This window comes from Bos indicus, chromosome X (genome assembly GCF_029378745.1).
Source record: "Bos indicus isolate NIAB-ARS_2022 breed Sahiwal x Tharparkar chromosome X, NIAB-ARS_B.indTharparkar_mat_pri_1.0, whole genome shotgun sequence".
In the NCBI taxonomy this organism is placed as follows: domain Eukaryota; kingdom Metazoa; phylum Chordata; class Mammalia; order Artiodactyla; family Bovidae; genus Bos; species Bos indicus.
Window position 1 is genome coordinate 139,061,224 of NC_091789.1, and position 72,089 is coordinate 139,133,312.

Genomic DNA, 72,089 nt, shown 5'->3' on the forward strand with positions numbered 1-72,089 from the left:
AAGGATGGAAAAGTAACCCAAGAGATGAGTGGGGCATACTTCTAAGGGCTCACTAGCCAGGATCATTAGCTAGATTTGGAAGTTGTAAATGATATGGCAGTAAAAATGGGCAGAAGTCACTAATATTAGGAGATAGGCTCAGCTGTTCTAACAATGACATCAAAACATCAGTGGCTTTAACATGATAGACATTCATTTTCCCTCTTGTAACTCAAGTCATAATTCATCCAGGGAGATAAGACAGATTTACAGTGTGGGATACCCAGGCCCTTTCCATCTTGTTACTCTGTAATCTCCAACCCATGGCTTCCATCTCGTGATCTGAATGGCCACTCCAACTCCCACCAGCATGTCTGTATTCCAGGAGGAATGTAGAAGGCATGCTCCTTTCCTTTAAAGTGAATGAACCAGATATTTCACTCATCACTTCTGCTCATACCCTTTTGGCCAGCACCAAGTAATATGACTGCAAGAGAGAATGGAAATGCAGTCTTTATCTGGTCAGTCATGTGCACAGCAAAAACTCAGGGATATTATTCAGTTCAGTACAGTTCAGTTCAGTCGCTCAGTCGTGTCCGACTCTTTGCAACCCCATGAATCACAGCACGCCAGGCCTCCCTGTCCATCACCAACTCCCGGAGCTCACTCAGACTCATGTCCATCGAGTGAGTGATGCCATCCAGCCATCTCATCCTCTGTCGTCCCCTTCTCCTCCTGTCCCCAATCCCTCCCAGCATCGGAGTCTTCTCTAATGAGTCAACTCTTCGCATGAGGTGGCCAAAGTACTGGAGTTTCAGCTTCAGCATCATTCCCTCCGAAGAAATCCCAGGGCTGATCTCCTTCAGAATGGACTGGTTGGATCTCCTTGCAGTCCAAGGGACTCTCAAGAGTCTTCTCCAACACCACAGTTCAAAAACATCAATTCTTCGGCACTCAGCCTTCTTCACAGTCCAACTTTCACATCCATACATGACCACAGGAAAAACCATAGCCTTGACTAGACGGACCTTTGTTGGCAAAGTAATGTCTCTGCTTTTGAATATGCTATCTAGGTTGGTCATAACTTTCCTTCCAAGGAGTAAGCGTCTTTTAATTTCATCGCTGCAGTCACTGCAGGGATATTATTACTAAAGTTCAAAGGGGAGAATGCATAGTGGGGGAATTAGCAGTTTCAGACACAGTTATCCAGTTGGTAAATGAGTTGGATTGTGGATCTGGCTGGAAAGTAGGAAGAATGGCATTATCACATTTATATTTTTGAAAAATCACTTAAGGTATGGAATTTGGATTTGAGGGGAACAAGTCAGGAATTATGGAGATTAGGAGGCAAGTGCAATAGACAGATGAAAAATGAGGGAAGCCTGAACTCTGAAAAGAAGTGGTCTGATTTGAGGGAATTTTAGGAGCAATAATCCATAGCACCTGGGGATTGATTGAGTACAAGGAGTGACTGAAAAAAGGAAATAATCATCAAGAATGTTTCCTAGACTTCTGCCTGGAGATTTGGATGGACCATTCTCAGAGACTGGGGAGAGTAGGGAGGGAGTCAGTTTGGTCAGCTCGCAGTTGTGGTGAACTGACGTTGTAAGAATGGACAAGACTAATACGGTGAATTCTAGACTCATAAGAGAGCATGTTACTCTCTTGTGAAGTGTGGCCTGGAAAAGTATGACAAAGGAATTCTTAGGGCAGCATAAACATACCTGTTAATTTCTGTTGTTTCACTGAAACAGAATTTGATTATATGTTGGCAGTTAACAAGCTAATATGGTTTAAGAACTTGTAAGATTCCCCAACTGTGGTGTATGAAGTTATTGGGTTTTTTTAAGATTCATTTATTTATTGGCTGTACTGTGTCTTTGTTGTTGCGTGTGGACTTTCTCTAGTTACACCGAGTGGGGGCTACTCTTCACTGCAGTGTGTGGGCTTCTCATTGCGGTGGCTGCTCTTGTTGCAGAGCACAGGCTTTAGGGCACGTGGGCTTCAGCAGTTGCAGGTCCCAGGCTCTAGAGCTCAGGCTTTGTAGTTGTGGCACACACACAACTACAGGAGTTTAGTTGCTCCTGGGCATGTGGGATCTTCCTGGACCAGGGATCAAACCAGTGTCCCCTTGCATTGCAAGGTGGATTCTTAACCACTGAACCACCAGGGAAGCCCTGAAGTTATTATTAAAAATTATTTACTGACCCCTTCTCCACTTTTGTGGGTGGATTGCACTTGCCCATCCCTTGACTAGGGGTTTGTCCATTTACTTGCGTTAGACGGTGGGATGTCAGAAGACATGAGACCTAAAAACACTTGAGAGGCTGGGCTCTCTCAGTTGCATCTCTGCTATCACCATGAGATGAACTTACTATCTCCTTGTTCCTGGGAAGAAAATAAGCCATAGAGAGCACAATCTCCCCATTCTAGTCCTTTCCAGATTAGTCATCCCGAAGTTCATCCTCAAACTTGTGTGCTTATTGCTGTATGCATCTGAGATTTTATGGTCATTTGTTATGCAGCAGTATTGTAATCATAGTTACTGATACATCAATTAAAAATATTTCCTGATATTATGCATACAATTTCAAATATAACTAATATTTCTTAAATGAGAAACTTATCACAGTTTTATTTTGTGTTACTGTGTGATATGTGAGTTTTGGAGAGAATTAATACAGAGTTTAGTTGAGATGAATGCCCAGACACCTTAAAGAAATTCATGAAATTCCTGGGCTTTGGGTGGTAGGAAAGGAGAGAGAAGACAAAAAGAGAGAGAGTAGGAATGAAACATATTTACCCTCCTCACATATTTTTTTCAGGATATATCTGGCATTCAACTAAGTGTTTGGTTTAGCAGAGGAGGGGGTAGACAGATCTTTTTAAACTTTAATCCTGCTTCTATATACTATATATACTATATTCATGGATTAGAAGACTCAATACTGTAAAGGCAGTAGTTATCTCCAAATGCATGCAAAGATTTGATGCCATTTCAGTCATTGTGAAAATCCACAAACCGACTATAACATTTATAGTTATAAATGCAAAGGCCAGGATATCTGTGGCAATTATTTTTTCATAATTTTATTTATTTGTGGCTGTGCTGGGTCTTCTGTGGTAGCTTCTCTTGTTTCATAGTGTGGGCTCTAGGGCTCATGGGCTCAGTAGTTGTGGCCCAAAGGCTTAATTGCTCCGCAGCATATGGAATCTTCCCAGACCAGGGATTGAACCCATGTCTCCCGTGTTAGCAGGCAGACTCTCCACCAGGGAGCCACCAGGGAAGCCCTGTGGCAATCTTAAAGAAATACAGAGCTGGAAAACATTGCCGGATGTCAAGATTTGTTATATAGCTAAAGGGATGAAGCCCATGTGCTGTTGGTACAGAGAAAGACAAATAGACCTTTTGGACCAAAATAGAGAGTCGAAAAACAGACCCATCCATATACAGTCACATGATTTATGACAAAGTTGACTCTGCTGTGCAGTGGGAGAAAGGATATTGTCGATAAGTGGTCCTGGATTATTTAAATACCCAAATGGAAAAAATAGTGACTCTTAATTACTATCCCACATCATCCCCCAAATTAATTTCAGACAGAAGATAGATGCAAATGTAAAAGTAGAGGAATGAAGAAAATGTAGGATACTATTTTCCTGACTTATGAATAGGCAAAAAGTTCTTGTATAGGATCATAAACAAAATGAATGACAATTTGGATTATAATTCTAATCATCCAATTTTGAGGTGACTCTACCAGTACCATTTCCAGGGTGAAATGTGAACCGGAAGGCATTACTTCATTTATGGAATAGTCACTTAAATGTATTATTGCCACTTCAGGCCTCACTGTATAATATCCCCAATCTCTGATAGAAAAGATAAAAACTTTCCTTACTAGTGATACAGATGGTGAGTATGAAATGAATGAGCGTCCTTTCTAATATCAGGTATTATTCACTGGTATGAGGGAGCAATCCTAAAGAACTCATTTTTTTTCCCTTCTCTAATATTAGTATGCTCACCACAGAGAGACATCACAGAGCAAAGAAATAATGCCTCCTAACCCCTGGAGTATTGCATTAAAGGCCCGTGTGAATAGCAGACTTCCTTGGTGCGTTGTGAGGGTCTGCAGATCACTGACTACTTGACTGACTGGTGGTGGCAAATCGCAAGTGTTGGATCAATCTGAAATGAAAAGAAAACATCACACATGACGATCTGAGTCAAGGGGAAAGAAGATTAAACCTGTATAAGCAATACTTAAGAGCATCCATCAGATACAGGAAGGTAAACATATTCAGTTTCAGGCATTTCAAGAGCTGAGAGGTTCTTTGGAAAGGGAGACTCAAAAGATTAACTGCCAAAGAAGCATGGAAATGAGCCCAGGAGAGAACAGCTAGCGCGGGAGCCCTGTGCTCTCTGTGCTCTGTGATGTTCCCAACAGGCAGGGCACAGACCTCACCTGAAGTGGCCCAGAGGCTGCCAGAAAAGGCTGCGCCTGAGTAAATGCAACGGTGAGCTATTTTTTCCCCTGCAGATGTGTGTCACGATGGATCTGTAGTCCCAACGCGGGGAGTCAGAGCATCAGCACTGAAGTCATTCCATAGCAAGACGTCAGCACACCCCACACGCATGCTCACTGGCGTCACACAGCCGACCTTGATGATTCCAAATGAGGCCTGGCAGAATCCACAAGTTCTGATTGCAAAGGGTGTTTGTGTGTGTGTTTCTATCACTTACAATGGGACAGGAAGTGTTTTACAGACTACTGCATGGCGGTACTCGGACACAACAGTATTTTTTTTACTGAAATATGGTTGGTTTACAGTGCAGTGTTCATTTCTGCTGTACAGCCAAATGTTTCAGTCATACATGTATGCACATTCTTTTTTATATTCTTTTCTTTTGTGATTTATTATAGGATATGGAATATAGTTCCCTGTGCTATACAGTAGGACCTTATTGTTTATCCATCCTATATATAATAGTTTACAGCATCTCACCGCAGACTCTCACTCCGTGCCTCCCCCAGCCCCTCCAGCTCGGCAATCACAAGTTTGTCCTCGATGACTGCAGACGCAACAGTACTGAGCCACATAACTAAAAGCTACCTATCAACGATTGCTCTTTTATTTCCACGGGAAAAGAAAGAGACATAGACCTCCCAGGAGAGAAAGCAATGTATATTATCAACATTAAAGAAATATTGTCAAGAGGTCATTTTTAAAACATCATTCCCCCCTCGCCTGCCCCAATTAAGCTGCTACAGTGACAGGTACCACCAAACAGTAGCTTCTCCCCCGTCCATTTAACCTGCTCAGATCTTGGGTTAAATTAGTTAACCTCTTCTGGATTTCTTTACCTGAAAAATTAAAATATAAAGTATTTGTTAATTGCCTGCCTCAAGGTCTCCCCCCAAATTAAGAACCTATGAACATTTAAACTTGGCCGATGGCTTTCTGTTCTGCCAACTCACTGTATTATGCAATAACGTGCTAATGCTCAAATGTACTTAACCTTGGCAAAGACTAATTGAGGGACTTAAATGACTTCAGGTTTTATTTTAAAAGTGCACAAGTGCAAAATATTTACAACCTTTTCTGAGAGAGCCTTGGTGATTTATTTCTGTATAGCAGAACCAAAAGAAATTTCATTAAAAAAGGAACTGCTTCTTAATCAGAAAATGACTTTTCTTTTAAATAAAAAAAAATCAGCCTCTCATAGGAGACTCATGCATAAGTGGCTATGTGTTAAATACACTAAATAGAGGATGAATAATATATTTAGAGATTTTAGCACAATTAAGAGGACCTCCCATTGCCTTTAAACATTTCCCGCAACTCAAATCCCAAATGGACTCAGAAATAGAAGACAGTTTGTCAGTTCTGAAATATTGTGTAATATGGATAATCTTGAGAAACAGAGACTCTGTGAAGCTAACATGTCAATCTGTGTGTCTAGAAGACAACCCTGCAATAGATTTAGCAAAACACGTTAAGAGTCTGGCATTGCTAGTTCTAAAAAGATGTGAGCAGAACGTGTGGCTTTTTGTTATGTCTGATCGGGGTAAGTTACAGTGGTCATCAGCCTTCCGATCTCTCCCCACAGTCACTGTCTCTGTCCTGCTTCTTCTCTTGATCAAATGGAGTTGGCTCCATTCTGATGGGCCATGGAGATTAATTCCAGATATGTGCAGAATCCACCTGGCAAACCCGATAAAGGCAGCTTCCAAGAGTAGAAACAGAACAAAGGCATGAATAATAACACAGGGGATTTACAAAGGACAAAAATATGGGTCACCATTTGAAAGTGACAGTAGTTACTGAAGTAAATGTCAAAACTCTTGAAAGAAACAACAGGAAGACAAGTCATGAATATTTAAAGTTGAAACATGCCATTCTATTGATGTGCTATTTAGAAAGAGATCCTTCTTCTTACATTAGCTCAGGTAGTGTTTTTTGGAAGTGGTATACAGCCTATCTATCTTTATAATGGGCAAACTGACTCATAAATGATACAAAGTCCACACACATTTTATCCAGTCCCTTAGTGCCTTACTACACAAAAGGCTAGCAGCCTTGGCCCCAGCTGGGAGCTTGCTAGAAATGCAGAATCTCGTATCCCATCACAGACCTACTGATTCAGAACCTGCATCTTAACAAGATCCCCAGGTGGTTTGTGCGTGGTAAAGATTGAAATGCCCAGTCTCAGAACATTTTGAAATGGCATCTTTTCAGTGATGGGTTGTTCCAGGCTTCTGCATTTAGAATACCTTAGTGGCCAGTAAAAGGGTTGCAGTTGCCTCAGAGAATAAAAGGATAAATAATTTGCTAACCTACCTGGTCTTGTCATGAATAGTTTCCTAACTGTCCAAACATGGTAATTGAGAAGAGAACCCCTAAAGAATATGTAATCCCATAGACGTTCACAGATAGCTTTCAAGAAGAAAAAGCTGCCATCTATTAATGCATTAAGGATAAAATTCCTGCTACATAAAGACAGTCCTTTATCTCCTTATTTTCTTAAAACATTAGTGTAACATTTTCTTAAAAGAAATTTAGATCCCAAGTACTGATGGAAGGTTATCAAAATATTTATGACCTCAAACAGCAGACCAAATCAAAACAGTACCGAGAAAAGTAGTGTGCCCAGAATCATCAACTATTTGACCTGGCAATCACTTTAGAAATCAACTAGCACACCACCACCCTATTTTGACCATGCAGAAAATAATTTCCCACATGGTGAAATGACATGTTCAGGACTTTACAAATAATTGATGACAGAGCCAGAATTGCAGGTCCAGTCTTATGAATCAAATCAGGGCTGTTTCTCTGCTCAACATGCATGGATGTGATCTGCATGATGACTGAGTTCTGCAAGTGGTAAAAAAAGCCTGTTTTTCTTTCTCCAGTCACATCACCTAGGGCTTCAAACAGTGCCTTTACCTGCTCATTTGGAAACAGTTATTTTTAAATGAATTTCAAAAGCAGCGTCCAAAAATAAAAAAGGGGGTGTAGCCCTTAAAAAATAGAACTGTTTCAAAAGGAGCCGGGTGCCTGTTTGAATGGTTAATGGATAATCTTGAGCATCTGATTGAAGTGAGCGTTTATAACAATTATGTGTGCCAACGTAAGCTTCTTTGAAGAAAAGAAGAGGTGGTGTGAGTGAATTACTTTCTCAACTTGAGACCTGAAAAGTCACAATGAGTTCTGTGATTTTTCCCCTTGCTTTTGCCACATGGATAAGAGGACCCAAGGAAGTTAGAAGGGCAGGCAAGTTCTCCTCCCTGAGCAGGGGAGAGTCTCGGTACAGAATGCTCAGCTAGCAGAGTGAGATGAGAAAGCCAGTGCTGCTCCTCTGAGACCTCCAGAGGCCTGGGCTGGTCCCAGAAACACTGACTGTCACAAAAGGATCATGGTAAACCGCTTTTTTCAAATTCGATTAATTACTTTATTCAACTTTAGAAGACTCCTTAATTTAGGAGTTGGATTAAGCCATAGTTACATTTGGTGATAGATTTGGTTTTGCATTTATTTCCCTAATCACCAGTGAGTGTTTCATTAGTATGTCTCATTCCTTTAAAATATCTTATGTCCTTTACACGAGTAAATAAATTATGTGCTAATTTATAATACCTGGTATCTTCCACAAGAGTGAGTCCTAATCACATCAGCCAGTCACTGTTTTTATCACTTCCATAGGGTTGCAAAGAGTCAGACACGGCTAAGCAAGAGAGCATAAAGGAATATGTAACTTCCTAAGCATTAGTCACTTAATTTTTTTGTATCAGGATATTAAAATGAAACTCTCTCTCAGTTTTGATTGAGGGACTGGAGAACAAAACAATCATTGGCAACAATTACCACATTCCAGACTGAGGAGCTTTACCATTTCTTCAGGACTTGGAAAGGAGGGACCTGAAAACGTCCATGAGTTACCTTCTCACCCAGAACTCCTTGGGAACCAATACTTCACTTTTGCTTTGGTCTCCCACAAGTTAATCCATCGTTCCTGGAAATGGAATTTGCCAGCCAGCCCAGTTTTAACCAGGTGGAGTGATTTGATTCTATTGCTCTATGTAGGGAACCAAGCATCTATCTGATTTTGAGAAAATGCCACAATAGTTCTGAAATGAACTCTAGAGAACCACTGCCTTAATCTGATAGAATGAAACTCTGAGCATAGTTTGTCTGGTTATGTAACAAAGAGAGATATTTTACAGAGAATGTCTTCATGAAAAGTGAAAGTGAAGTCGCTCAGTTGTGTCCAACTCTTTGCGACCCCATGGACTGTAGTCTATCAGGCTCCTCCATCCACGGGATTTTCCAGGCAATAGTACTGGAGAATGTCTTCATAGCACTCCTGAAATCACAGTGTTCTCTCCCACTTTCATCAAATGGACAAGGATTTGTGGTAGATTATTAAATAATGGTTCCCAATTCATCATACCTCCCAGAGGTCTTGCCCTGTTTTGTCCTCTCCCTCTTGGACTCTAGACTTCGCCATGTGCCTTGCTTTGGCCATCAGAACATCAATACATGTGATTCAGGCAGAGATTTGATACACGCTTATGCAGCGAGTTTTGCTCTCCTGGAACCCTGAGACCGTGGTGGAGAAGCTGACATTGAAAGGCCACATGAAGAGAGAGGCCCAGCCATCCAAGCAGAGTCGCCAGCTGACTGCAGTGAGCTCTAGTGAGAGCATAGAACTTCCCAGTCAACCCACAGAACTGTGAGGAGTAATACATTCTTCTGTTCTAACCCACTGTATCTTGGGATAGCTTATATTGCAGAAATAGATAACTGAAACACAATCTAAGGAAATTGTTTACTTCTGCTGCTGCTGCTAAGTCACTTCAGTCCTGTCGGACTCTGTGCGACCCCATAGACTGCAGCTTACCAGGCTCCCCCGTCCCTGGGATTCTCCAGGCAAGAACACTGAAGTGGGTTGCCATTTCCTTCTGCAATGCGTTAAAGTGAAGTCACTCAGTCGTGTCTGACGCTTAGTGACCCCATGGACTGCAGCCTACCACGCTCCTTCGCCCATGGGATTTTCCAGGCAAGACTACTGGAGTGGGGTGCCACTGCCTTCTCCATTGTTTACTACATCCATTTAAAAAAGCAACTAATCAGCAAGTGCATGAAATATAAGTTCTAAAGTTGATCTTAGAGATGAAAAGTAAGATACCTAAACTTTGAGTAAATTTATGCCTCTGCATAATGGATTCAGGGCTTCCCAGGTGGCTTAGTAGTAAAGAATCTGCCTGCCAATGCAAGAGACACAAGATATGCAGGTTCAACCCCTGGGTTGGAAAGATCCTCTGGAGGAGAAAATGGCAGCCCACTCCAGTATTCTTGCCTGGAGAATCCCATGGACAGAGGAGCCTAATGGGCTACAGTCCACAGGGTCCCAAAGAGTCGGACACGACTGAGCAACTGAGTGTGTGCCCACACACACACACACACACACACACACACACACACCCCTCTCATTCAAGGATTTTCTTATTTCAACCCTTTAGTACCTAAACAAGTCTCTGACTTCCAGTTCCTTTTAAGATTTCAAAATTATACAAAATTTCCATCCTGAATGTTTTTTATAATTTTATACATTTTTTTTTTTTTTTTGGCTGTGCTGAGTCTTCATTGCCATGGAGGCTGTTCTCCAGTTGCGGTGCAAAGGCAACTTCAACTTTGTGGTGGCTTCTCTTGTTGCAGAGCACAGGCTCTAGAGCATGAGGGCTTCTGTAGTTGTGGCTCCTGGGCTCTAGAGCACAGGCTCAATAGTCGTGGTGCACAGGCTTCACTGATCCATGGCATGTGGGATCTTCCCTGACAAGGGATTGAACCTGTGTCTCCTGCATTGGCAGGTGGATTCTTTACCACTGAGCCACCCGGGAAGCCCCATCTTGAATGTTTTTAATATGAAAGGTCCCCCAAATATCATTTAATATGTATGTGTGTGTGAGCCAAAAAGGTCAAATTATTTACTAAGACAACTTAATTAGTAGCAGAATTATATAAGTCTCAAGTCTGATAATCTTGAGTCAAACCTTTTCTCTGTTCATCATGCTTCTTAAACTACTATACTTTTATTTGTGGAGATGTCAGGCAGAGTAACAAAGGACTTGGGAAGCTACAGGAAAGCCATGGTGCATCTTTCTGGCATGTTATTTTTACCTGATAGAATTTAGTTTTATGCTATTTTTTAAAATAAAAAAATATTAACATATTGTATACATGTAATGTTCACAAAAGACTTAGCTCAAAAAATAATAAGCCAGCTAGTTCCCTTAGAATAGATTCTTTTTTTTACCTTAATGAATACTTTGGAATATTTCAGAAGCACTACACTAGGCTGATACTCCTATGCTTCTCATTATCATCATGGTAAAGGAAAGAATTCCATGCTGAGAGGCTTTGGAATTGTGAACTTTTCCTTGATAAGTCACTTCTCTACAAAGCATGCGTGTAGAGAAGGGAGGTGAAGACTCATATCAATTAGATGATCTTTGTTCAACACTGTGTATGCTGCTGCTGCTGCTGCTGCCAAGTCTCTTCAGTTGTGTCCGACTCTGTGCGACCCCATAGACGGCAGCCCACCAGGCTCCCCCGTTCCTGGGATTCTCCAGGCAAGAACACTAGAGTGGGTTGCCGTTTCCTTCTCCAGTGCATGAAAGTGAAAAGGGAAAGTGAAGTCGCTCAGTCATGTCTGACTCCTAGTGACCCCATGGACTGCAGCCTACCAGGCTCCTCCATCCATGGGATTTTCCAGGCAAGAGTACTGGAGTGGGGTGCCATTGCCTTCTCTGTACACTGTGTATAGATTATCACAAACAATAAGTCAAACTGCTATTTCTTTAGAGGATAATCATTTATTTCATACATTCACAGAATATTTACAAAGGACTGGCATGCACTTGGACACCAAAGTCACTGGTTATTAAATATCCAATTTGTACCAAACACCTGAGAGATATCAGTGGTTGTCACACGCAGAGATTCTGATATAATTAGACTTGGATGGGACATAGGCATTGGTATGTTTAAAGTTTCCCAGGCTTGTCTGTTACCAAAGGACAAATTTTTTATGATCATACTAGATACTGAAAATAAGAGCTCTTCAGTTTGTTTATTGTCCTAACTAGGGTTGGCAGTGTTTTCCAGATCTATTTTTCATACTTCTTCAAGTCTTAAGAATACCCAGGGTAAAAAGGGAGGTGGAATAGAGTTCACAGTCTCTGACATAATCTCTTTTATGTCAAGAATGTCTTTGTACTAATAGTGGGTGAGGCTTGAAAGTCAAGAAGTTAATTTTTCTTGACCCATCTTAAATACCAGCCCTATCTTGAAACTGCCCAGATGGTTACCATCTTAATTTTGTTTTCTACAATGCCTTCAATATTATCATTCTAAAAAACACATGCTGTATTGTGATTGGCCTTCTCACAAATGAGGAATGTCCATTTAAGAAAGCCACAGATTTCTTCGTCTAATATTCAAGACCCTTACTGAGAACCAAACAGTTCTTTAAGCCAAATTCCAATGACCCAAGACACCAATCTCTTCTTTTGTTATTACTAGACTATGTATGATGCCTCTGCTATAAATGACTTTGCCAATAATTTTCTTCTTTTGTCTCTCTCCCTTTTCATGCTTCAAAGCCCTAGGCAGATGCTACCACCTCCATTAAAACATCTCTAACCCTAATCAGAATGACTGGTTCTTCTACCTGCCCAGAATTGATTTGCATCACAACTAGTGTTTGTTGCACAGTGGGTTTTCATTATTAGTATTTATGTGTCTGCTTTTCTCCCTAGATGACAACAGTAGAAAGAAAAAAAAAAAAGACAGTAAAAAAGAATATTTATCAACCACTTATTTTTTTGCCAGCTGCTAAGCTAAATGCTGTCTATATTTCATACTTTAATTGTCACAACAACTCCTTCACTGACACCATTTTATAGATGTAGACACTGTGGCTTAGAGAGTTTAAGTAGATCACTTCAAAGTCATATAAGCTAGGAAGCTGTAGCTCTCACTTAGCTTTATCTCAGACCAGGATCTAAACTTTTAGCCACTGTGCTATTTCACTTGTAGTGAGGGGCAGTATATAATCCTTTGTGTATCCTTTGCCATCTCCCAATATCTGGATTAATTCCTTAGGCATAGAGACTCCCAAAGGTTTATTGATTTACTCCATTGGCAATATAAACAACAGCAAATTTTTTCCCACAGACAAATAAATCATTTGTGTCTTGTGCTTCAAAATATAGTCTTAGTTATCTTGGCTGGCATGGGAATGGCAGAGGGGTAGATTTTCAATAAAGGTATATCATGGACACAAAGAAGTCTAGTGGGGAGAGGAGGCTTGGGAGAGAGTATTCGGTGGCTTTATAAACTCCCCACAGGGCATATTTACGTAGAAGTTTAGTTAAATAGGCTAAGGGACCATGAGTGTTTGTGAAGGGCAAACAGTGAGGTCATCCTCTGTTTGGGAAACTCAGTTACCCATGTTTGATGTGACTCCTCTGAGTGCAACAAGCTAACCCTAATTGGAGTTACTAGAATTTACACATTGGCATTCAAAACATGTTGGGCATACATAACACCTACCATCTCTCTGAGGGAATCAAACTTGGAAGAGAAAATTTCCTAGATACTAGGCAGCTCGTGGTCCCTTCTGTATGTAGAGTTTGAATAATCCATCTGTCGTTTACAGTCATGACAATGAACCATGACACCTATCAGTGCCAGCTGTGCTAATTCACAAATGGAGGCATAATTACTACTGGAAACTGCCAGGAGGAGGGAAGGAGGGCTTTTGAATAAGTTTTGAGAGGAGAAAATTATCTAAAATCTAGCTGTTTAATCAGTTTGTGGAATCTGTATGTGTGATTATAAACAAATCACCTGAAAACAGGGAGAGACATTTAGTTTTATGGCTTCTCAGTACCTTTGAGCTAAATTCCCCTAAAACCACAGAAATAAACCTTCAAGGTTAGTGCTGTCCAATACATAGCCACCTGTCACATGTAACTTTTGACTATTTGGAAAGTGATTAGTCTGAATGGCGATAAGTTACAAGGGTGAAATACTGATGTCAAAGGCCTTGTATGGAAAAATAATATAAAATAACTCATTAACAATGTTTTATATTGGTTAAAGGTTGAAGTAATAATATTTTGTCTATATTGGGTTAAATGAAAAATTATTTAAATCAATTTCACCTGTTTTCTTTCTTTTCTTGCTTTTTTACTTTTTTTCATGTGGCTATAGAAAATGTTTAATTTTTTATAGGGTTCACATTATATTTCTATCAGACAGCTGTGGTCTACATAAAGGATCTGACATTGCCTAGGTTTTAATCCTAGCTGGCTGTATGTCCTTGGGAAGATTAATGACCTTCTCCATGCCTCACATTTCTTCATATGGAAACAGCAATAATAATGCTACCTCATAAGGCTTCCCAGGTGGCGCCAGTGGTAAAGAACTTGCCTGCCAATGCAGGAGACGTGGGTTTGATCCCTGGGTCCGGAAGCTCCCCTGCAGTATTCTTATCTGGAGAATTCCAGGGACAGAGGCGCCTGGCGGGCTACAGTCCATAGGGTCACAAAGAGTTAGACACGACTGAAGCAACTTGGCATGCATAAGATTTCTGAGAGGATGAAAGAAGTTCATGACCACAAAATGCTCTACTTGGTACTTGGCTCATGCTTGAAAGTTCAGTAAGGTTAGGAATTTTTTAAGCTTCAAAAGTAGCTTGAACACTGATCATCTCCCTTCCAAGAACTCTTCAGGTGCTTTCCTTTTCCCACAGGACCCTAAGCACCTCAGCATGTCTAAAAGGAAGCACCTACAAAGGCTGACCCAGCCCAGCTCTGCAGCTACCTGTTCTCAATCCCACCTTGAAATGACCTTCTGCATTCCACTGATACTTCTTTAACACACCACATTCTTGGTTGCTTTTTGCAGTTTTGACATTATTAGCTCTTCCTCCTAGGTTTAATCATCTTTCCTCTTTTCTCTGCCTGCAGAAGTCCCTCACCGCCTATGTAGAGGTTACTTACTTTGTCAAGCTCTCCATAATTCTCACCCTCACATTGCAATCTCGAAGAGTTACACAGCATGCAAATGTAATCTGTATAACTATTATTGTAAATGTCATGCTGCATTGTAGCTAGGGGTTTACCTGTTAACCTTCCTCCCTCGAGTGGTGTTCGTGAGAAGAACAACCACATTTTACTTTTGTGTGTGTCCAGCATTTAACACAACTCTTGGCTCATGATAGATTCACAAGAAAGGTTTGCTAAAATGGATACAAATGAGCTAATCTATTGGTGGAGTGGGTAATTCTCTGCTAATATGATTTGTAGATTCCTGAAATTCCCTCTGTCTCTCAAACATACTGCATTTTGTTCTCTACATTTCCCAGCGATCATGCTTCTTTGTGAGTTATCCTGACCAATGCATCTTGAGTAGAAGTGTTGTGTCACATTGAGTCCCAGGAAATTAAGAATGGGTTACCTCTTCCAGTCTTTCTCGCTCTTATGCCCACACAACTAGAAGCAAAAGACTCTACGATGGCAGAGTTGCAAAATAAAAGTCACTAGTCCCTGCGCTGGTATTTGGAAGAAAGGCATGCAAGAGAAGCCCCCAATCCACATGAATCTGTGCTCTAAATGTCTTTACTGTGTCAATCCATTGAAATTTGGAAGTCTGTTACTACAGCAGAGCTTTCCCTATCCTAATAAACTCACCATGGTAAATAGAGTTAGAAAATTTCATCTGCATGATAGTCTCTTAATTGCCAATGCTCTTGGGAAGAGGAATTATCTACATGAACATTATCTACTCTGATAACCACAGATTTCTCCTCCTTCCAAGTGAAATCCAAGAAACAGAAGATGTCTTAGGGTCTTAGGGAGCTTATGAGGGGGTCTGTGAAAGGAGAAGATTGAGCAGAGAGCTTAGGAAGCAGTACTTTGGGGTTTCAGGACACCAGAGACAGTCCTCATCTTTAGATAATTAAAAATTATACCAAAGGAAAATAAATTAAAAAGGAATTATTGTGTACCACCCAGCTCACTCATACTACTGCTTCCTTTTATTTTATTTTATGCTAGATAAAACTGAGCGGTTGTATAAATAGAAATGACTGGAGCCTTTATGTCTAATAGCAGAACTCATTTTTATTTCTTTTTTGGCCTCTTGATAAAGCTAAAGGATAAAGTCTTTTTTAGAAAGCTTTTATTTTGGATCTGTTAGGCTGTTCTGTTCTAAAATGTCATCAATATTCTTTAAGGTATCAAAACTAATTTTAGCAAAAAGCCCCAGGAGTTGACTGTTGCTGGTCTGATAATGGATATCAATTTTTAAAACTTAAAACAACTAAGAGCTCCTAAAAAAAACCTCCATAAACCAAGCAGACTTTCCTCCTCAAACAATGAGCTCTATGCTTTTATCACTTTCCACAGTTGCACCTCTTCCTATAAGCTACAGGAGCCATATCTGAACCATGACAATGATATAATCCCTTTCATCTTGGACTTTTCACATTTCCCAGTTCATTTGATCTTCTGGCCAGAGGAGAGTAACCAAACCAAGATTCCAATTTTTATTTCAACAAGCCATACTGACATATGTTTAGATACACATACAGTTACCAGCTGTCTTCATTTTCTACATCTTTATATTCTGTTCCCAACTCTCCCCAATATGGTCGTGTAGTGAAGAATTTGACCCAAAGAGAATATCTGGCATTTGCCCTGTTTCTGGGTGGTAATCTCTGACCTCTTGTAATGTTCTGCCTGATAGGAGTGTCCTTATATGCCTGGGTGCCTTGAGTCATACTAGGTAGTCTAACAAAGTGATTTAGGGTGGGATATGGCCACACCCATAGACTTTTTTTTTTAGATAAGAAAGTTAGTAGCATCTTTATTCACAAGAGCAAATGATTATAAACCACTCAGATTTTCAGAAAATTAACAGAAGAATGGAAAACAAAGTATGGCAAAATCAAACAATGGAAGAATTTTAAACAATTGAAAGAATAAACTATTGATAAATGCAACTGCAGAGATAAATCTCAAAACATACTGAGTGAAAGAAGCCCTGCAAAAAGAACTACAGATGGTGTAATTTTATTAAATTCTAGAAATAATACACCAAATGTATTTGATAGAAGTCAGATCATTTTTTGCCCGGGGCTGGGTTTCTGGAGGCACACCCATATAGTCTTAAAGTGGGGGCTGGCCATGCCAGAAAGACAAACAATGTAATTTAGGATGTGGGCTTTGGGTTGTGTGGCATCAGTTGGCCTGGAGAGTAAGATCAACCATGTAGGGAACTGATCGATCTGTGTACACAATGGATCCCCAATCAAAACTGAATGCTGAGGCTTGAGTTAGCTTCCCCAGTTGGCAATATTACATATGTGTTGTCACATACTGATATCTGGAAAGCAACATATTTTGACTTCACCAGGAGAGGTTAATGAAAGTTTTGTGTTTGGAACCTTCCTGTACTCTGCCCTTTGCATGTCTTCCCCTGACTGACTTTAATCTGTCTCCTTTTCCTATAATAAACCATAAGCATGAATATAAGAAGTGGACATGAGTTTGGGTAAACTCCGGGAGTTGGTGATGGACATGGAGGCCTGGCATGCTGCAGTCCATGGGGTTGCAGAGTCAGATATGACTGAGCAACTGAACTGAACTGAACTGATGAATATGAGGGCTTTCAGTGAGTTCAGTGAGTTGAGCCTGAGGGCGCTTTGGGGAATCCCTCTCAAACTTCCAGTTGATGTCAGGAGTGAAAGTAATCTTGGGCACTATACCCTCCAATTTCATATGTTGACCTAAACTCTTCACGCTGGTATAATGTAACTGGCAAAGATTCAGGGGCAGAAAATCCAGGTTCAATGGCAGGCTCTGTGATTCACTAGCTGTGTGAATTTGGGCAATTTTTTTACTCTCTCTGTGCCTCAGTGTCCTCATCTGAGAAATAGCTGTTTAATTCTTTAGAGTCCCAGATTAGTAGAAGCATGTACAGGTTTCAGAGTTAGAAAGTTGCAGAGTCATTGCTTATTTTAACCAAGTTAAGATATAAAGTGAAGGAAGCTGAGCACCGAAAAATTGATGCTTTTGAACTGTGGTGTTGGAGAAGACTCTTGAGAGTCCCTTGGACTGCAAGGAGATCCAACCAGTCCATTCTGAAGGAGATCAGCCCTGGGATTTCTTTGGAAGGAATGATGCTAAAGCTGAAACTCCAGTACTTTGGCCACCTCATGCGAAGAGTTGACTCATTGAAAAAGTCTTGATGCTGGGAGGGATTGGGGGCAGGAGGAGAAGGGGACGACAGAGGATGAGATGGCTGGATAGCATCACTGACTCGATGGACGTGAGTCTGAGTGAACTCCAGGAGTTGGTGATGGACAGGGAGGCCTGGCGTGCTGCGATTCATGTGGTCGCAGAGAGTCGGACGCGACTGAGCAACTGAACTAAACTGAACTGACTGAAGATATAAAGTTTGGATATATCTCAACCAACTTGGGATATAAAGTTAATTAAGAAAATTATGGACTCTAACATTAATAACATTATAGTGTAGCCAAAGATGTATTTTTCCCCAAATTAAGCATTCTTTATCTTTACCTAAAATAAATTTGGTAACTCCTACCAAAGTTATATATAGTAAATTAATTAAAGTATTAATTCACCCATTCATCAGTTATTTAGGGAGCATTTATTATGTGCCAGCAGTGGTGCTGGGACTGGAAATGCAACAGTATATGAATCAGGAGCAGCCCCTACCCTCTTGAGCCCTGCAGTAAAAATTGGTAAGACAAAAAATGCCCTCTAAAGGGAAGGAAAGCATATGAGGGAAGCAGGTGAATGAGTTGAGAAGAGATGGGTGTGGGGAGAGAATAATCTGTGTGAGATCACAGAAGCGCTGGTGCAAGCAAGATGGCTCAGAAAGGCTGAGCGGAGTGGGCAAGAGGAAAGGTGAGTGAAGTAGAACAGCCAGGCTGCAGCCAAATTGTGGAAGACTCCATGAGCTGAGTTAAGGTATCTGGCCTTTGTTGTAAAGGCTTTAGGATGCATCAGAAGGTTTCAAAGAAAGGTGATATGACCGTATTTGTGTTTAGGTAACCAGAGAGTGGAGAATGTACTAGAGGAAAGTGAAAATTTCAGGGAGGGGACCAATTAGGAAGCCATGACAGTGGTCCCTGTCCCAAAAAGAATCCTGTTCTGAACCAGAGTGGTAGTGTCTATGGAGAGAAGATAAAACTTGAGAGATGGGGAAGTGGGAAAGAATGCAGATTCAGCAATCAGTTGAGCGTGGAGTGTGGCTAATCAGTGGAGCGGGTGGTGGTTAGTTTATAGGGCTGTGAAACACTGGAAGAGAGATGTTTCTGTGTGTGTGCATGTGTGTCAGAATTTAATGGCTCGGTTTGGGATTTATGTTTGAGACATCCATGGAGAGATGACATGACTAATGGGGATATGCTGATTTGTAGCTCAAAGGAGAGATATAAAAATATTCAAACTGCCCAAAGAAAGGAAAGTATTATATCCATTAAACAAACTAAAATGCTACATGTTCCTTTATCACTTGAATTATTTGTCCTCTACCCTCTTCCTGTTCTGGTAATTGGATACAAATAATTAACTCAAATTGGTAGGCAATAGGAATGTTCTCTTGAATGCATATTTATTATTTGCCTTTTATGACTCAATATGGATAGAATGCCATCCACAGGCTCAGCTGGTCCCAATTTAGTAATTATTGCTTACTTTTGGATGTTCAATTTGTTTCAGCATGCCTGAGAGGGACCCTTTTAAGAGCCTTCAACAAGATATTCCAGATTTATTTTGAGTTCTCTTATCCCCAAAGAGACAAATATCTGTGTATTAGTTCACAAGAGAGCTCAAAGCAAAACAATGCGACATGGGACTTTCAAACCACCTCAAATATCAGATATATTTTTTGCCTTTCTCTAATATGAAAGTTTATTAACCCAGTTTATTTATTCCTTCCATTAACTCCTGAAGGGAAAGTGTTAGTTGCTCAGTCGTGGCCGACTCTTTGTGACCCTATGGACTGTAGCCCACCAGATTCCTCTGTCCATGGAGCTCCTGGTGTACCAGGCCATATTTTGTTACCATAAACAATGCTCTTGATTTATATTGTTGCTCCAGATTTAAGAGTCTTTATTTTTTCTTCTTTCTCTTTTGCTCAAGCGTAATGAAATTGACCCCAAAGTATGAGAATCTAGACAAGGAGCCAGCAAACTACAGCCCATAAGCCATGTCTGGCCCACGGCCTCATGTTTTAAGTAAAATGTTATTGGAATGCAGCCATGCCCGTTTGTTTACATGTTGTCTGTGGCTGTTTTTGCACTTGAAGGGCAGAATTGAATGGTCCTGATAGAGATTATCTAGCCCACAAAACCAAAGATGTTTCCCACCTTGCCTTTTACAGAAAACATTATCCAACCCTTAGTCTGAATGAACTCCCTTGTCTGGACCTGTCAATCACCAATTGTCTAAAAAGAGAAACGAATCCAAACATTCAACATTCTTCCAAGAGAACACCAAAGAATACAGAAACACAGGCTACCCAGTGTCTCAACCAGATTCTCATAACTTTGCCAGCAATAACAAGGAATGGGTCAATACAGGTAACTATAAACCATTAAGGTTTTCCCCAAAACTCTTTAACTGTTATGGGTCATAGTGTCATGATTTATTATTTATCATTGGAACCTTAATATTGAACGGCAACTTTTTAAAGGCCTTTGTGTTTATATATTAATATATTTAGCGATTGATTCTATTCAGACTCCTAGCTTTTCACTTGCATTCCCCTTCTCATGTCCATACCCTTTCCTTGTCATCACTCAGTCACCAAGTCGTGTCCAACTCTTTGGGACCCCATGGACTGCAGCATGCCAGGCTTCCCTCTCCCTCACCATCTCCTGGAGTTTGCCCACGTTCATGTCCATTGAATCAGTGATGCCATCCAACATCTCATCCTCTGTTGTCCGTACCCTTTGCCATGTTACTTTGCAGTTTTTCTCGCTAGAGAGGCATAATGTGTTTTCCCATCTTTTTTTAATCTGAGTTGGCCTTTTGACAAGCTTTAGCCACTAGGATTTGGTGAAGATGATGGTGTGTCATTTCTGAACCTAGTTCTCAAGAAGCCTTGTATATTTCTGCTGTCTCCCTTGCATCTCTGCCCCTGTCATAAAAACATACCCAGGAGGGTATGTTCAAATACGTGTAACATATTTGAATTGCCCCATTTACACAAGCCACAGGCAGAAAAGATCAACCAATAGGGAACAATACCCACATGTGTAGGCGAGCCTAGGCAAGAATGGCAGAGCCCATTTAACCAGCCACTCGAGATGTGTAAAGAATAAACACTGTTTTATGCTACTGAGGTTTTTTTGTTTGTTTGTCATGCAACATTACTGCAGCAATAGATAACTGGTGCAAAAAATATTGAAATTACTTATCTGGTTGTTATACCAGTCTATTTTTTCAAAAACTACTTACAAGTGTTCCAGAATACAACCAAACTGATATTAAGAAGTTTGAGATACTTATAAAACTTAATCCCAAGACTTCAGGTAGAATAATTTTTATGAATTGTCAAAATTCTACAAGAGTCAACCAGAAAACACTAGCACATTTGGATTGTGGCAAATTTCATTTGTAATTCTATAATCACATTACATTTAAATACCCCCAAATCCCTGTACAATCAATTCCCAACATTTTTGGATATATCCCAGAAGTTTTAATCCAAATACAAAACAAATGAGAATTCAGCAAATTGTAGCTATAGAATATTGTGATGTAATTATCCATATTTTGAAGGGATTTTGGCCCATCTAATGCTTAATTCTGTGTACAACTATTACAGATGAGGACTGATCAGTCACTTTTTTCTAGAGAACTTGGTGAATAGGGTGTCATAAGATTTCCAAATGTGGATTACAGCTTTGCCAAAATCCAAACAGCCCCATTGCATGTTGGAATTCCTACTTGGATCTAGAAGAGATGAGGAGAAAGTAATTTATTTTAATAGTTTGGTGTCTATGTAGTTCAGACTTTATGATCTCCAGTAATTTAACTGACTTGAATGCTGCTTGCTTGGGATCTGGTGAGGGACTCTCCACATGTGTAATTAACATCTGGCTTCAGGTAGGGGTAGCATACCTAAGAGCCATGTGGTTTCACTTACAGATATCCTGTTGTATATCTTGTTATATCACTTACAGATATCTGCTAATGGCACTGCTCTGCTGGGGTCAGGGGATGTCTCCATCTTCAGCCTATCACATTGAAAGACTAAATCTCTCTTCCCTTTGGAGATCCAGGGTTCTCAAAAATTTCTTATTTGAGCTGTATTTCTTCCCTGGTCACCCTACCTTCTCTTGGGATCTTGCCTAAGGAAGAACTTCTTTTCTTTCCAAATAATTTACAATCTAATCTTATTTAGCCAAACTTCTTTTGGGGAACTTCCCCAACTTTGAATCATCTTTTATTGAAAATGTGGAGGTGAGGAGAAAAGCCCTCACCTATCCCCCATGCACCTTCTTAGTTTCGAGTCAAAAATTCTAAATATTCCAGACAGGAAGAAGTAGTTGGTCTTTTTCCAACACTGAAAAGATCTGGACTTTGATCCAGTGTCTCTTTGTTTATTTCAGTTTGTTCTAACCCAAGATGATTGTCTTTTCTTAAGCAAAATTTTGTCTGCAAATATTAGTTGTGTGACACTTTGGTTGCATTGTTTTGAGTCAATTTCAAATCAGTATACTTAGGAACCATGTCTCACCTTGGATGTAATTATGAATATGGTTTGTGACTTCTCAGACATTCTTAGTACTGTATTTCACCAGGTTACCTGCACATCTCTTAAACAGAATTTTCAAAAAGAGATTACTTTTGTTAAAAAGACTGCTTTTTTATTTAAAAGATTACTTTTTTAACCATTGGCAGTTTCATGTTTTAATGAAATACTTCTGATTTTTCCATTTAAAATGTATCTAGTTCACATAGAAAATTATATCTGATACCCAAGCTTTTGTATGCCATTAAAAATATATGTATGCTTGAATCATCCAAGGTTGGAGTTCCAAGTCCATAGCTCTTTTTCAAATGAGGAGATTTTTAAAGATCTGATATATAGATAAGCTACATATGACAAACTCAGCATAGCTTACAGTAATAACAAAATTTTGATGTTATTTTTTCCCGTGAGCACTTCCTCCTTGGGTTTGTAACAGTAAGGATATTCCACCTCCTTTCTTCCCCCTCTCACACTTAAACCCAAATTTGCCTCATAAAGTTCAGTTTTATTACTGACTGGAAAATGTCAGTTTTCATTCCAATCCCAAAGAAAGGCAATGCCAAAGATTTTTAAATTACTACACAATTGCACACATCTCACATGCTAACAAAGTAATGCTCAAATTCTCCAAGCCAGGCTTCAACAGTACATGTACCATAAACTTCTAGATGTTCAAGCTGGATTTATAAAAGGCAGAGGAACAAGAGATCAAATTGCCAACATCTGTTAGATTATCAAAAAAGCCAGAGAGTTCCAGAAAAACATCCACTTATCCTTCATTGACTACGCCAAAGCCTTTGACTGTGTGGATCACAACAAACTGGAAAATCCTTAAAGAGATGGGAATACCAGACCATCTTACCTGCCTCCTGAGAAATCTGTATGCAAGTCAAAAAGCAAGTCAGAACTGTACATGGAACAACAGATTGGCTTCAAATCGGGAAAGGAGTACATCAAGGCTGTATATTGTCACCTTGCTTATTTAACTTCTTTGCAGAATATATCATGTGAAATGCTGGACTGGATGAAGCACAGCTGGACTCAAGATTGCTGGGAGTAATATCAGTAACCTCAGATATACAGATGATACCACCTTTATGGCAGAAAGTAAAAAAGAACTAAATAGCCTCTTGATGAAAGTGAAAGAGGAGAGTGAAAAAGTTGGCTTAAAACTCAACATCCAGAAAACTAAGATCATGGCATCCAGTCCCATCACTTCATGGCAAATAGGGAAACAATGGAAACAGTGACAGACTTTATTTTGGGGGGCTCCAAAATCACTGTAGATGGTGACTGAAGCCATGAAATTAAAAGATGCTTGCTCCTTGGAAGAAAAGCTGTGACCAACCTTGACAGATGTCAAAAAGCAGAGACATTACTTTGCCAACAAAAATCTGTCTAGTCAAAGCTATGGTTTTTCCAGTGGTCATGTATGGATATGAGAGTTGGGCTGTAAAAAAAAGCTGAGCACTGAAGAATTGATGCTTTTGAACTGTGATGTTGAAGAAGACTCTTGAGAGTCCCTTGGATTGCAAGGAGATCCAACCAGTTCATCCTAAAGGAAATCATCCCTGAATATTCATTGGAAGGACTGATGCTGAAGCTGAAGATCCAATACTTTGGCCACCTGATGCAAAGAACTGACTCATTGGAAAAGACCCTGATGCTGGGAAAGATTGAAGTCAGGAGGAGAAGGGGATGACACAGGATGAGATGATTGGATGACATCACCGACTCGATGGACATGAGTTTGAGTAAGCTCTGGGAGTTAGTGATGGACAGGGAGGCCTGGCATGCTGCAGTCCATGGGGTCACAAAGAGTCAGATATGACTGAGCAACTGAACTGAACTTGCCTAATAAACAACCCTTTATCAGTCTACAGGATGTTGTTTTGGAGGTAATTCCCTCCTATATGTACTTCCCTCCTATACTATCCTATATGTTCCTGATGGATCTGTTCTAGGATCAGCATCATTAATTTAATGTCAGTTTTCCTTAACAGTCAGACATTAATCCATGTTACATTTCCCCATTTCCTCCCAATTCCCTCAGCCCTAGGGAACCACTAGCCTTTCTGTATCTACGCATTTGCCTATTTTAGATATTCCATGTAAGTGGATTCATAAACTATGTGATTTTCTGTGCCTACATTCTTCTATCAATATAATTTTTGTTTGTTTCTTTGTTTTTGGCTATGCTGTGTAGCACACGGGATTCCCCACCCAGGGATAAAACCCATGGCCGCTGCAGTGGAAGCACAGAGCCTTAACCACTGGACTGCCAGAGAAGTCCAAAATTATGTTTTCAAGATTCATACAAGTTGTAGCACAGATTAATCCTGCATTCCTCCTCTTATTTTTTTGGCAGAGTCATAATCCATTGTATAGATATACCATGTTTTGTTTATGCATTCAGTCAATGCTGAACATTTGGGTTGGTTCCACTTTGGGCTATCATGAACAATGTTGCTATGCGGACGTAAAGAACAGACTTTTGGACACGGTGGGAAAGCTGAGGGTGGGATGATTTGAGAGAATAGCCCTGAAACATATATACATTACCATATGTAAAATAGATGAAGGGAACCCAAAGCTGGTGCTCTGTGACAGCCTAGAGGGGTGGGAGGGGAGTTCAAGAGGGCGGGGACATATGTATCAGTTCAGTTCAGTTGCTCAGTCATGTCCGACTTTTTGTGACCCCATGAATCGCAGTAGGCCAGGCCTCCCTGTCCATCACCAACTCCAGGAGTTCACTCAGACTCACATCCATTGAGTCAGTGACGCCATCCAGCCATCTCATCCTCTGTCGTCCCCTTCTCCTCCTGCCCCCAATCCCTCCCAGCATCAGAGTCTTTTCCAATGAGTCAACTCTTCGCATGAGGTGGCCAAAGTACTGGAGTTTCAGCTTTAGCATCATTCCTTCCAAAGAAATCCCAGGGCTGATCTCCTTCAGAATGGACTGGTTGGATCTCCTTGCAGTCCAAGGGACTCTCAAGAGTCTTCCAGTAGCATGGACATATGTATACCTATGGCCAATTCATGTTAATATATGGCAAAAACCATCACAATATTGTTAAGTAATTATGCTCTAATTGAAAATAGAAAATAAAGAAGATAAAAAATAATGTCGCTATGAGCATTAATGTACAAGTTTTATGTGCACATATGTTTTCATTCCTCTTGGGTATGTACCTAGAGTATATTGCTGAGTCATATGGTAACTAAGAAATTGACAGACTGGTTTCCACCAGTGGCTTCTGTTCCCACCTGCAGTGTGTGAGGATTCCAATTTCTCTACAACCTCCTCAATACTTACTGTTTTTTTCCTTTTTGATTATAGCCATCCTAGTGGATATGGAAGTGGTATCTCATTATGGTTTTGATTCTGTAGTGCAATTTTAATGTTCTTATCAGTTAAAAGCTACAATGCAGGTGCTGAAATGGATGCAGAAATCTAATACTTAAAAACCTCTTTCACTTTGTGTGGTCATTAGTGCAGCTTACTTGGGGCTCTAATGCCTTCCAAGTCCTAAGCCAGATTGCATTTACTGAAGAGCTTGCAGTGAGGTGCGGCCAAGTGACTTGCTCTGGCTGATGAGTTGTGAGAATGGAAGCAGTCAGTACCTGTCACTTCTATGCCAAAGCATTGAATTGCTGATGCAGGACCATCCAGAACTCTTCCCTTCTACTTTGAGAATCATCAGTTTTCAAGACAGTAGCGGTTTTGATAGCCTTAGTCATGGGGTATGAGGACATTCAATGGAACTGACCTATGATGCACTTGTCATGTGAGTGGGAAGCAGCAGTTGTTATTAAGAGATAGGTTTTATCAGTTACTGGGCTTCTCTAGTAGTTCAGTTGATAAAGAATCTGCCTGCAATGCAGGAGACTCTGGTTCAATTCCTGGGTCAGGAAGATCTGCTGGAGAAGGGATAGGCTACCCACTCTAGTATTCTTGAGCTTCCCTGGTGGCTCAGCTGGTAAAGGATCTGCCTGCAATATGGGAGACCTGGGTTCTGTCCCTGGGTTGGAAAGATCCCCTGGAGAAGGGAAAGGCTACCCACTCCAGTATCCTGGCCTGGAGAATTCCATGGACTGTATAGTCCATGGGGTTGCAAAGGGTCAAACACGACTGAGCGACTTTCACTTTTACTTTGCTGCTTACTGCAGCATAGAAGGCAATGGCACCCCACTCCAGTACTCTTGCCTGGAAAATCCCATGGATGGAGGAGCCTGGTAGGCTGCAGTCCATGGGGTCGCAGAGTCAGACGCGACTGAGCGACTTCACTTTCACTTTTCACCTTCATGCATTGGAGAAAGAAATGGCAACCCACTCCAGTGTTCTTGCCTGGAGAATCCCAGGGAAGGGGGAGCCTGGTGGGCTGCCGTCTCTGGGGTCGCACAGAGTCGGACACGACTGAAGAGACTTGGCAGCAGCAGCAGCAGCAGCATAACTGTTTGAATCCCATGTGATAAAATAATCATTATTTCATTAAGATATTAGAGTTCAGCAGATGTGGGAAATAATTTAGCATCTCTAAGCCTCAGCTTCCTCTAAACATGGGTGTCATAATACTACTTCACACAGTTGCTTAAAGTTAAGCAAGAAAATGTGTTGTTCAATAACGCTTAGCACAGTGCCTAATACATAGCAGGTTCTTAAGAAATTATTGTTATTAATAGAAGGGCAGTGAAGTGAGTGCTATGATATTGGAGCTGATTTTATGCACAAGATGATGAGCTAGGCTTTGCAGGACCAACCCATAGAAGCAAGGAGGCAGGGGGAAGGATAGTTTTTCTTTGGGTAGTGTGTTTGAGCCTCGCAGCAAGCCTGCCTGGCAAACATTCTCATTTGTGTATATATGCATAAAATTATTGCAGGTGGGAAGACCTTCTTTTTGGTCTTGATTTTTCTTCCCAGAAGAGAAGAAATAGCCACAGTATTCTGACTCATTTCACGGAATGTGAAGCACACAATTTAGAGTGTAATTACATTTAAAATATGCTGGAAAGTGATTTCATGAATCCAAAATTATTAATCACTCTTCAGAATGACAGGCAAAGGGGAAAATGCCAAAACAATTCCCTTGAGAACATTTAGATCAATATAAAATATTTTTTCTTTAAATGCGTGCCTTCCTTGAGACATAATGAAGCAGGAACTTGGTTCAGTCTGGAAAAAGACAATTAACAGAATTAGTTAATAACATGCAAATATTACCATACAGGGTGAGAGGAAAGAGAATTCAAAAAACCCAAACAGTCATTTCTATCCACTGAGCATTGGTGTCCATGAATTTTCTCTTTTCTTGCTTTGTCTCTACTTAAGTCTCTTCTCTTCTTTGATGCTTGACTGTTCCTCCTTGTTCTTTAACTAATTTGCTGTCCTCCGCTGCCTGTATTTTAAATGCTAGCATTCCACAGATCAAGCATAAGTCTTGTTCTCTCCTCATCCTACAAACCCTGCCTCAAAGTTCTCCCTTTCTTCCGTGGTGTTACCTGTCTCTGTCGGCTGATAACTTCTACAAGGCCTTGTTTCTGGGTGCATGTTTCTGCCTGCTTATTAGAAACCTTCACCTGGATGTCTTATAATATTTAACCTGCTTTATTCCTTCTTTTTGAAACATTATTATTTTGTGTTCACCAGTCTCACTCCTTCAGATAGCCTTCTAAACTTTACCTCAAGGTATTATTTCTTGAGACTGAGATCTGAGTACAGTATCCAGACACTCTATTGTTTTTTCTTAAGAAATTCAGAGCTAGTTGTTTTAAATTACAAATTTATGAGGTTATTCTGTTTTCTCTTTCATGCTAGACGTTTTGCTCTGTGAAGACAAACACAGTATCTGCTTTGATTTCCATTAGATTCCCAGTTCCTAGAACATGGTAGCCAATCATTGAAACTTTGTCAAAGAAATGAATCAATGATGTAATCTAGACCCATAAGACTCGTGCCTCTCCTGTTTCTATTTATATAATCCTTTTTTAAATTTTATTTATTTTTTTATTTTTTAACTTTACAATATTGTATTGCTTTTGCCATATATCAACATGAATCCGCCACAGATATACACATGTTCCCCATCCTGAACCCTACTCCCTCCTCCCTCCCCGTACCATCCCTCTGGGTTGTCCCAGTGCACCAGCCCCAAGCATCCAGTATCGTGCATCGAACCTGGACTGGTGACTCATTTCCTATATGATATTATACATGTTTCAATGCTATTCTCCCAAATCATCCCACCCTCTCCCTCTCCCACAGAGTCCAAAAGACTGTTCTATACATCAGTGTCTCTTTTGCTGTCTCATATACAGGGTTATTGTTACCATCTTTCTAAATTCCATATATATGCGTTAGTATACTGTATTGGTGTTTTTCTTTCTGGCTTACTTCACTCTGTATAATAGGCTCCAGTTTCATCCACCTCATTAGAAATCCTGGACATAGTGAATATGTTCTCAAGTTATGCAGTTAGTCCAACCAGAATCTGGGAGTCATCTTGTATACCACTCTCCGCTTCACTTGTAACATCTAAACGTATACCATTCCTCTTAAAGAACTTGTGAATCCATTCCTTCTTTTTTTTCCTCTCTCTCTCTCTCTCTCTGTATAGCAGTTGTTTTATGTTCTTATCATTTTTATGAATTCATTTCCTTCTAATCCTTCACCGTCACTGTAGAACATTTGATTAAAATACAAATCTGAGCATTTACTCTGATACTTAAAGCCCTTCATCAGACTCTTTATTGCCTTGAAGGTAAAGTTCATATTCTTAAGCCTAATCTACATAACCTTCCACAGTCTGACAATCTGGTCTTAGTCTTCCTTGCCTTACCTCTTTCATCCTCTCCTGCTCCTTCTACTCATCCAGAATGAACGATTCCCAAATCTACCCTCCTGCCTTTACACAAATTATCCTTGCCTACAATGTTCCTTAACAGATGTTCTGTGCCTACTCTTCACATTTCAAAACAAAGCTTTAAGTTCCCTTCCTCTGGGAAATCCTTCCAAGTTTTTGCAGGCAGAATTTAGTGCATTTTCCTCTGCACTCCATGGCACTTTGCAAGAGTCTCAATTGTAGCCCCCCAAATCTTCAGTGATTATTTTTGTTCTGTTATTATTTTATTATTTATTGACCTGACCCTTCATTGAACTGTGAGCTCCTAGAAGCAGGATCTAGCTCTTACTCACCTCCAAATCCACTGGAATCCTAGGTCTATATTTCTAAACTATTTCTCTGATAAAAGACTTGGACCCAGAATATATAAAGAACTCACAAGCACAATAAAAAATAAATAAGTATCTCAGTATAAAATAGGCAAAAGATTGAACACACTTCATCAAAGAAGATATACATATGACAAATAAGCAATAAAAAATATGTTCAGTATCATTTATCAATGGAGAAATGAAAATGAAAACCTCAGTGAGGTACTACCATACTTATTCAAAGGTCTAAACTAACAAAGATTGAACATACCAAGTGTTGACAAGAATGTGGAGGAACAGGATTTTCATAGCCTGCTGGTGGGAATGTACAATGGTGCAGCCACATTGGAGAACGATTTCTGGCAATTTATTATTTATTTATTTATTTATTTAATCTATTTATTTTAATTAGAGGCTAACTACTTTACAATATTGTATTGGTTTTGCCATACATCAACATGAATCTGCCTCGGGTGTACACGTGTCCCCAATCTTGAACCCCACCTACCGTATGATTTGACCATTCTACTCCTAGATATTTATCCTATAACAATGAAAACATATGCATGCCCATACAAAGACTATCGTGTGTGCTAAATCATTTCAGTTGTGTCTAACTCCATGACCCTATGGGCATAGCCCTCTGGGCTCCTCTGTCCATGGGATTCTCCAGGCAAGAATACTGGAGTTGACTGCCATGCCCTCCTCCAGGGAATCTTCCCACCCAGAGACGTAACCCAAATCTCTGATGTCTCCTGCATTGGCAGACAGGTTTTTTACCACTAGCACCACCTAGGAAGCTCCAAAGACTATCATAGAAGCTTTATTTGTGATAGACCCAAATTGGAATCAACCCAAATGTCTAGCAACAGGTTCATGGATAAGCAAACTAAGATATACTCATAAATAGAATATTACTCAGCAATGAAAAGAATGGACACACAGCAACATGGATGAATCTCAAAATAATTATGCTGAGTGAAGTCAATCCAAAAAAGTACATACTTTTAGACTCTATTGATATAAGATTCAGTAGAATGCAAATTAATCTATAGTGACAGAAAGCAAAGCAAATATTTCCTGGGCTTGGGAGATGTGATGGGGAGGGCCTGAAGAGGTATTAGAAAGGGTCACAAGGAACCTTGGGAATGATGAATATGTTTATTATTTTGATTGTGGTAATGTTTTTACTAGTATATACGTATGTCAAAATTTAAATTGCACTCCTTAAATACATGATATTTATATGTTGATTTTAATCCCAATAAATGTGTTTTAAAATAACCCTTAATTTTTTAACCATATTGTCAAGAATTACCTTTTTAAATTTTCAAAGGCTCTTTTATTACAATTTTTAATTCATTTTACAGACTCATTAAGTCCTACCTTCACTTTGTACATGAGATACCTACTTGTCTACCCACCTAGGCAAAGGAACACTGAGCGAAGTTCTCCTGCCTCCCTGCCCTTTACCTCCTTCCCATTCTCTTCTCCATCCTGACAGAAGGGAATTTGGCTGTTTTTTCATAGCTCCTATTATCTTCTCTGCAGTGTCTTATGCGTGACTAGTACTCGACACGGTGCTTCACAGTGTTTGTCAACAATGTGTACATAGACGCGGGGAGATCATATTGCCCTGGATGGAACAGTTCCGCTTTCCCAGATGATTAAAATTAACCAACTCTAGGTCAAGAGGCTGGCTTTAGTCTCATGCATAGAAACATGCTGTGTTTTTCAGCTCCAGGATAATTTAGCCTGTAAATAAGGGAACGTTAATGATGTGGCTGCAATTGATACTGGAATAAGTTCCTCAAGAATGTACATTTTACCATCATTAGCAGGGTGAAGAAGGTGAGGACAAATAGAAAGGATGAAGTAAGTGTAGGACAGGAACAATTCTGAGAGGAGAAAGGAGCACCCTTAGGAAGCAAACCTTTAGAAATCGAGTGCACTCATGTTTATAGCTGCTGCTGCTGCTGCTGCTGCTAAGTCACTTCAGTCGTGTCCAACTCTGTGTGACCCTATAGATGGCAGCCCACCAGGCTCCCCCATCCCTGGGATTCTCCAGGCAAGAACACTGGAGTGGGTTGCCATTTCCTTCTCCAATGCATGAAGGTGAAAAGTGAAAGTGAAGTCGCTCAGTCGCGTCTGACTCTTCGCGACCCCATGGACTGCAGCCCACCAGCCTCCTCCATCCATGAGATTGTCCAGGCAAGAGTACTGGTGTGGGGTGCCATTGCCTTCTCCGCATGTTTATAGCAATGGAATACAAATGAGTGAATACTGAAACTAAGGGATTATTTTTCTGAAAATAGACATCAATCATGTTTACAATGAATGAAGGAGCAAATGAAAAGCAACTCAACTTGGCAGCAATGGAACTAAGCAGCCTCCATTGGAAACACAGGCAGCATTGCTCGGCACTTGGAGGAGCAAAAACCATAATGCAGTTGATCTCCCCTCAAGCATCCCTGGCCAGGAAATTCCTGAGCAGTTACTTTCTTTTTTTTTTTTTTTTAAGCAGTTACTTTCAAGATAAAAAAAAAATACCACTTTCAGCCTTTTTGCTTCAGTAGTAGCTCCCTCCCCAAACCCTGGTAGCAATTTTTTTTTCTCTACATTTCTCCAGCCTCCACTCACCTTTATTCTTATCACTGGGAGCAAGCCAAGGGTGAGAAATGATCTCTTCCCACTAAATTGTCTGGGAAGAAAGCCCACTTTATCATTAATTACATTACCTAGCAGCCTCTTGTTCATCAAGATGTGGTCCTTGGATCAGCAGCAGTGGCACCATCTGAGAGCTCATTAGAAATGCAGAAACTCGGGCCTCATTCTAGAGCTCCAGAATCAGAATCTGTATTTAAATAAGATGCCCAAGTGGTTTGTGTGCACATTCGGTTTCTGAAGTGCTTGTCTAACTCTCAGAACATCCTGTGTAAGGTAAGGATTACTCATTTTAGAAAATGACAACAGGGAGGTAAAATCACTTGACAAGGACTAAATGACTAAAAAGGGCCAGTGTTGAGATTTTTACGGTAGTTCCCACAATTCTAAATGCCAAGGCCTCCTTCTTTCCACTATGCATCTCTCCATATGAAGTGAATTCAGTAGTTCCAGTCATAACCACCCCACTCTCAACCTCATCCATTGATTTATTGCTAAAACACAAACTCTTACTTTCAGTTGTATGATTTAGATTAAACATTGCCCATCCTTTGAAGTATTTTAAACACCAGTATCTATGGAGAGAGGGCCTTAGTAAATCCCTTAAGTCTGGTGGCTCAGACGGTAAAGCGTCTGACCGCAGTGCGGGAGACCCGGGTTCAATCCCTGGGTTGGGAAGATCCCCTGGAGAAAGAAATGGCACCCTACTCCAGTACTTTTGCCTGGAAAATTTCCATGGACTAAGGAGCCTGGTAGGCTACAGTCCATGGGGTTGCAAAGAGTCTAACACGACTGAGTGACTTCCCTTTCTTTCTTTTCTCAAGTCTTAATGTTTAGGAACTTGATCAGACTGCTGCCTTCGCCCACTGATGGGAAGAGCAAAGCAGCTAGAGGTCGACACTGTACCTTGAGGCAAAGAAAAGGAAAAGGACTGAAGGAGAAGGAGGAAGGAAAAATGCCCCCAGGTTTATAATTCAGCCCTTCCAAGGACGTTGGCTGTCCTTGAAGGTTTCTGTAGCTGCTGACTTGAACTTGTTCCATTGCTTCTGTCATGGATTTCTGAATATTCTGAACTAGCTTTGCGTCCTTTCTCTATGCTATTTCCAGGGAGATGTATGCAGAAATCCTTGCAGATGTTGGCCACGGCTACCCATGGTAACAGAGAAGAAATATGAAGCAGTTGTGCTTACCAGTGCTCAAGGCAGCAGCATCATTAAAAAAAATTACTCCAAGATCCTATGGTTACCAATAGTAGCTATAATTTTTGAGATTCTACTATATGCCAGACACCGTGCTAGATACTTAACAAATATTCCCTACAATAGACTTGAAAGTATGTATTATTTAGTAAATGGAGCTGGTGAGGAATGGAACCTGGCTTCTAACCAGTCTTGTTTGAGGTGAGTGAGTGTTCTTTCTGTCATAACACACTTACTCTGACATGCTTCAGCTAACCTCCTAAAGAAAAGAAAGTGAAGTCGCTCAGTCGTGTCTGACTCCTTGTGACCCCATGGGCTGTAGCCCACCAGGCTCCTCCATCCATGGAATTTTCCAGGCAAGAATACTGGAGTGGGTTGCCATTTCCTTCTCCAGGGGTTCTTCCCTACTCAACCTTTGATGCCTGGCTTAAATGACCCCTTCACTTGGCAACTCTCTCTCAGTGACTTTGGTGAGATCTTTTCTCTATAACCCTGATTTGGCACTTTTCATACGATAGCTTGAAGTCTTGCTTCCTCTTTTATATACATTCATTCTCCCCCAAGTTGCAATTATATTTATACCTATGTCTCCCCACCCTCATTCCAAAATCTTGAGCCCTTAAATGTATTTTAGGTCACCAGCCCCAGCATCGTAAGAGGAGTTCAGTGATATCATCAGTTGACATGTAAACTGAGTTAGGCACAAAGTCCACTGTCTAGAAATGTCTGGAAGTCAAACATTTGCTGTCAGTTAAGCCACTCCATGTTATTTACATGTGGCCTCTAATAGCCTCAATATTCATTGGAAGGACTGTTGCTGAAGCAGAAGTCCCAATACTTTGGCCACCTTCTGTGAAGAGCCAATTCATTGGAAAAGACTCTCGTGCTGGGAAAGATTGAGAGCAGGAGGAGAAAGGGACAACAGAAGATGAGATGGTTGGATGCCATCACCGACTCAATGGACATGAGTTTGAGCAAGCTCCGGGAGATAGTGAAGAACAGGGGAACCCTATGTTCACGACTTAATGACAACAGCAATAACAACTCTAATAGCCAGCAGCACACCTCCTTGCAGTAATGACTCACCCTTGGGAATTTTGTACCCATTTATGAGTTGCTTTTACACTGGTTTTGTGCTGCTTTTCTCTCTCATTCTCTCCCAAGAGGAGACCATGGCTTGGGTTCTCTTTATACATGGCTATTCCTCCCTCTGATAGTCTTCACACTTTGGTTATTGTTGCTTACTCACTAAGTCATGCCCAATTCTTTTGCAACCCCATGGACTATAGCCTACCAGGCTCCTCTGTTCGTGGGATTTCCCAGGCAAGAATACTGGAATGGGTTGCCATTGCCTTCTCCAGGGGATCTTCCCGACCCAGGGATCAAACCTGCATCTCCTACATTGTAGGCGGATTCTTTACCACTGAGCCACCAGGGAAGCCCTTACACTTTGGACTCTAGGAGAATAAAGGAAGGAAACAGAGCTTCTGGTGGATCTCTTCCTCTCTTGTGTACTTGCATTTACTTATTCTTTCTTTAACATTTGAGGGACTTTCCTGGCGGTCCAGTGGTTAATACTTTGCCTTCCTATGCAGGGGTGAAGGTTCAATCCCTGGTCGAAGAGCTAAGACCTCACATGCCTCATGGGCCCCCAGAAACAAAACATAAAACAGAAGCAATATTGTAACAAATTCAATAAAGACTTAAAAATGGTCCACATCAAAAAAATCTTTTAAAAAAATTTGAGGATTTACTATATCTGAGACATTGTGCCAAGCATTTTGTATATATCATTTAACTCTAATACAAACAACCCTGTGAAATATGCACTATTAATCTCCACATTTTTCCCAAGAGGACTCTCAAGTGTAGAGAAGTTAGGTTAAGTTGTACATGATCACACAGCCAAGAAATGTGAAGGGAGGCTACGTGCTGCTGTTAGTCACTCATCAACTGATGTCAATGAGAAACACAAGTGAAATATGGCAAGTGCAGAAGCTTAGACCAATATGATTGTGGGTAGCATATGGAGTACCAAGGAAATGGGATCTCTAGATTTATAACCATTCCTTGACTGGGCCCTGTCTTCCCACCTTCTGTTACAGGTGCTCAGAGAACATAGATACATTTTTATTAGTTTGAGTAAAGCTCTGAAAAGTAAGCATCATCAACCTAGTGAGTGTTGATGTTACTATTATTTTTTTATAAAGAATTTACTAGGGAAAGAATGTAGCTGCCACTAATATCTTCCCAAATTCAATATAAATGATTTCTGAATAATTCAAATGTTGGATTGTTCATACCCACTTGACCTCCAGTAGCAGAAATCTTTAAGAGTTGATGGTTTGCAAGTATTTGAAGAAGCCATTATGCAAATGAAAATATCATGTCCACTAAAGACACCTGTGGTAGGCATTATGACAAATACGAAAAAGCATAATGTATTTTCTCGAAAGTTCACCATCTTTTTTGATAAAATATACCGGATACATTTTTCTCGTTAAATGACAATAAAACTTTTAAATGGGTCTTTGATGAGTTGATGATGATCACAGGATAATGCATGATTATACCAAGAGCAATTCAGAGAAGAGATATGTACCTTTTGGCTGAAATAAGTGATCTAGACAAGTTTGGTGGAACAGATGGATTTTAAACTAAACTTTAAAAGGTCAATAGAATTAAAGAAAAGAACAATGAAAGGGAGGACAAAATGGGTTGAGTAGAACATCATGGGAGACTAAACAATCCATAATAGAGAATGTCTTTATGCATAAACAAACTAGCATCATCATTAAACTTAGTTTGAACTTTGGATTTGAGTGATCCAGTTTGAACTCTGTGACTCTCAGCCCAGGGATTTTTCCCCAGTTCTTTTAGTAACAAAGTTCAGCACTGCAGAGGAAACAACAACTGTTGCTTGGTGTGCTCTCTTGGGTCTTTGCAGGACTAGAATTCAGGTTGCATGAGGTGGAGTATCAGCTTTGGAGAAACACTGCCTAGTATCACCCAGTCTTACTCCAGTAGGCCTCTGGAGGAACCTTGTATTTTTCACTTACAAGTAAGATGTTTGATCCAGCAATCCCAATCTTAGGCATATATCTGGACAAAACTATAATTCAAAAAGATACATACTCCCCAGTGTTCACTGCAACACCATTCACAATAGCCAAGACATGGAAACAGCCTAAATGTCCATCAACAGATGAATGGATAAAGAAAATGTGGTGGTAATATTCCATACAGTGGAATATTACTCAGCCATTAAAGAATGAAATAATGCCATCTGCAGCAACATGGATGCAACTAGAGATGATCATACTAAGCAAAGTAAGTCAAAAAGAGAAAGAGAAATACCATATGATATCACTTATATGTAGAATCTAAACTATGACGTAAACAAACATGTCTATGAAACAGAAACAGACTCACAGACATAGTGAACAGACTTTGGTTGCCAAGGGGGAGGGGGGTAAAGGAGGGAAAGAATGGGAGTTTGGGGCCAGCAGAAGCAAACTATTATATATAGGATGGATCAGCAACAAGGTCCTACTCTGTAGCACAGGAAACTATATTCAATATCCTGTGACAAACCATAAGGGAAAAGAATATGAAAAAGAATATGTGTGTGTGTGTGTGTTTGTGTGTGTGTGAGTGTGTAGCACTGAGTTGCTTTGCTGTACAGAAGAAATTAATGCAGCATTATAAATCAAATATATGTCAATAAAACTTATTTTAAAAAGAATCAAGGTCATCTAGGGAAGCTGTCCATAATGGGCACAGAGAAGAATATAGAACTTAGGTGGGCCTCAGACAAAGGAATGTGCTAATGGTTCTCTGAACCTTTGATTTGGGATAAAAATATTTTGTCATCATGAGAAGAGGATTCATTAAGACATGGTCTTAGACATTCATGCTCTGAATATTTGTATTTGAGGAGGGAATACAAGCAAAACCTCTGTGGTGAAATTCACATGGTGGAGAAAAACAGAAAGAGATTTTTTTTTCTGATGAAATAATATCCATCGAGTACAGTAGTGTGGTTCCCAAGGATGCAAGATGGAGGTGGATTGGAGTCTCTGCTTTTGCCCTTCTGGTACCAAAAGTTATTACTCTCTCTCCTTCCTTAGTTTTTGTTTTTTTTTTAAACAAAGGAATTCCAAACATAGGTGCATTTTATTTTTTATTTTTAATTGATTGATGATTGCTTTACGATTTTTGCAGACCTCTTCTTCAATGTGTTTTGTGCCCCTCCATTTTAGGTAATCATAGGGAAAGTATTTATAGAGTCTGGTATAGCACCATGGAAATGCTAAGTTTCAAGCATCAGCTGTGTCAGTTGGAAAGAAGGTATCACTTGCCTTGAAAAGAAAACTTTGAAAATGTATAGGCATTCTTTTAAAACCCGACTGAAGTATACTATCTTGTTTCAGAGACCTAGGTTGTGTTTTGTGTTTCTAAAATCTCGTACCTTTGCATATATGAAAATAATGGGAAGTCTTTACATTTACTAGGCTTCCCTGGTGACTCAGATAGTAAAGAATCCACCTGCAATGCTGGAGACCTGGGTTTGATCCCTGAGTCAGGAAGATCCCCTGGAGAAGGGAATGGCAACCCACTCCAGTCTTCTTGCCTGGAGAACTCCATGGAAAGATGACCCTGGCAGGCTACAGTCCATGGAGTCACAAAGAGTTGGACATGACTGAGCAATTAACACTTTACCCCTTTACAATATTTGTTTGATTTCTGCCATACATCAACATGAATTAGCCATAGATGTACATATCTCTCCTCCCTCTAAAACCTCCCTCCCACCTCCTACCCTTTCCCACCCCTCTAGGTTGTTACAGACACAGAGCCCTGGTCCTTTCTTAGTATTTTATTAATGATTTTTTTAAACTTTTTTCAAATGACCAAATGACTGTGTCTCACACTACCCATGGAACTTCCACAATCAAAAAAGAAATGTGATGATCGTTAATAAGGAGACACGTGCAATCTTAATCACCAAACCTAACCATCATTTCAATAAAAGTGGTCGGATTTTGGTCTGTTAATAAACAGGGGAGCAGCTAAAAATTTCTGGAGTATTAGACACCTCCAGAGTGGAGCAGGTATTACATTTACAGAAGTCCTAAGGCTGCCCAAGCCTACCAGAGGCAGGTGATAAGCAGTCCTTCAGCCAGGCAGCACCCCATTCAAGAAGCATCATATTTGGCCCACAGGGAAGACTGTCTTCTCTAAGGCTTCACTTAGCCTCCTCCTGGGTCACTTTCTTGAACCTCAGACACAACACCAGTGGGCCCACATTCCTCTTTTTCTAAAACTTGACTCACTAATTTGTGTGAGTCTGATTCCTTACTCTGTAAATGAATGAATGATCTCCCCAAACAAGGTAGAGATGAGTTAAAAATTTCATATACTCCTTTGGGGGTTTTTTAAGAGTAGTAATAGCTTAAATCAGTTCACATTCTATTGGCTCTTCTCACTAAAATTCAAAACAGCTCTAGTCTCTCATCCATGCCTATCTCTCCTTTGATAGCTAGTTTTTCACTAACGAAATACAATAACTGGCATGGCATTCTCGAGGGCTATTTATAAAGCTAATGCATACAAATAAAAATTACCAATCACCAGTTTTGGCTGTGACGCATGATAAAGTAGAGGTGTTAGTGGAAGGCTTCAGCTGGTACTATGACCAGTTGCTCCCTTATTTCACAGTGAAGGTCATGCCTTTCTTGAGAAAAATCTTCTCTGGGTGGACTTAACCACTAGCTTTATTCATTCCAAAAACCTGAAAGGCAAGTACTGTCAAAAAAAAAAAAAAAAACTAGTCTAACCCAAAACCTGCTAACCTAGGGTACACTTTCTCTAAAAATTAGAATCAAACCCTCCAGGAGTGAAAAGAAACTAAAACTGGACTCCAAATGCATGCATGCTAGGTCACTTCAGTCATGTCCGACTCTTTGCAACCCCATGGACTGTAGCCCGCCAGGCTCCTCTGTCCATGGGATTCTCCAGGCAAGAATACTGGAGTGGGTTGCCATGCCCTCCTCCAGGGGATTGTCCCAACCAGGGGTCAAACCCACATCTCTCATGTCTTCTGCATCGGCAGGCAGGTTCTTTACCACTAGTGCCACCTGGGAAGCCCAGACTCCAAATGAACCTAATCTAATTCTTTACATACGGAGAAGGCAATGGCACCCCACTCCAGTACTCTTGCCTGGAGAATCCCGTGGATGAAGGAGCCTGGTAGGCTGCAGTCCATGGGGTCACTAAGCGTCAGACACGACTGAACGACTTCACTTTTACTTTTCACTTTCATGCATTGGAGAAGGAAATGGCAACCCACTCCAGTGTTCTTGCCTGGAGAATCCCAGGGACGGGGGAGCCTGGTGGGCTACTGTCTCTGGAGTCGCACAGAGTCGGACACGACTGAAGTGACTTAGCAGCAGCAGCAGCAATTCTTTACATAAACCTAGTGGACTGAATCTTGGAGTTTCTGTATGGGTAAGAGATGATGTGACATCAGTCATGCAGACAACTAAGGGAATTCTGCAATAGATAGATCCAGAGTAAAGAATGTTGTTTTAATTCCCTGAAAGAATGTTTCTGTGAAAATCATAACCAGTATAAAGAATTAAATTCCCTGCCATAGAAACTGCTCCTATAGATCTGATACGTAAAAAGACAATGAGCTTTGAGTTTTTATCCCTTTCTCCTCACTCACATGGGCAGAAGGGATGTGAGGTGAAAGTGTTCAAGAAATAGAATTCCTACCTTACTTATTAGCCACTTAGGAATAATCAGTGATCTGCATGATAACAGGCATGTCATTGATGGTTGAATTCTGAAAGTATTATAAATGGGATATGTAATATTGCTTGATTGGCTAAAATGTAGTGTTAGGGGAATAGAGAGATGGACAGAAATTTGACAGATTTATTGACAATAAAAACAGGAATGGTAATTTAATAATATACATTATTATCATAAGCATTTGTTCGTATGTTAAATGACTCCAGCTTTTGCAGTAGGTTCCTGGATAATGCATTATTTTGTCCTCTTCTTTGAAGCTGGTTGTTGCTTATTATAGTCATTAAAATGCCTACTTATAGTATTTTTCAAAGTATAATATTTATGCATTTCATACACGAATTTTTTGACCTTGGTAATTCATGAGTGTGCAGGTGAGTATGGGTATATCCATGCATATGTGTGTGTGCCCATTTGTATTTATATACAAATTTTTGAACTTCCTGAAATTCAGCTTTATTTCTATTAGTTGAGGCTAGAAAGTAATTCAGTTCTGGTGAAATGCAATTCTATTGTCACCTTGATGATATCTGTTAGAGAGAATTTTGACGTTGGTGTGGGAGTTTTTGTGACTTAATAGTAGCCAATGTTTTACATCACTTTTATAATCTTTCAATTTACTTTCAAATATTTTACTCAAACCAAAAGGTATTGAAATAATATAACAGAAATATATGAATATCTTCCTTGATTTAAGAAATGATATATTACCAATAGATAGATACTCCTTGCTGAAACCTCATTGATCAAAATTCACACCCTTCCATAGGTAATCAGAGCCTAGGATTTGGTGGATTTCTTTAGTGTTTTATTATGTATGTATGTTTGATTGAATATTTAATGTTTTAAACTTTATACCAAACCACCTGACCTGCCTCCTGAGAAATCTGTATGCAGGTCAAGAAGCAACACTTAGAACTGGACATGGAACAACAGACTGGTTCCAAATCGGGAAAGGAGTATGTCAAGGCTGTATATTGTCACCCTGCTTATTTAATTTATATGCAGAGTACATCATGCAAAGTGCCAGGCTGGATGAAGCACAAGCTGGAATCCAAATTGCTGGGAGAAATATCAATAACCTCAGATACACAGATACCACCATTCTCATGGCAGAAAGCAAAGAAGAACTAAAGAGCCTCTTGATGAGTGATGAAAGTGAAAGAGGAGAGTGAAAAAGTTGGCTTAAAACTCAACATCCAGAAAACTAAGCTCATGTCATCCAGTCCCATCACTTCATGGGAAATAGATGGGAAAACAATGGAAACAGTGTCAGACTTTGTTTTGGGGGGCTCCAAAATCACTGCAGATGGTGACTGCAGCCATGAAATTAAAAGACGCTTGCTTCTTGGAAGAAAAGTTGTGACCAACCTAGATAGCATATTGAAAAGCAGAGACATTACTTTGCTGACAAAGGTCTGTTTAGTCAAAGCTATGGTTTTTCCAGTAGTCATGTATGGATGTGAGAGTTGGACTGTGAAGAAAGCTGAGCACTGAAGAATTGATGCTTTTGAACTGTGGTGTTGGAGAAGACTCTTGAGAGTCCCTTGGACTGCAAGGAGATCCAACCAGTCCATTCTAAAGGAGATCAGTCCTGGGTATTCATTGGAAGGACTGATGCTGAAGCTGAAACTCCAATACTTTGGCCACCTCATGTGAAGAGTTGACTCATTGGAAAAGACCCTGATGCTGGGAGGGATTGGGGGCAGGAGGAGAACAGGACGACAGAGGATGAGATGGCTGGATGGCATCACTGACTCGATGGATGTGAGTCTGAGTGAACTCTGGGAGTTGGTGTTGGACAGGGTGGCCTGGTGTGCTGCGATTCATGGGGTTGCAAAGAGTCGGACACGACTGAGCGACTGAACTGAACTGAACTGAGACCACACAATCCAGCTTATTAGAAGTGTGTGTAAAATTAAGAGTAAATAAGTTTTGAGGTTGGTCTGAATATCTTTCCTATGAGCAAAGAGAAGGGGTATTGGTACTTTGATCACTCAGAGACATTTTTATAACTTATTTTTTGTTCTTGGCTATGTTCCTGATAGGTGACAACTTGAGAACTGAAAAAAATGAGAAAATTTCTTTATTTCTTATAAATGTCAGTAGACTCTTAATAGCTTATTCTCCAGAAATAAGCATTAATATGTAAAAGAACTGGAGGGAGATTTTTCTCTCCCCAATAAGCCAAGAAGAGACTGTATTAATACTTTTATGAAATCAAAGAAATAATAACTATTGAGCATCCAAGTTGTTACTGTGTATGGCCTCAAATTCTACATTCACACTGACATGAGATGATACACATAACAACTCAGCAGGAATCTGTGAGACCAAAAGAATGATTGCACAGCCAGGTTTGAATCTCAGGATATCCTTGCCATCTCAGAATGTCTTTTCCAATAAATAAAATATATTTATATTTTAAATTAATTTATTTTTCAATTGAAGGATAATTGCTTTACAGACTTGTGTTGGTTTCTGCCAAACATAAACATGAATGAATCAGCCATAGGTATACATGTGTCCCCTCCCTCTTGAACCTCCCTCCCACCTCCCTCCCCATCCCACCCCTCTAGGTTGTTACAGAGCCCCGTGTTGAGTTCCCTGAGTCATACAGCAAATGGCCATCCAATAAATAAAACATTTTTAAATGAAAGCTAGGTCATATAGGTAGTTCTAAAAGACTATATAAACCATGATTTAGCCAGAACCTAATACTGGATTACTTCAGATGTTAGGAGGAAGACAAAAATGCCCTTTAATTTTAGAGCATACCTGACTCTTTATGAATCTTATATTGCCTTTTTTGGCCCTCTCTTAAGCATATCTGTATTTTCATGTTGTTCCAAATCCTCCATCCCTTCCCAGTTAAAGCTCTGACTCTCTAAGTCCTTCAGTGAAACTGAGATAATATTAAAACAGTCTGATTGAACTAATTCACACTAACGTGAAAATGGCTTCTTAATCCTTCCACAGGAATTTGAATTATTAAAATATAGCTTTGATAAGCTAATTGAATTTTCAGTATCAATATTTCAGGCACATTAAGCAAGTAGAAAATTCAGTTAATATTTGGTGAGGTATTTGGAGTGATTGGAAATGACTTAGATATCACCACTGCCTTAGGAATTGCCATCCATAATCTCTTCTCTCCCGATAATAGAGATGTTAAAATTTCTCCAATAATATCTACTTCCCATAATAATAATAGGTATATCTAGAGAGGGCTTTTTAAATGGTCATGGTCATATATTTATATCAAAGACTGGTATATGATGGCTTCTTTCAGAAGATAAAAATAAACACTTTTGAAATGTTTGTGTTTTGGTTTTACCTTTTGAAATTAGTCTTTTGGGCTTTGTTTTGTATCTTCCTGGTGGAGCCGATGGGGAGAAATCGTTTGTAGACTCTGAAAAGAAAACACTTTGTCCTTTATGCTCCCTCTCATTCTGCTCCACCAGTAAATAAAGAAAAAAATGGGAAGGGAAGGATAAAAGAAGCAAAGACAACCCACATATCAGAAGTAATTATTCATCCTAGATCCTGACATAGAATGAAAGCTTTAAAAAGAGGCTTGTCTCTATGTCTTGCAGTAAAAATGAATATTAGCATGAAAGGATGTTATCTGAAAAAGCAGCACAAGATTAACCTTAAAGCTAAAAGGAAATAGAATCAAGTTTCATGTGATCATAAAAATATACTGGACACAATTACAAACCTGGTCTTCTAGTCAATGAATACCTGATTCTTGAAATAAATGGTTTTAAAGACAGCAATGTAAGGAGTAGCTTGACATGCTGGTTATGAAATCTAAATTGTATTATTGATTCATAGTCCAGTGAGTCCACGCTCACTTTGTACTTGATGACAAGACAACCTGTTCTTTGACAAAATGGTGACATGTGTCCTAAGTCTTTTCTAAGTCCTGCTGGAGGTCACTGATCCAGAAGAAATAGAAAATGATTCTGGCTCATCTTTTAAAGATTCCTTTGTTTCATCCAAGCATTCTCATTGATTGAATCTCATTACTATGCCTGCACTGATGTCTCGTAAACCATGCCTGTCTTCCTCATTCTCTTTTCTGGGCTGTTTGGCTCAGACCCTTCTTTGAACGAGGCTGAGTTGAAAGAGAAGTTTGAGTTTCTACTTCACTTTTGTTTTCACTTCTCGAGGATCAGAATTTTCCCAAAACCATTTATTTTTTAAAGGAGAAACATCCTTCAGGAGTTGTTCCGTTCGTAAAACTGATGGCAACAATCTGATGTTAAGCACAGCTTCAGTCAGAGAATTCCATTAATGAATGAGGTGCTTAATTTGTTCATTCATTTGTTCACAAAGATTTATTAAGCCCCTACATATGCCAAGTACTAGATTAATTGCTAGACGGAAAGCAGTGGGCCAGAGAGACAGTCTCACATCTTAGGAGCCTTAGCAGAGACAGAAAGACAGAGCTTTAACAATAATTAGGAGATTGAGGATGTTATTTTTTTCCTTCTTCTTTTAAAAATTGAAGTATAGTTGATTGCATTTCAGGTGTACAGCAAAATTATCCAGATATATATATAGAGAGATAGATATGAAAAACACATTTTTCAGTTCATTTTCCATTATAGGTTATTATAAGATGCTGAGTATATTTCCCTGTGCTAAACAGTAGGTCCTTGTTTTTTATCTATTTTATATATACTTGTGTGTATCTGTTAATCCCAAACTCCTAATTTATCCCTTCTTCCCTTTCCCCTTTGGTAACCATAGTCAAAGTCAAGTCGCTCAGTGGTGTCTGACTCTTTGCAACCCTGTGGACTGTAACCTACCAGGCTCCTCCATCCATGGGATTCTCCAGGCAAGAATACTGGAGTGGGTTGCCATTTCCTTCTCCAGGTGATCTTCCCAACCCAGGAATCGAACCCAGGTCTCCCACATTGCAGGCAGACACTTTACCCTCTGAGCCACCAGGGAAGGTTAAGGATGTTATAAAGTGAAAAGTGCATGTATCATCAGGGTGTACATAGTAAAGGCCTTTTTGAAGAACGCGTTTAAGCAGAGACCAGAAGGATCAGTAAAAATGGCAAATGCTAAAAGTGTGGAGGGGTTATGCAGAAAGAACAGCTTATATGAATACTTTGAGGCAAAAGAGAATATGACCCATTTGTATGCTTAGTCGCTCAGTCGTGTCCGACTCTTTGCGACCCCAGGGACTGTAGCCTCCCAGGCTCCTCTGTCCATGGGATTCTCCAGGCAAGAATACTGGAGTGGGTTGGTGGGTTTCCATGCCCACCTATTTACAGAAAAGCAATTCTTTATGGCCAGCACATGGAGAATGAGGTCAAGAGTGCAAGTGTGAGATTTTGGAGATAGGTGTGATTCGTATCATGGGGGACCTTGTAGTCATGCCAAGGAGTTGGTCTTTTTCCATAGGGGCCATGACAATATATATATATTTATTTTTTTTTTTTGAGAAGGGAATGGCAATCCACTCCAGTATTCTTGCCTGGAGAATCCCATGGACAGAGGAACCTGGCAGCTTATAGTCCGTAGAGTCGCACAGGATCATACATGACTGAAGCATGGCATGAGAAATTTTTAAGTTGGGAAGTAACATTTTAATTTCCAAATTATCTCTCTGGCTGTAATTGTAAAAACAGATCTGAGAATTGTGAGGTTGTATGTAAGGAATCCAGTTATGAAGTTATCACAAACCTTTGGTTCTAGAAACATAGTAGCCTAAGAGAGCAGAAAAAAAAAAATTCTTGCTATAAATTGCTAGATGTTCTGAAAAGAAAAAATAACTAAGTATGTGTAGTCATAAGAAATACAGATGACAGAAGTAAAGAAGCTAAAATCCCAGAGAACACAGCACGTGCGCCAGCACTGTGTGTCTATTTGAGTTGATAATACTTGGTCATTTGCAAGCTTGGGTTTAATACCTAGGAAGGGACAAAGGTGTTGTCCTGAGCATGACTGAGGTGACAAGTTGGAACTAAGATCTCAGAGGGCTGCATCCTCAATGAAAAGGCGAAATAGGAAAAAAGTCCACCCATCAGCAGAGGGATGCAAGATGAAACCTTGAGCTCCTGTCTTTCTTAAGCTCGCCTTGAGAAAGGGTGCTCTCATTTGAGAGTTTTATCTCCTGGCCTTCACCTCACACAGATTTAAGGTTCATGTTTATACTACTATCTTGGACCAAGAACACCCAGGAAACTAAACACAAAATGCTTCTGAGAAATGTCCCCATACCACAGTGGTAAAGAATCCCCTGCAATGCAGGAGACACAAGATATGCAGGTTTGATCCCTGGGTCGGGAAGATCCCCTGGAGGAGGGCATGGCAACCACTCCAGTACTCTTGCCTGGAAAATTCCATGGACAGAGGAGCCTGGAGGGCTACAGTCCGTGGGGTCGCAAGAGTCAGACATGACTGAGCACACGTGCACGCAGTTTATTATGGATGAGAATCATTGGTGATAACAATCCACGTATTTAAACTGGAAAGAACTCAGAAAAAGGAATATGATATTAGTACGTACAAATAGCATAAAAGAAGAAACAAACTTAGGACTTTTCTAGTTGTCCGGTGGCTAAGACTCTGCACTCCCAATGCAGAGGGCCCAGGTTTAATCCCTGAAGTGACTTAGCACACACACATGTTAACCAGGTAAGACTTTTTTTTCACCTTTTAAAAAATTGTGACAGAATTTACACACTGTAAAATTCACCCATTGAAATCGTACAACTTAGTAGGTTTTAGCATATCCACAAGGTTATACAGCTCTTGTTGTTGTGTCCAACTCTTTTGTGACCCCATGGACTGTAGCCCACCAGAGGCTCCTCTTTCCATGGAATTCTCCAGGCAAGAATACTGAGTAGGTTGCCATTTCCTTCTCCAGCGTATCTTCCCAACCCAGGGATTGAACCTGCCTTTCCTACATTGGCAAGCGGATTCTTTACCACTGAGCCACAGGAGAAGCCCATACAACTCCTACCATTATGTAATTCCAGAGCTCCAGAAAGAACCTCTGTGTATCTGTTTGCGATCACACTCCATTCCCTGTCTCCCCCCAACCCAGGGCAACCACAAATTTACTTTCTGTCTCTGTGAATTTGCTAATTCTGAACATTTAATACAAGTGAATCATATAATGTACGGCCTTTTGTATCTGACTTCTTTCACTTAGCATAATGCTTCAAGATTCATCCATGTTGTAGCACATATCAGTACTCCATTCCTTTTTATTGCCGAGTAATATTCCATTGTGCAGAAATGCCACATTTTGTTTACCCATTCCTCAGTTGATGGACACTTGGGTTATTTTCACTTTTTGATGATTATGAGTAATGCTTCTATAAACATTTGTGCATAAAGTTTTGTTTGAACACATGCTTTTTATTTTCTTTAATATGTTCTTAGGAGTACAATTGTTGGGTCATATGATAACTCTACGTTTAGCATTTTAAGGAAACTGCCTAGAAAGATGGTACTGATGAACCTACTCTCAGGGCAGCAGTGGAGACACAGAGAGAGACCAGACTGGCAGACATAAGGCAGAGGAGAGAGAGGGTGGGACGAATGAAGAAAGTAGCGTGGAAACATACACTGCTGCTGCTAAGTCGCTTCAGTCGTGTCCGACTCTCTGCGACCCCATAGACGGCCCCCCACCAGGCACCCCCATCCCTGGGATTCTCCAGGCAAGAACACTGGAGTGGGTTGCCATTTCCTTCTCCAGGAAACATACACTACCAGATGTAAAGTAGATCACCAATGGGAATTTGCTGTATGACTCAGGGAACGCAAACCAGAGCTTTGTGAGGGGTAGGATGGAATGGGAGGTGGGAGGGAGGCTTAAGAGGGAAGGAACATAAGTATACCTATGGCTGATACATGTTGATGTATGGCAGAAACCAGCACAATATTGTAAAGCAATTATCCTTCAATTAAAAGTAAATACATTTAAAAAAGGAAAACTACCAAACTGTTTCCACAGCAGCTGCACCATTTTACCTGGGTGTAGGTATGTGTACGTGCATAAGGGAAGGAGAAATGGAGGGAGAGAAATACTTATATCAGGTACGTGACAGTGGCCAAAAAGAAAAGCAGTGCCATTCGAGTCAGAACAGCACGAATAAAACCCCAAAGATGAAACAATTGTATTTTGCACTGAAGGACATAGAAATTGTTTGGTATTGCTGAAGCAAAAAATTGCAAGGCAGGAGGTCAGAGGATTTAGAGATTTAAGACAAGCAAGATTGTTACCACCTGTTATGTCACCTTGGGCAATTCAGGTAACATCTCTGAGCTCTGGTTTATTCATCTGAAAAGTGGGATTAACATTTCTTATCCTGTCAGCTTCCCAGGATTATAAGAATCAAATGGCAAAGAGGCTACAAAAGTGCTCATAGGATTGAGGCTGTAGTAATAGCAGAAAGCTATTAATAGCTCCAACATAAGCATAACAAGGTTGATGTCCAGGCGCAGCCTCAGTGTAGCTCATATAGTTTTGACCTCCAACAAGGTCATAAATTCCTCCTGTTTTTAACTTCCTAAGTGAAAAACACTGATACACACCAACCATACTTCAGAAAGCAATTCATGCTGCATGTCCTTTTGACAGTGGGTAAGCATCGGAAATAATTATTTATCAATTTACATCAACTTTACAATCTGTTGAATCATTCTTTTGTGAAGAACTAATATGTAATTTTTCTACCTCAGTTGTTCCACAGTACTTCATTTAGTGTTAAATACAGCAGCACTCTAATAAGCGAACCCCAAATCTCAGAGGTTTAATACAATAATCACTTACTATTTGTTTACATAGTAATACAAGATGCTCAGGCTTCACTGGTGTCTCAGATGGTAAAGAATCTGCCTGAAATGCAGGAGACCTGGGTTTGATCCCTGGATCAGGAAGATCCCCTGGAGGACGGCATGGCAACTCACTCCAGTGTTCTTGCCTGGGAAATCCCATGGACAGAAGGGCCTGGTAGGCTACAGTCCATGGGGTCGTAAAGAGTCAGACACGACTGAACAACACACACACACACACACACAAGATGGTCAACCAGGGTATGCGAAGATGGGAACACCTGAGAAGGCTCTGATCCCATTCAGTCATTCTGGGACCTAAGATATAGTTCTTTCTTGCTGGGAGCTTCCAGTATCATAAGAAAAATGAGACGTAACAATAAATAATGTCGAATAAGTATATGAGCTGCCACATGATGTTGGGGCCTGGGAGACTGCAATGGAAGGAGCGGGTCCAAGGCTCGGAGTGGTCTGTGATGAATTCCTGTCTAAAGATGAATGCCTTACATGGTGGAGAGGTATTCCATGAAGGAGACCTAACATGAGCAAAATTTTGGAGATGGGAGAAGTTGTGCGATTTCAAATGAGACAAACATTTCTCAGTTTTTAGAAGTCGGCCTTGGTTGTGTAAGATGTTAACATGAGGGGAAGCTGGGTTAAGTATATACAGGAATTCTCTGTACTAGTCTGCAACTCTTATGTAAATACAAAATATTTTAAAAGTTTTAAATAATTGTGTGTGCATGGGGGTGGGGGGGGGTTGTATGTGCCTGTAAGGAAGGCCATGAAGGACACAATTAGGACGGAGGAAATGGGAGAATCATAGTAGTCCTGTTACAACTGAGGCAATTGACACAAAGAGCAACTGTGTGTCCAAAGTCATACGGCCACTTAGAAGCAAAACTGTGACTAGCCCACTCTACTATTTCTTGCATAGAACGAAACAAACTTGAAAATGAGCTTGAAAATGGGAGAGATCCGTGAATAGAGAGTATTTGCAACCAAATACAATGTCAGTAAATTTGTGCTCCTTGTGGCTTCAGACTGTACAAGTTAAGTCATGGGAAGCAAACTTCCAAAAATGATGGATGTCAAATTTAACAAATTAAGAATTAAAATATGTTCTTCCTCATAAATAACCTACATGATGATTTTCTTCACCATATGTGACTAATGTTCTGATTTTAATCAGCAGCATATTGCATAGCGAATGCTTACCTGTGAACTGGCCCATTAACATTAATTGGTAAACATGGTTGTATTTTTAGAATGTAATTGCAACATTTATTAATGAAGGGATGAAACAGCCTCTTATAGTTTCATGTCTGCCAATGGGAATTTCATAAGGGCATTGGATACTATTATTAGAAGGTCCAGGGTGGAGCCCTGACACTGCATTCTAAATTATGTTATTTTCATAGTTTCTTGAATGGAGATGGGGATGATAGACATTGGGAAAAGTTACTGTAAATATGCAGCAAGGAAAAATATGTGTGTGTGTATATATATATATATATATGTATGTATTTATGTATTTAAAATTATACATATATACTATATATTTGATCTGTACATTTGATCATCCTTTGTTTGAATCAATTCAGTTTAGTTCAGTCCCTCAGTCATGTCCAACTCTTTGCAACCCCATGGACTGCAGCACACCAGGCTTCCCTGTCCATCACCAACTCCTGGAGTTTACTCAAACTCATGTCCATTGAGTCAGTGATGCCATCCAACCATCTCATCCTCTGTTGTCTCCTTCTCCTCCTGCCTTCAATCTTTCCCAGCATCAGGGTCTTTTCCAATGAGTCAGTTCTTTGCATCAAGGGGCCAAAGTATTGGAGTTTCAGCTTCAGCATCAGTCCTTCCAATGAATATTCAGGACTGATCTCCTTTAGGATGGACTGGTTGGATCTCCTTGCAGTCCAAGGGACTCTCAAGAGTCTTCTCCAACACCACAGTTCAAAAGCATCAATTCTTCGACACTCAGCTTTCTTTATAGTCCAATTCTCACATCCATACATGACTACTGGAAAAACCATAGCCTTGACTAGACGGACCTTTGTTGGCAAAGTAACATCTCTGCTTTTTAATATGCTGTCTAGGTTGGTCATAGCTTTTCTTCCAAGGAGCAAGAGTCTTTTAATTTCATGGCTGCAGTCACCATCTGCAGTGATTTTGGAGCCCCCCAAAGATAAACTCTCTCACTGTTTCCACTGTTTCCCCATCTATTTGCCATGAAGTGATGGGATTGGATGCCATGATCTTAGTTTTCTGAACGTTGAATTTTAAGTCAACTTTTGAATAGTCACTAAAAATGTTAACAATAATAATTTATTTCATATATTTATATAATAACTATCACATGTAGAATTTTTTATATGCCAGGTACAGTTTAAGCCATTCAGATGCACCAACTCATTAAAGTACAGGGAATGCCTGATATACAAGTAATTACCCTATCAGTTTAGTTCAGTTCAGTCGCTCAGTCGTGTCCGACTCTTTGCGACCCCATGAATCGCAACACGCCAGGCCTCCCTGTCCATCACCAACTCCCGGAGTTCACTCAGACTCACGTCCATCGAGTCAGTGATGCCATCCAGCCATCTCATCCTCTGTCATCCCCTTCTCATTACCCTATAGACGACCTCGTTCCCAGTGCACAGGACCCTACACAAGACCATTAGATGACTACTTGCCATGGAAAGAAAGCCACTGGGAAATAAATGGTAAATTTTCTCCAGATTCATGTCTTAGAAGAATAAAAAACATAGGTAATGGCTTCCCAGGTGGCGCAGTGGTAAAGAATCCACCTGCCCGTGCAGGAGATGCAAGAGACTCGGGTTCTTTCCCTACATCAGGAAGATCCCCTGGAGGAGGAAATGAAAACCCAGTTCAGTATTCTTGCCTGGAAAATTCCATGGACAGAGGAGCCTGGTTAGCTACTGTCCATGGGATCAGCTAAGAGTGGAACATGATTGAGTGACTAACACACACACACACACACCCACACACACACAGGGAGGTTTAGGAGGCCTGATTAGGATGAAGCTCATGGGTTACTGTGCTGCTGTCATGCCCCTTCCCATCCCTGCATCCCCTGCAGGCACACACACCACATCCCTGTATAAATCTCCTTGTCCTCCAAAGCTGCCTAAATGTTTCGCTTCAGCTATGTATGCTTGAAGACTTGCCAATAAGAAATTTACCTGTAATAGCAAGAATTCTCTTAAAAATACTTGCCCAGCCTAAGTACTAATCAAATTAAAATTCCTGTGGATTCATTCAAGGGAAATTATCCTTCTTCCTGCTTGGTAGAAGAATGTTTGCTAGAGGGGCTAAGTCCCATAAACAAGACAGTAAAAGGAAATAATAAGTGAGTGAGGGTGATGGGGAGTAAGATGTCCTAGCATACAACAGAATATTACTCAGCCATGAAAAAACCAAAATAATGCCATTTGCAGCAACACAAATGGACCTAGAGATTGATGTACTGAATGAAGTGAAGCAGACAGAAAAGGACAAATATCATATGATATCACTTGTATGTGTACTCTAAAGAAATGGTACAGATGAACTTATTAACAAAACAGAAATAGAGTCACAGATGTAGAAAACAAATTCGTGGTTATAGAGGGGTAAGGGGGATAGGAGATTGGGATTGACATATACACACTCATATATATAAAATAAATAACCAGCAAGAACCTACTATATAGCACAGGGAATTCTGCTTACTAGTCTGTAATGACTTATATGAAAAAAAGAATCTAAAAAAGAGTGGATATATCTGCTTCACTTTACACATGAAACTAACACAGCATTGTAAATCAACTATATTCCAATAAAAAATTTTTAATAAAAAATTTGAAATCAGATAAAAGTAAGATAAATGCAATAAAAAACAAAAAATAGGCTTCTCAAGAAAGACCTCACCAAGATGAGACTTGTGGTTGGTAGAGAGCAAGCCTTGTGCATACTGGGGAAAGAAAGTTTTCAGGCAAAGGGAGTAAGACAGGAGTTGGTTTAGCGTACAGGTAAGTTAGACTGTGGCAAGCAACGACAAGAATCTTGTAGGAGAGGCTTGTGGTTCTATCAAAGTAGCAATGCATAGGTGGAACTGGTTGTTTTTGTTGAAGGATCAGATGTGAGGTGTGAGAGAAAGAAGAATCACCAATAACACCAAGATGGTTGACCTGAGAAACCGGAACCATTAAGTTACTATTGTCTGAGATGTGGTAAGAGAAGGTGTTGGGGGAAAGCTCAGGAGCCCAGCTGTGTACATGGAGTGTTTGAGATGTCAGTTATTCAAGGGGAAACTGAGGAAAGAGTGGAACAGGAGAGCAACAATAACTATAAAATTATGTGCAATCTTAAAAACTTGCAGGAGTATCAGGATATCCCAAGGAAAGTTGCTTTTCCTTATATATTATCAAACCAATGGAATACGAGCATTTGGAGATTGTGTATGACAGTCTTGAATAGTCTACTAAAGATGAGCTGAAAGCTTCACTAAGACAAAGGCAAGAAAGTGAAGATAGACAAGCATCAGAAACAAACTTCAACCATTTTAAATATTGCTCTGAAAGAAAAAAAACTTAATCCCTGTCTTGCATGTTCCCTCTGCACGCCATGGACTCCTGTGCTACCCACTTTCCAGAATTCATACTCATGCCACTAGCTTCTGGGGCTCCCTCATCTCCCAGGAAACCAGTATTTTTTTTGTAACATTGTTTCTATGGATGATTTTAAACGATGCCCACTTCACTTGCAAATACCACACTGCCTGGATTTTAAAAGTAAAAGCATCCCTGACTAGGTGATTCAGCTCACATCTCAAATTGTCTGGGCTCCTTTACTTGCAGTTTTCTCCGCATATAGCTGCCGGTCATCCTTAGAGGGCATGTGTGTGCTGCAAAGAGAAAGGTGACGGGGCTTCCCCATCTGGCTTTAGAGGTTAGACTGTCATTCACAGCAACTCCCCACCTTCTGGGAATAGAATGCTCTGCTGTTGCTAGATTTAGTGACAGCTCAAAGTCCTACACCGCCCCCCCACCCAATCATACTGTCTCCAAACTTCTTCTTTTCCATTAATGAATTAATTAGAATTTTGTTTGGGGAGAATGTTGTGACACCTCTTGAGATAATTGGAGACGTCCTGGGGAGTTGCAGAGCCAGAGTCAGAAATCACTTCTCTGAGCTATTTTCATGTGAAAACGGAGGAAACTGACACAAGAAAACTATGCAACTGGGGGAAAAAAGGGTCTCTAACCCAGAAGCTGAGTGAAAGGACAGATACTTAATGATACAGAATGATCAACCCAGTTCTGATGATCAGCTGAACAAGTTGAGATGCAGGTTCTGGTCTCAGAGTTGTTTGTGGGGTGAACACATAGACACAGGATCCAAGAAATATGCAATTGCCTTGCCCTGAATATGTAAGTGCTAAGAAGGCACAGTAGGAAAGCCCCCTATTTTCTGGTAGAAATGATGGAAGGATCGTTATTATCAACCTAGTGCTGCTTCACTTCTTCTCAAATGTAAATATGGATCTCCATTATTCATGGCAGTCTATTAGGGCTTAGATTTAACTCCCTGCACCTCCAGTCCAGCACCAGCCAGAACCCCGTATAGAATGAATAATTGCTAAACTGGAACATGATTTGCAACGTTGTAGACTTAGTTTGATGGCTTCTGGCAAATGTCAAAAATGTTAACAATTTAGATTGTTTTGAGAGTTTATTTTGCTCTGACCTCCACCTTGTACTTGGTCTACCAGATTTTCAGTCTAGGCCAAAAATCGAATAACATAAGTCATGCAGTGAAGCTAATTTTGATACTAAGGGGGAAGGGAAAGGGTACCATGATTTAAACTCAGAGTTAGCCCCCAAAGTCATTCATTAGATATAAAATCCATGAGTTAACATAATCAGAAGCTCAGCTCACTTCTAATGCTGGCAAAACTCCCACTTCCTGCCCTATTCCCCTCTGCTACAGGACTGGCTATTCATACCTTTAGCCTGGGAGCTGGTTAAATGAAAGAAGAGACTGAGGCATGTTGTATAGTCATCAAATAACATCTAAAAGGAGGTAAGAACTCAAAATAATAATTTCACAGTTGAAAAAAATTTTTAGTGTCCTCCAATCCACCCCCTCGGAGAAGGCAATGGCACCCCACTCCAGTACTCTTGCCTGGAAAATCCCATGGACGGAGGAGCCTGGTAGGCTGCAGTCCATGGGGTCGCTAAGAGTCGGACACGACTGAGCGACTTCACTTTCACTTTTCACTTTCATGCATTGGAGAAGGAAATGGCAACCCACTCCAGTGTTCTTGCCTGGAGAATCCCAGGGATTGGGGAGCCTGGTGGGCTGCCATCTATGGGGTCGCACAGAGTTGGACACGACTGAAGCAACTTAGCAGCAGCAATCCACCCCCTTATTTTACAGATGAGAAAGTAAAGTTGAGAGAGGCAGAGCGACTTGTCTAAGATATAAAATCTGGTTAGATGGAATGCCACTAAGCAATAGAAAGGAAGGAACTATTGATATCTGCAACAAGGTGGATGGATCTCCAGGGAATTGTACTGAGTGAAAGAAGTCAATCCTCAAAGGTTATATACTATGTAATTTCATATATAGGACTTTCTTCAAATGACAAAATTATAGAGCTGAAGAAGAGATTAGTGGTTGTCAGGAGATGAGGGCAGTAAGTAGGTGTTGCTATAAAAGGTCATGGGGAAATCCTTGTGGTGACGGAAATATTCTGTAGTTTGACTGCATCATTATCGTCAGCATCCTTATGATATTGTACTATAGTTTTACAAGATTTTATTAGTGGTAGAGACTGGGTAAAGGGTATATAAAGGATATGTGAGATTTCTCTGTGTTATTTCTTAAAAGTACTTATGAAAATGCAGTTATTTCCAAAATTAAAATTTTAATTTAAAAAAGCACAATTCAAAGCAGCACTGCTACACTTACAACCATTCATGAAAATGTTTCCTGAATCTTGATTAGGTGATAATTGCAATCTTGCCTGGAGAATCCCAGGGATGGGGGAGCCTGGTGGGCTGCTGTCTCTGGGGTCACACAGAGTCGGACACAACTGAAGTGACTTAGCAGCAGCAGCAGCAGCAATCTTGTATAGATTTGTCAGTCTTCTCAAACTATATACTTAATATCTGGGCATTTATTTTATGCAAATTATATCTCAGTAAAAAAAGAAATACAACTATGCAGCATGATTGTTGCTCCAACATTTGGACTTGAAAGGAAAGTTGTACAAAACTTTCATGAACAGATATTTTCCTCTGACTTGTCTTCTCATTCAGGACCAGTAGATATCCTATTTACATACTACCACCACTTCTTTAAAAAAGAAAAAGCAAATCAGAGACAGAGCAGGGACTGCAGCATGGATAGTATGACTCTTCATAGAGAGTGCACAATCTAGGGCCAGAATGAGATATCTCAAAAATGGCCTCAATTCATGAGTTACACTCTACAGGGTTATGGATTCTGAGTAAAAGAATGGTGAAGTGGCTCCAGGATTAAAAAAAAAAAAAAAGGCAGAATGATGCAATGTAAATGTAAGGCCAGATGTGAGTAACTAGCTACAGAAATAGACTTTTTGGTGGGTCTGAAGTTTGAGACTGCTAAGAGGGCAATTTGCAAGTGAAATTGACTTGAAAAAAATCACCTTCACTTCAACCAGGCTTGCCACTATGTTAGTTGCCATTACCAATTATTTGCACCAATGGCTTGGGTAGACATGTGGTCAGAGGCACTAGAGTAGCCAGGAGAACGAGAATAGAGAGATCTGAAAGGACATGAAGGAGTTTTACCTCACTCAGGTGATCTTGCCAGGGGTCTGTAAGCCACGGAAGATTGCCCCTTTGCCTGGACAGCTGCTGGATCCCCTGCTCTATGTGTCACATGTCGCCATCTGTAGGCAGTGTCTCCTTTTCCCCCTGCACCTCACATCACCACCTCTTCATGACAGCTGTGCCAGAATCACTGTTGCAATTCAAACAAAAAGGTGCTGGTAGGGTGATCAATTTATTTTGGTTTGCCTAACACTGGTTCAGTTTTAGTATTGAGTATTCTATGTCCAGAAAGCCCATGTAATCCTAGGCATTTCAGGGACAGCTGGTTACCCTAGGAGTTGGTCAAGGCTGAAGGTCACCAGAGAAAGTTACTTGTCACTAAAAGGTTTCCCACCATGTCATTTAAGCTGACGAACTCACCCCAGTCCAAGCTTAGAAACTTGATTTTTATTCCCCACACTGAAAGTAGATCCATCTCGTGGGAAGACTCACATCCTTTATTGAAACTGACACAAAAATCCAAATACTACTGGAAAGCTGACCTGGCAGATCAGGGCATTCTCTCCTCATAGGGAAGCTTCATGCAAAGACAAATGATTGACAGAAATTTTTCAGGTGAGCAGAGAATCAGACGAAGGGGCCTAAACTTTATGATCCATGACAGATTATGCTGAAACAGAGAGAAAAGGGCTGGAGTTCAGGGACAGATACACGTACCCAAGGACACACACACGCACATGTACCCCAACTGAAAGGAAAGTTTCACTGAACAGTTCTCACCTTTGCAACACATAATACAATCAGATATTTTCTATTTTATTCTGTTCTATTTGATTTTTTAAATATTGGTAGTTTAAAATAAATAAATAAATATTGGTAGTTTTAAAATGTCCGAGAAGCACTATGATGGTGGGCTTCCCCACTGGCTCAGTGGATAAAGAATCCATATGATCAGACCTGACATTCATATGATCATAGCCTGCCTCCAAACAGGTTAAGTAACAATGGATTGGGTTTCTGCCACTTAAATGGCATTAACTTTCCCACTCAGCCTCCATGTATGCTCCGGTCATTGTGACTGAACTTGTGTGTCGAACTCTGCTGTCTGACATTTCAGATGCAAGTTTCCCCCCTAGCTTTACCCCTGTACATTCTCTGTGTGTGATTGTGTGTATGTGTGTGTTGTTAGATTAATGCTCATTGAAACACATTCTTTCCAGCTTCCTGGGGAGTATCTCACTCTTGCTCCCAAGGCACATCCTACAATAGATAACTCATTTTCTAGAACTTGACAATTAACAAAATACATTGCTATATGATATTACTTGTGGTGGTTTAATCGCTAAGTCATGCCTGATTCCTGTGACCCCATGGACTGTAACCCACCAGGCTCCTCTGTCCACGGGATTCTCCGGGTAAGAATAATGGAGTGGGTTGCCATTTCCTTCTCTAGGGAATCCTCCTAACCCAGGAATTGAACCTGGGTCTCCTGCATTGCAGGCAGATTTCTTACCAACTGAGCTATGAGGAAAGCACATATGTTATTACTTGAGTATTCATGAAATAGATAAATCAAGTATTATTGGCTGCAAATTTTACAGATACAGAAACTACAGCTTAAAAAGAGTAAGTGATTTTCCCAAAGAGCATAGCCAGTAAATGATAGAAATTCTCTCCACTCATAGGATCAGTGCTAAGATCTCAGGCAGAAGGCTTGATAAGACTTTGTATTATTTCACCTCCCAGTGGGTGTCCTGGCACCCACTTCTGTACACCCTCTTCACCTTTCTCTGAAGAATACACCCTTGCATATCACAACCTTGTTCTGAGGAGGGACCAAGGAGAAGCCAACGTGTGTGTATTCTCATGTTCCAGACTCTGCTTCCGTGTCTATCATCCTCTTCATTATCTTGCCTTGATCTCCTCTCCTTTCTTCCTCTATCCCACTTCATCATCTGGTACACTACCTCAGTTCTCTCCCTCTTCCCCCTCATTGGTCTCTTTCTTTCTATTTTATAAAATCTTTTCTCATCAATCTGCTTTATTTCTGGAACCATGGTCAGGAGCAGCACTTTCTGGTTCCAAAGATGGTTCAAGCTCACCACAGACCATCGTTGATCTATAATTTATGTGTCAAGGGCCACATGGAATTAACATGTCCCAGAAATAAGAAATGCTGGGCTTAATAATGGCCAGCCACGATGGCAGGCAAACCATTTTGTAAATTATCCTGGCATACTCTCTCCCTCACCTATAATCTCATCTGTGATACCTGGTTATATTCACTGCTTTCCAAGTTTCTTTTGCTTTGGACCTTCAGATTTCTAGTTTTCTCCATCAGTCATGTCCAACTCTTTGCGACCCCATGGACTGTATATAGCCCACCAGGCTCCTCCATCCATGGAATTTTCTAGCAAGAGTACTGATGAGTGGGTTGCCATTTCCTTCTCCAGGGGATCTTCCCAACCCAGGGATCGAACCCAGGTCTCCCACATTATGGGCAGACACTTTATCGTTTGAGCCACCAGGTAATCCCTGAGGAGAGTTTGTTACTGCCCATTCCACCACCACTTCCAGGAGGTTAAAAAAAAAAAAAAAAAAAAACCTGATGTTCACCTCCTATGGTTAACTGAATACTTCCTAGAATTTAATTTTTGAAAATTCTTCTCTGCTTACCACCCTGGCTTTATAGTACCGCAGTGTGCCTCCAGTTAACTTGAGGAGAAAGAAGAAATCTACAAATGAATATTAGCTTTAGTATATAAAATCGTAGGGCATTTTCAGAGGAGAAGAAAAGTGTCATCAAGTCAAATTGTATTAATAGTTTGTGACTTCAAATTGGTTAGGAACCACTGTTTCAGGGAACTGTTACTATAACATTTGCAGACTAGGGAATATTGCATAGTGAATTTGAACATATATTCATAATAATTAATAATAAAATTTAGAAGTATACGTGTGGAAATACATAGCTGAGTACTAATATATATGGAGTTCTTTTGAGGGGTGAGAAACTTGATCGTGTGCACATTTACATTGTTAAGGGATTGATTGATTGATAACGTTTTTAATGCCTGAAGCATTAAAAAAAAAAATGTACCCCAAAGCTCTTACATGCTGGCAAAGTAATGCTGAAAATTTTCCAATCAAGGCTTCAACAGTACGTGAACCGAGAGCTTCCAGGTGTTCAAGCTGGATTTAGAAAAGGCAGAGGAACCAGAGATCAAATTGCCAACATCCCCTGGATCATAGAAAAAGCAAGAGAGTTCCACAAAAACATCTATTGCTGCTTTATTGGCTACGCCAAAGCCTTTGACTGTGTGGATCACAACAGACTGTGGGAAATTCTTAAAGAGATGGAAATACCAGACCACCTTACCTGCCTCCTGAGAAATCTGTGTGCAGGTTAAGAAGTAACAAAACTGAACATGGAAGAACAGACTGGTTCCAAATTGGGAAAGGAGCACGTCAAGGCTGTATATTGTCACCCTGCTTATTTAACTTATATGCAGAGTACATCATGAGACATGCTGGGCTGGAGGAAGCACAAGCTGGAATCAGGATTGCCGGGAGAAATATCAATAACCTCAGATTTGCATATGACACCACCCTTATGGCAGAAAGTGAAGAGGAACTGAGGAGCCTCTTGATGAAAGTGAAAGAAGAGAGTGAAAAAGCTGGCTTAAAGCTCAACATTCAAAAAACTAAGATCATGACATCTGGTCCCATCACTTCATGGCAAATAGATGGGAAAACAATGGAAACAGCAAGAGACTTTATTTTCTTGGGCTCCAAAATCACTGCAGATGGTGACTGCAGACATGAAATTAAAAGACCCTTGCTTCTTGGAAGAAAAGCATTTTCATGCTATGGCCCTGGGTTCATTCCCTGCTTGGGGAACTAAGATCTGGCAAGCCATGCAGTGTTGCCAAAACAAAAGAAAAACATTGATGGTAAATTCCAATTTGAGAACTACTGTAAAATGAAATGAGTTAATATATTTGTGTCTCCTGGCATATATAAGATGCTCAGTAAATGGAAGTTATGATTCTTTTCCTCTGTGGAAGAAAAAGATTTATAAAAAGAATTTTCATTCACCTCTTAAAATAGTGAAAGATAGGATAGTAATCATCCTACATCCTGCAGTCTTCAGTCTTTTTTTTCCCCTCTATTCTCTTCAATTGAGCTTCCCTAGTAGCTCAGAGGGTAAAGCGTCTGCCTACAATGCGGGAGACCCAGGTTTGATCCCTGGGCTGGGAAGATCCCCTGGAGAAGGAAATGGCAACCCACTCCAGTACTCTTGCCTGGAAAATCCCATGGATGGATAAGCCTGGTAGGCTACGATCTATGGAGTCGTAAAGAGTCAGACACGACTGAGCAACTTCACTTCATTCTCTTCAAACCAAACCTGTTTGGCTTCTTTAATTTTTCTCATACAGTTTACATCCTTGCTAACATTTGGGTATATACTGGCTCCTGATTCTGGTAAGGCAGAAGTGAGTAGTTTATAGAAGATTCATCCTGGACCCGCCACTAAATAGAGTATAAACTTAGGCAAGCCTCTTTAATTCTTTAATCTTCTTATCTATTAAATAAAAAGTGGATAATTGTAGAGAGGAGTAAAATGGGAAAGTATGTAAAAGTGATTTGTTTAGCACCAATGGCTCTCTAACATTTAGTAAGAATTGATATGATATTACCATTGATTTAATGGAATTTTCAACTCTAGAAGTGTATTCATAGCTATAGTAATGCTTTCTTAAAATACTGTTCAGAAACCTTATTTGCCTTGTAGTCCTCTTTCATAAAAACATATAATAATCATGTAAACCTCCTTTGGACATTTTAAAAATCACTTAGGCTCTTTTCCTGTAAGAGGCAGAGAAATAGTTTTAAGTAAAAATGTGCACATAGGCTTTACTTAAGATCATTATACTGTTAAATAATTTAATAGAAAGTTTAATTGAAATACAGAGTGCTGCAATTCATGGGGTCGCACAGAGTCAGACACGACTGAGCGACTGAACTGAACTGAACTGACTGAATAGTCATAATTCATAAAGACAAATTTTACTTTTTCCCACTTAAGGGTGATACAAGCATTTGATTGATTTTAAATACATTCTTAAACAAAAATGTATCTTATTAACAAATTAAATTCAGAAATTATATAAATATTTGATTTGGTGATTGAAGAGACAAACCATGGATTAATATTGAACAATGTGTTATGGTATTTAAAACTGTTAAGAATCATTTAAATGGCGTGATATTTAGAATGCTTGCATTTTGTATTTAAATACTCAATTGGCTTATTTGTATAATTTGAAGGTTTGCGGCTAAGGACATCAAGTAGAGGTAGCCATTGCTTTTTGCAGTTGTAAGTATGCAAGTAATACCTGGCAGGTGTGGAAGGTCTTCATTTTCAATGAATGAAAAGTGACAGTTAAGCAATTTTCACCACTTAATTTTTCACACTGTGTTTGAGAGTCCTGGAGTAATCTTCATGTGCAAATTGAGAATTTGGACCAAATAGATGCAGCTCATGGCTCTGATGGAGGTCATCTTTAGGCTTACCCACAGAATTGTTATCCTTTCTATGTTCTTCACAAACCAGTTTTCAACATCAGTATGCTTTATAAATCCTGCCTTACCCATCAGTCCATTATTATACCAGCTTAAATTAGCTTAACGATAGTTGACTCAGGATAGTTTGAAACTTTGGTTGTTGTTATGTCCAACTCTTTGCAAGCCCATGGACTGCAGCATGCAACTCCCCTGTCCCTCATTTCCCTGTCTCCCATTTGCTCTTCTTATTCTGTTTCCTTGGATAGAAATTCTTTCATTTGCTGCTTTTGTTGTCTCCCCTTCATCACTGACTTTTGTTAAATGTAGAAATTTGGGCTTCAAGACTTAACTTTGTAATCAAGATCTCTTCATAGACGAGAGATGCGATAGTGACTTATATTTTCAGTGCATTTAAAGTAAGACTAGTGGATGGACAGCTGAACTGCCAGGCACTGAACCTCACCAGTTTGTCCCCCATGATTGATTTTCCTGTCCCTCAGGGGTACCACTTTATTCTTTCATTCAAGCTGCCACAAGAGACTGATAGACCTTCCCCTTTGCTAGTGTGCGGCTCAGTTCATGCAGGGCTAATCTCTGACTACTCGTGCTGTTGCCTTACACTAAGTAACCTGTAGGAGCCAGCACCTTTCTGCACCCGGGATCATGGACGCATAGGAAGGAGGATTTCTTAGCGTCATTCTCTCCTTTTGATATGGGCCTCTCTTCCAAGTATCTGGGTCTGCCATTTCCTTTTTCAGTATAATTCTCTTGGTTTTCCACGTTTCAGAGCTTTCTCAGAGTTTCTGATTTGCCAATGTTCTTTTTGTTTGTTTTTGTGATTGACTATGCATTCATTAGTTTGTCCTATGTTTTCTATCATTTCTAGAGATTTTATTAAGGAGGGGGATGCTATGTGTTCAGTACCGAACTCTGAAACAGAATTAATCATTACTTTTTTCCTACTAGGATTATTACATTTTATTTATATTATTTATATTTATAAATATTATTTATATTTATATTATATAATATTTAATAGTGTATAATAGCTGATATGAAAGTAAGAGTCAATAGAAAATGTTTTGCAGAAGGAGTCTATCTGTTGCATCAAAAGAGGCGTATTAATCATTTTTTCAAACGCCAATATAACACAAGAAGTCATTCCCCTTTCAGGTCACAAGCTAATGCTTCTGCTAACAAATTAATGTAATGAGTTAATGCTACCAGTACAGTAAGAACTACTTAATTGTCATAATTAATTGAAGCTAAACATAATCATTGCATAATCAAGCAATGATGTTGTTTCATTGATTTTTCATGGTGCTTTCTCATTCCCTGAACTTAATGATAAGACTGAGCAATTCGCAGGGTGCCTCTCCGCACTTAGTTCCAATTAGCCAAATTTAAATTCTGTCATGAGTCATGCACCTTGTTTCTTTAGTTATATTTCTCCAGTATGATCCAGAACTCAGGGATATGTACCCGTTAATTAAGAAAATCATATTTAATTGCCAAAATATACTTCTCAATCATTTTAATCTTGTCATTTATTATAAAATATTTGGTGAATACAAATCAGTATGTGTATCATGTAAAATATTAATAGACTCAGCTCCTGTGTACCAATCACCAAGCTAAGAAATGTAACATAGCCCAACTTTGAAGCCTTTTACTTGTCCTGTCTTGACTCCTCTCTTATTCCTCCAGGGTAGTCATTGTCCAGATTTAGCATTTGTATTGTTATGTTGTTTCTCTTTAAGATTTTTGCGGCACATGTGGACATATTAATACATATGCATTCTAAAAATTCCAAGAGTTAAACTGGTTTTTAAACTTCCTATAAATGGTATTCCTCTGCCATTTGCTTTTTTTGTTTAGTATTGTTTCTATGATTAATCCATGTTGATAAGTTTAGTACTAGGTTGTTAATTTTCCCTGCTGCGGAGAGTTCCGTTCTATTATTATTCCAAAATGTACTTAACCTTTCTCCTAAAACAGGCATTTATATTATTTTTAGTGTTGTTGCTGTTCTTGGTTTTTTCTTTGTCTGTGGTTTGTTTCTGTTATAAAATGTAGCTAAAAACATTTTCGTTTATGTCTCCTATGTGCACATAGGAGAGATTCTCTAGGGTAACAGCAAGAAGTAGAATATCTGGGTTGTAGGTTACACTATTTTAAAAATTACTGAATAGTGCCAAATTTTCTCAAAGTACTTATTTATAATTCTACTAGGCATCTATAAGATTTCCCCTCACTCATATGCACACTACTTGGTATTGTCAGACTTTAAAATGTTTTGCCTGTCTTAGTAAGCTTGAGCTACCGTAACAGAATACCATAGGCTGGGTGGCTTAAGCAACAAAAACTTCTTTTCTCTTAATTCTAGAGCCTGAACCAATGTCAGGTTACCAGCATAGTTGGGTTCTAATGAAGTCACTCTTCCTGGCGTATGTCTTCTCACTCTGTCCTCACTAGGCAGAGAGAGGAGGGAAAAAGAGAGAGAGAACGTTCTTCATGTATTTTCTTATAAGAACACTGCATGCTTAGTCATTGAGTCATGTCCTGACTTTTGTGACCCCATGGACTGTATCCCGCCAGGCTCCTCTGTTCATGGGATTCTCCAGGCAGGAATACTGGAGTGGGTTGTCATTTCCTCCTCCAGGGGATCTTCCCAACCCAGGGATCAAACCCACATCTTCTGCATTGCAGGCAGATTCTTTACCTGCTGAGCCATCTGGGAAGCCCCATAAGAACACTAATCCTGTGGAATTAGGGTCCCACCCTTATGATGTCATTTAATCTTAATCTTAATTACTTCCTTACTCCGTATGCAGTCACACTGTGGCATCAGCATATATATTTTGGAGAAGACAGTTCAGTCTATAGCACTGGTGAACTGTAAGGACATCTCACTGTAGTTTTTCTTAAAATTTCCACAATATATAATGAGATCAAGCGTGTTCTTCTAAGTTTATTGGTCACTGAGGTTTCTTCTTTCTGTAAATGTCCTTTGATCATACTTCCTTAGTTTGCTTATCTTTGTATGGACTTAAACAGAATTTTCCTAGAGGAGGAAATGGCAACCTACTCCAGTATTCTTGCCTGGGAAATCCCATGGACAGAGGGGCTTGGCAGGCTACAGTCCATTGGGTCACATAGGGTTGGACATGACTGAAGTGACTGAGCACATACATAATTTTATATCTTTATATGAATCTTTATATGAATTTTTATAATTTCTTAATGTATTTTGGATAATAATTTTGTTGATGTTCTAAGTTTCAAATATTTTCTCCTATTTTGTGGCTTATATTTTCACTTTCTTTATGGTATATTTTGATTACCAAAGGTTCTTTATTTTTTTTTAATGTAGTCACATTTATCAGTTGTTTGTTTCATTAACAGTTTATACTTTTATATGTAGTTTATAAAACTCTTTTCCACCCAGTGCTCATAAAGATAGTCTCTTATTTTTCTTCTAGAAATTTTGAAGTTTTGCTTTCCTCACTTAACTTTTTAAACTACCTGAAACTGATTGTGTGAATGATCTGTAATTAGGATCCTTTTATTTCTTTGTAGATTAATTAATTAGTCAGACCACTGTTCATTGTGAAGCCTATCCATTTTCCCCTGATCTGAAATGCTCTCTTGGTATCTGTTTCTGGGCTCTTCTGTTTCATTGGTCTATTTTTTTCTACCCCTGTGTGAATTCTTCTTACAATTATATAGTAATATCTTCCATAGTAAATAAGCTCACCCTATTTTTCCTCATGAATGTACAGACAAGTTTGATCCTTTGTCTTCCATATAAACTTTTGAATTAAAAAGAATCTGTTGTGATTTTCATTGAACTTCCATTGATTTCTACAGACCAATTTGAAGAAAGGCAGTATATTTACATTGTTTTGGCTTTCTAACCATAAACAATTGTTTGGTGTCCTTTAGTAACTTTTAATAAATTCCTAACATTTTTCATGTGTAGCTTTTGCCCAGCTTTTATTACATGCATCTGATTCCAGGTCCATAATCTAAAACAGAGGGTCCAGAAATTGAACAGTTCAGTAATACTGTGGTTAAAAAAATAATATGGACCTAAGTGGATGGCATTTGGGGAACCAGCATACAGGGTCTCCCCAATAATCTCACAGTAGCCCCATCCAGTAGAAAAATACAGAAGGGGCTCTAGACAAAGAAAATTCCAATCCTGGTTTTGTAATTAAATCACTGTGCCTTTGTCGTTATTGTTCAGTCCCTAAGTTGTGTCCAACGCTTTGCTACCACATGGACTGCAGCACACCAGGCTCCTCTGTCCTCCACTATCTCCCAGAGTTTGCCAAATTCATGTCCATCGAGTCGGTGATGCCATTCAACCATCTCATCCTCTGTCATCCCCTTCTCCTCCTGCCTTCAGTGTTTCCCAGCATCAGGATCTTTTCCAATGAGTCAGCTCTTCACGTGAGGTGGCCAAAGTATTGGAGTTTCAGCATCAGTCCTTCCAATGAATAGTCCAGGTGGATTTCCTTTAGGATTGATTGATTTGATCTCTTTGCAGTCCAAGGGACTCTCTGAAGAGTCTCCCCCAGCACTACAACTCAAAAGCATCAGTTCTTTGGCACTCAGCCTTCTTTAGGAGAAGGCAATGGCACCCCACTCCAGTACTCTTGCCTGGAAAATCCCATGGATGAAGGAGCCTGGTAGGCTGCAGTCCATGGAGTCGCTAAGAGTCAGACATGACTGAGTGACTTCACTTTCACTTTTCCTTTCATGCATTGGAGAAGGAAATGGCAACCCACTCCAGTGTTCTTGCCTGGAGAATCCCAGAGATGGGGGAGCCTGGTGGGCTGCCATCTGTGGGGTCGCACAGAGTCGGACATGACTGAAGTGACTTAGCAGCAGCAGCACCAGCAGCCTTCGTTATGATCCAGCTCTCCCATCCATACGTGGCTACTGGAAAAACTATAGCTTTGACTATACAGACCTTTGTCAGCAAAGTGATGTCTGCTTTTTAACACACTGTCTAGATTTGTCATAGCTTTTCTTCCAAGGAGTAAGCGTCTTTTAATTTCATGGCTGCAGTCACTGTCCACAGTGATTTTGGAGCTCAAGAAAATAAAATCTGCCGTTATTTCCATTTCTCCCCATCTATTTGCCAAGAAGTGATGGGACCGGATGCCATGATCTTAGTTTTCTGAATGTTGAGCTTTAAGACAACTTTTTCACTCTCCTCTTTCACTTTCATCAAAAGGCTCTTTAATTCTTCTTCGCATTCTGCCATAAGGGTGGTGTCACATCTGCATATCTGAGGTTATTGATATTTCTCCCGGCAGTCTTGACTCCAGCTTGTGCTTCATCCAGCCCAGCATTTCGCATGGTGTGTTCTGCATATAAGTTAAATAAGTAAGGTGACAGTATACAACCTTGTCGTACCCCTTTCCCAATTTTGAACCAGTCCATTGTTCCATGTCCAGTTCTAACTGTTGCTTCTTGACCTGCATACAGATTTCTCAGGAGGCAGGTAAGGTGATCTGGTATTCCCATCTCTAAGAATTTTCCACAGTTTGTTATGATTCACACAGTCAAAGGCTTTAGTGTAGCCAATGAAGCAGAAGTAGGTGTTTTTTCTGCAATTCCCTTGCTTTTCCTATGATCTAATGGATGTTGGCAACTTGATCTCTGGTTCCTCTGCCTTTTCTAAATCCAGCTTGTACATCTGAAAGTTCTCAGTTCATGTACTTTTGAAGCCTAGTTTGAAGGATTTTGAGTATTACCTTCCTAGCATGTGAAATGAGAGCAATTGTACAGTAGTTTGAACATTCTTTGGCATTTCCTTTCTTTGGGATTGGACTGAAAACTGACCTTTTCTAGTGCTGTGGCCATTGCTGAGTTTTCCAAACTTGCTGGCATATTGAGTGCCTTTTGGTTAGTATTTTGCATGTTTAAAACTCAACTTACCTATCTGAGAAATGAGAATGTAAAACAAACTCCAGTGTTTCAGTCTAGCATTATATGAATCTTATTAGGAGAACTAGTAAAGAGAAGGACTAAGAGGGTCATGAAACTTTGAAATATCCTCTGACTTAACTTTCTTACAATAACAAATAACCTTCATTTACAGTAATTTATAGGAATAAACTTTTTTTCCTTGCCCGCAAGTCATTAGTTATGGGTTAGCGATGGCTGCTATAGCTCTGGTCAGCTCTGCAGCTTTTGCAACTGTACCCTGGAACTCTCCCTGTGAAATATTGTCCCAAAGCACTACTTCCTAACCTAAGTCTTTCACATGAATTGTCGATAAAATTTAAGATTGTTGTAAATGCAGTGTATTTGTTCTGCTTATAAGAGCAATATGTACTTAACAAAGGACATCTGGAATCCATAAAAAATAGGAAGATAATGCAAGTGATCCATAAATCCAGTAGCTGCATATAACTAATGTTAATTTTTTTATTTTTTTTTTTCTTTTAGTTTTCACCTTTGGGTCGATGCGTTTAATAAAATCAGAATTATGTTGTACAAGTCATTCTGTAATCTTATAACAAAACCTAACATATATTGTAATCATATATTTATTTGTCTTTATGAACTTTAAAAACAGGAATTTAAGTGGCTGCCTGATATCCCAGAATATATGAAAGGTTGTTGTTGAATCACGCAAATACACCGGGATTCTTGGCCCCCGGAGGAGAAGAATTCAATCCGGGGCCAGAGACGAGGCTTGATCGCTCAGAGCTTTTGTATAATAAAGTTTTATTAAAGTATAAAGGAGATAGAGAAAGCTTCTGACATAGGCATCAGAAGGGGGCAGAAAGGGTACCCGCTTGCTAGTGTTAACAATGAGGTTATATAATCCAAAGAATGTCTAGAGGTTGTAAAGACCTCATCAGACCTACTCCCATAATTTACATTTTAAGATAATAGAAGGTTGAATCCAAAGACTGTCCTTAGGCAGGATACATTATTGTTATATAATCCTAAGGAATGTGGAGAAAGAAAAAAAGTTTGTCCTTTCTTCCTCCTTGAGAATTCCAGACCCCTCTCTCCTTGGGGACCCCTAGACTCCCTATCAACCTGCCTAGGAACTGACTGTCTCATATACATGGTCCATAACTTAGTTAACCCTTTTTTTCCATTATTAAAGTTTTTCCTTTGTTCTTCTACTATAAGTAAGGCTGCAATTCATGTTATTGTAAATAAATTAGAATATTGGTCATTTATGACATCTTTATGAAAAATTTCTGGAAGAGTAACATGAATTCTGGTCTTGGAGTGAATGTATGTCAAACATCACATAAACCTGACATCTCAGTGTATTGGAGGATAAATACGCTTGTGGTTTAAGTTACATGACTGTGAGTTATCTAACTGTTGAGAGTAAACCTAAGGGCAGGCCAGGTTTGATTGACTAGGGGTGAAGGGTTTGGTTGTAGGAGGTAGATAATGAAGTAATGTAGGAAAGAGATCTTGCATTAAGAGAGTCCCGTTTTTATTCCAGGCACTGTTTTGTTTTTGAGCTGTCTCTTCTGCATTCCTGCTAGCATTAAATCCTCCTCTTGCCTTGGTCTTCACATTACTATTTAGAGTATCTGACCAGCCAGTCACATATCCTTAATGAGCACACACTTACAACTTATCTTCCATACACACACAGCACATTTTAATTATTCTCATGTATCTAAACATCTGAAATATATCATGACAACCAATAGGGACCATATCAGTTTACCTGTGCAGGACCAGTTTTTACTATATGTATTTGTTCTTAGTTAGAGTCAAAACTATTTTTAGATCATATGCTATTTGCCTTTTACAAAGTTTGACAACAAAGATATGGTGCTTCATACGGACACCGTATGTTTTAATAGCACTAGATCTTTAGGAAATGATTAAGTAGCAATCATAATTTAGGGCAATGCAGATGAGAAAGCCTTCTCTCAAGGTCAGATCTGCATAATGAGATAATTATTACTAGAAAGGAAAGAATCCTGATTGGCTTCAACTGGCCAGGTAGAATACATTTATTACAAAATTTTATTTGTTTATATATTTATTTTTAATTTCTTTTGTTAAAGTATAGTTGATTTACAATGTTGTGTTAATTTCTGCTGTACAGCAAAGTGGTTCAGTAATACATATATATATATATATATATATACACACACATATACGTTCTTTTTCATATTCTTTTCCATTATTGTTTATCACAGGATGTTGAATAGCCTGTGCTATGCAGTAGAATCTTGTTGTTCATCCATTCTATATATAATAGTCTACATCCTCTCATTTCAAACTCCCAAGCCATTCCTCCCCCAGCCCCTCCCCCTTGGCAACCATAAGTCTGTTCTCTATGCCTGTAAGACTGTTTCTGTTTCATAGGTAAGTTTAATTGCGTCATATTTTAGATTGCACATAGAAGTGATATCATATAGTATTTGTCTTGGCTGGGTTACCTCACCTAGTATGGCAGTCTCTAGGTCCATCCATGTTGCTGCAAAAGACATTATTTCATTCTTTTTAATGGCTGAGTAATATTCCATTGTATGTGTATACATGTCTATTTGTATATATGTTTGCGTATATACACCACATCTTCTTTATCCATTCATCTGTTGATGGACATTTAGGTTGCTTCCATGTCTTGGTTATTGTAAATAGTGCTGCTATGAGCATAGGGGGTGCATGTATCTTTTTAAATTATAACTTGTCTAGATAAATGCTCAAGAGTGGGATTGCTGAATCATATGATCATTTTAGATTTATCATCTTTCCATCCCATAAAACGAGCAGGAACACACACTGTAAGAAAGGCTCTGTGGAGGAATAGGAAATGGGAGAGGCCAGCCTGCCTTGGTCAAAGACCAAGAGTATCTGCCTCTGTCTTCTCCCTCCTCCCCAATTTTCCTCTCCCACTCTGGGAGACTTCTCATAAGGAGTTTGCATTTCAATTTTTCAAATCAGTGTTCACAGTTAGAGATTTTACACAGGATTCTCCCTTTAGACTCACAGAGAGATGGATAAAACTCCAACCCAGCCTTTTATACACTTTTTTAAACGCTCTGTACATTTGTAATAAAAGATTCTTGGGTAGAGAAATATATTATCCCAATTTTGAAATGTCTGGAATCAGAGAATGGGCAGCCTTTCATTAGGTGTTTTGTTCCCATCAGGACATAGTTGCTTTTGAAGCTATTCAGAGAAAGAATGTCAGGAGAAACATTATAGAGGAAAACTACTGTGTCTAGTGTCCCTGGAAGTATTTACTGAGAGGACCTTCTTAAATTGAAAAATCTGATGAACTAACTTAGGTTTGGAGCTAGTTAGCAGAGCACAATATAGAAAAGTGACAAGGGTGACAACTCCAGGTCAAATGTCACATGAAGATAGCATGGAGAACTTCTGAGAGGTGCAGGGCAGGATGAACCGCTGCAAAAATCATTTAACTGTGCCCTGGAGAATCATACAAACTGTTGACATGGTTGCAACTTCCATGATATGAGCTAAAGTTTAAACACACTATTACTTAGAAATGCAAAGAAAATATAGCTTTATTAAAATTGTTTAAAAGTATGTGTATGTCATATATATATGATTTTATATAGAAGCATGAAGGTGAATATGTATTAATATATGCTCTTTGTAGGCCAAGGGTCA